Source organism: Capsicum annuum, chromosome 10, assembly GCF_002878395.1.
Source record: "Capsicum annuum cultivar UCD-10X-F1 chromosome 10, UCD10Xv1.1, whole genome shotgun sequence".
In the NCBI taxonomy this organism is placed as follows: domain Eukaryota; kingdom Viridiplantae; phylum Streptophyta; class Magnoliopsida; order Solanales; family Solanaceae; genus Capsicum; species Capsicum annuum.
The window spans coordinates 5,846,199-5,918,287 of record NC_061120.1 but is presented as its reverse complement, the minus strand read 5'-3'; the positions used below and the strand labels follow the sequence as shown (position 1 = coordinate 5,918,287).

Here is a 72,089-nt window from a genome sequence, read left to right as displayed (position 1 = left end):
CAGGATAGACTTAGAGGTTCAGAGTAGGAAGAAGTGTTATGCTGATCGTAGACCTCATGCCTTGAGATTTGGTGTAGGTGATCATGTTTTCCTTCGAGTTTCACTCATAAAGGGAGTGATGAGGTTTGGGGAGAGGGGCAAGCTTAGCCCCAGCTATATTGGTCCATTTGAGATTCTTTGGACTGTTGGGGATGTGGATTATTAGTTTGCTTTTCCCCTTAATCTATCAGTTGTTCATCTAGTTTTCCTATTTCTATTCTTCATTGCTATATTCTTGATGAGCCTCATGTCATTCGTTGGGAGTCAGTTCAGTTAGATGAGTGGTTGTCCTTTTTTGAGGAGCCAGTTTCCATTTTGGCTAGGAATGTTAGGCAGTTGCGCTCTAGAGTGATCCTTGTGGTTCAAGTCCAGTGGCAACATTGACTTGTAGATGAGGTTACTTGGGAGGATAAGTATGATATGCGTAGTTCCTATCCCCGGTTTTTCATTGATTCAGGTATGTCCTTGCCTTAGTTCGAGGACGAACTAGATTTTTAGTGGTGGATGATGTAATGACCTAAAAAAATTTGATGAAATATGTAAAACTTGTGATTTAGTATGATTTGACTATTTTACCTCTCCCCATAGTTGTATTATGATATTTCTGGGGTGTGAGAGTGATTGGCATGATTTTTTGATGCATTTTAAAATCATTTATGCAATATTGTGGTTTTTTATGGCTTTTAGAGCCTTATTTTGGACTTATGTGGATATCTTTTGATCCATGCAATGGATTGCCAAACGGACTGCGCCAGCAGCTCTGGAATATTGATTTTAGGCTAGGTAGACCTTTGGCTTGGGTCCCGGTGCACCCGAGCTCATTTTGACCTATTGATCAGAAAGTTGGAAAATTAGAAATATGGGTGTGGGACCCACATTTGATCTAAACGACCTCGAATGGAAACTATGACTTCGTCAGCAGATTCGAAATGTCGATTTTTGGGTGTTAGCATGTTTGGTATGATTTTATGGCTTTTAAATCTCATTTTGACTCTCGGTTTGGAAAATTATAATTTCGGGTTTCGGGGGTCAACTTTGTGAAAACGATATTTTTTAAAAATATGATATCGCCATGGCATCCGGAATGTTAAATTGTGGTGTCATAGTTCGTTTGCATAAATTGGACTCCGAACGAATCCCGAGCACCCCGTCGAAGTCCGGAGTGGACTCTAACAAAAAAAACTGTAACTTTTTGGTTATTTTAGTGCAGATTTTCTGCACTTATAAATAGTTTTGGGTTCATTTTGCTCATTTTTCATCTTATCTCTTGAGATTAAACCCTAAATAGTTTGAAAGCTTAAAAGTGAAGCTTGTGGAGCTTGGAAAGCTAGATTAACACCTTTTTCTTGGTTTTATTACGGATTAAAGGTAACAATTCACCCTTATCTTAGTAATTTCTTGATAAATTTTTCAAAAACGCCAAAAATATTAGGGCATGATTTTAAACCCAAATTTCACTCTTTTTCTCTTGAATAATATTTTTATCTTATAATTACTAGTTTTTCATCAATTTAACTTTCAAAACAACTCCTATTCTTGATTTTAACCCAGATTTCAAAGATTTTTCCCGGTAAAGCTCAAAATGATTTTTCTACGATTTGAACCCCTTTTTTGACTCGATTTAACTTGGGTTTTCAGCTGTAGGTTCCTAAAAATATGGGGAACATATTTTTGAAGTGAAGTTCCAATTTTGCCCATTTTTTTGGAAATCTATTTAGGGGGTCCGTTTTGATCCTGAACCAAAAGTATTCAATATGGGTGTTGTTGGTTTTGTCTTGATGCGTAGATTTTATATTTGATGTTTTTAGTGGAGTTTGAGATTTTTTCTGAAAAGTAAGGTCGCGGGTTCAAGTGTAGCGGACGGTTTTGGTTCGAGGTAGGTTATGGCTTAACTCTTTCAGACTGGTTTGGGTAGTAAATGATGATACAAAATGCACGTTAAGGGTGTGAACTAATAATGAAAAATGGCTATGTATGTGTTGTACCCCTGTGGGGGCGTATATGTGATGTAATTGTCGAAATTGAGATATTATGTGATACGTTTGACCGTGTGGGATCCTATGTGATATTGATAGCCTTGAATACATGTGAATAATTGTACTATGTTGTTTACTATGGTACTATTGATGTATTGTGATTATATTCATACTTTATTGACATATGAGACATGTGAAAATTCATGGATGAAACGAAAATAATAAGTGGATATTGGCTCATGTGGTTGTGGGAATGTATCATTGTGGTTGGTTGCAGAAATATATCATGTGATTAGTTGTGGAAATATTCATTGTGATTGATTATGAGCATTACATCTTCATATCATACTCATTCATTAAACATTGGTACCACCTTGGCAACATCTAAGAAACATTGGCAACACCTCTTTAGAAAAAATATTGTAACACCTTATAAAACCCTTTCCGAGGGATATGTCGGAAAGGAGATATGACATATGTGGATTGTATATGTATTGATGAACCTCCATGGGTCATGCGTCGGGAAGCTTTAGCTCCGTAGGTGTATATGGGGATTGTGCGATGATCCCAGAGGTTGTCCGACGACCTCATGCATCATCATCATCATCATCATATACGTTGCACTTACTTTATTGTGTTTGTGTTGTGTTGAATTATCTTATTTACTTGTCATCTATGTATTTGTCTTACCTTCCTATACTTGTATTTGATGATTTTTTATCTACAAGTTCTCTCTTGCTCTATTAGATATGACATAATGTATACTTTTATTCTATATCTTGGTGTGTTGTTGTAATATATGTGAGATATATTAGCACTATTAGTTCAAGAGCCCGTTGTGGGATATTTTCTGATTGCAGGTGACATACCCTTAATGTATATTTTGTATGCTTTATTTACTACTTTTCTTGGTCGGCCTATGATACCTACAGAGCACAAGTGGATCGTACTCATGCCTACTGCGCCCTTTTGGTGTAGATCCTAGCTCGAGTGTGCCTCAGCTTGATTGACTCGGGCGATTATTGGAGCTTCCAAGATAGCGGATGGACATTCTTGCATCCAAAGTTCACCTCCATCTTTCTATAGTAGTTATGTCTTTATTAGTATTCAGAGACAGTTATTATTCCTTTATGCTTTTTTTCTGATGTATTTGACTTTTGGATTGTATTAGTAGTTCTTACACTATTGACACCTATTTTGGGGAATGATTGGTATTTTGGAAAGTTCTTTCAGCATTTATATGATTATTTATATGGTTTGGCTTCATTCTAGAAACCTTACCTTGGGATATTTCTATCTTTTTCTCTTTTGGTATTAGTTTGGGTGATAGGCTGATTTGTCAAGGTACGCCGCGAGAAGTGCCATCATGACCCTCATTTTTGGGTCGTAACAATATCCTTTTCAGCCGAGCATGGTGCATGGAATCATAGAGGTTTAGCATTGCCACTCTGTTTGGCATTGGAGCACTTGATAGCAGCTAAGTCTTTCTTTTCTCAGGTTGTCAATTATGAGAGGACTATAGAGAGCATAGGTATTGAGGCTTATAGAAGTAGCGGAAAGATTTCATTCCATTAGTCTAATGCTACTGGTATTGTATTCGGGAGTGAGGGTCCTTCTGGTAGAGTTCATCTTTATTTACAGTCCATCGGTTCTATGCAGTTAGTATTTTAGACTATGAGATTGATCAGACAGAGTTAGCATGTATTCCCTGCTAACCTAGAGCCCCTAAGACAGGCTATGATTGCAGAAGGATGCACATAATTCTAGAGATTTTTTCTCAGTGTCAGTTGTCCTGTCATTTGAGCTCAGTTTGTGTCCCCGCCATGTTGGTGCTTCAGGAATTGCTACGACCATAGAGAGATTGACTATTGAACTAGAAAGTGTCCCCAAGATGGAATTTATAGTCGTTCAGCTCATTCAGATCTGCCCTGTGATGCTATGGCATCTTTAGTTAGTGTGTGTGGTGCCTCAATTATTAATTTAGTTTGTCGGTCTGAGTTGGACCCATTTAGATTTATTTTTTCCTATGCCCGTCAAGCATGTGATTGTGGATGTCGCCACGACTGATGTGCTTTTATTTCCCGCCTTTATCTTTATTATGTGTATTGGGGTTTTGATACCCATTGGTGATTATATGCCTTGATGAATTGATATTGGTTATTATGTTCCTTGTTATTGGATTCATGATTATGTTACTGCTTCATGGTTTATTTCTTTTAGTAGTGGATGGAGTAGATCTATATTGATTTTGTTCCCCTATGGGTAGGGTTTGGGTTCGAGTCCCATTTATCTTGGCATATTAGTTGATGTTGGGTGTATTGATGCATTCTAGTTTAATTATTCTAGTCTTTTTAGCCTTGTTTTGAGGATGATTCATATCCTATATGGGTTTATAATGAGATGAATGTGTGTATAAGTGTTCAAACACGTGTTTACAAGGGTTGAAAGTGTTTTCAAACAAGTTTGTGCTTAATTGAGTCATTTAGAGTTCATGCGAGAATACTAGTCTTACTAGCTTGAGTTAGGTGCTTTTCCAGTTGATACCGTTGGATTCTATTGCGTTTAAGGAGTTCCTTATGGTTTAAATGTGTGATTATGAGTGTAATAACTTGTTGATAATGTGCAAAGTTCAAATTGATTAAGTATAAAGTCGGAACAATAAGTCGAAGATCAACATGAACTAGCCTTGTCTTAGCCCTTGTTTTGATTTGTCTTATGGACTTTATGTTATTTAAATCTATAATTCGTGTGGTGTGATTATGTGGGACTCTTTGGGAGCTGAATATGATGATATTTAGATGAGATAAAGGCTGAAAACCCATGGAAAATACACCACAATACAAGGGACAAAAGATAGGATGAAAAAGACTTAACCAAAGTTCGGGACATAACTTCCAGTGCTTGGCCGTGATTTGGGCGCGTCGCCCCCTCCATTTCAGTGCTCCCTTGCCTTAGAAATTATTCTGAATGACAATTCCAGTGTGTGCCCGCGACGCGGGCTCTATTATGGTGCAATGGAGCCCGCGTCACCCTCTCTATTCCAAGCCTGACTTACATGCTGAATCTTTGTCCAACACGGAATTGGCTTACCCTTTTGCTATAAATACATCATCATACACGTTTTTAATTATCTTTGGATATATTTTGGAGAATGAGGGGCTGCTACAACTTCATCTTTAGATTTTGACTATTTTATTTAGTTCATTCATGTTTTTATTCATTAATGACAATCTTGTGATTACTATTATGACTATGCGCCGCTAAACGCCCTCTTTCCAGGGTTAAAGCCAAGAACATGAGCACTATTATTTTGAATTAAGTTTGTTTTATTTGCTTATCATTATTGGTTGATTGTTTATCCTTGTTTTAATTATTGTAAGGCTTAGGTACCCTTAGAATACATCAATTGTCAACCTTGTTAACTCGGGAGAGGGAATAGCGCGATACAACATGGGAATAAACAAAGTATGGTTTATATTCTTTTATGAAATAAGGAATTCAAATTAGTATCTAGGACAGGGATGTACTTAGATTTGTTACTTGATTCACATGTAGGATGATATCTTAATGAACTTAATTGGATTATTACATCCCCGCTCAACGATGTAGTTGCGAGGTCCAACTTAGGAAAAGTTTAGAGGCCAGGAGACCATGAACGTGGAATTAACCCTACGAATTAACAACCAAGATAAGCAAATTAACGACTGAAGTTCAATGACATAGTATGATTGTTTAAAGTGCTTTAACCCTGGGTTTTGCTCCATTGATTGTTTCAAGACTCTTATTTAGGCATTGTCTACTTTTCTTCGGTTTACAAATTTCCAAACTCTCTTTTTGGTTACTCTTTCAAAAAATTAATCAAAACTGTGAATTGAAATTGAACTGTTGTTAGATCAAGTCTTTGTGGGATCGCTACTTGGCTTCTCGAAGGCCACTTTACTACTTGATTAGACCACGTACAGTTGCGTGTGCTCTTAGGTGCTGTCAAGTTTTTGACGCTGTTGCCGAGGACTTGTATTTTGGAAATGTTTATTTTAGTTTTATTTTTATATTTATTTGGTATTTTTATTCTTGGTCTTGGTTTTGTTTTTGCAGGAAACAGGTTTTCAAAGTCGAAAGCTGGCAAAGGCTCGGGAATTGGTTAAACCAAGCCCTGAACCTAAACAATTTTTTCATTAATATAGGAGAGAAATAATTTTTCTCCCCAAAGTTCCACAAATCCAAGAAGACCAAGAGAATCCTGTTCCTATGGCTGAACAACAAGCAGCCCAAAGGACAGTTAGGGAAGTGGAAGTCCCACTTCCAACGAACTTTACTTCCCCAATTCAAAGACTGGCAGCTGGGGGGAATTTTGAGTTAAAGCACAATATGGTGCAACTTCTAATCAGCAGTGGACAGTTTGTAGGGCTTTCTTACGAGGATCCACAAGTCTACTTGTAGAATTTCATTGAGCTTACTGATACATTCATTTCGAATGGTGTGAATACATATTATGTGAGCCTGACACTTTTTGCTCATTCACTGTTGGGAGAGGCAAAAAGGTGGTTGAATACAGAGCCAGCAAATTCAATCACATCATGGGATGGCTTAGCCAGAACCTCATCAAATTCTTTCCATCTAGCAAGACTGAGAGACTTCATAGTGAGATAGTAAGCTTCAAGCAAAAGATAGATAAAAACCTTTATCATGCTTGGGAACGTTTCAAGGATCTTCTTTGGGATTTTCCACATTACCAATAATCCAATAAGGTACTTGCTCATGCTTTTATAGAAGCACTTGATCACAATATAAAGATTTTTCAAGATTCAGTCACAAGTGGTCAAGCACTAGAATGACTTATGATAAGTTGTACACAGTGTTGAACGACATAGCATAAGGAACTCCTGAGTGGCATTTAGCTGCTTGAAGTGCCACAAAAAGAATTATTAGTGTATTGGAGATGGACCAGTTCACTGCCTTATCAGCTCAAGTTACAGCAACACAAAATTTGATAAATACTCAGTTCAGCAACCTTAAATTGGGAGCTCCACAGCCTACCGCAACAGTCAATGTAGTTCAACAAACTAGCATTTGGTGTGAGGCCTGCAGAAATGGTAGCTATTTTACAGCCATATGTACTTCAAATCTGGAATCAATAATGTATGTAGGCAATGTTCAAATTCCAAATTATCGTAATACCTATAATATGAAGTGGAAGACTCAGCCATGGAACGCTTCACAGCCACAGGCTCCAACAAATCAGTCAACTAGCAATATGGAAGAGATGTTGAAGCAGGTTCTAGCTAATCAGACACAATTGGCTCCAGACATAAAAAATTAACAAGCTTCCCAAAGAAGCTTAGAGTTACAGTTGGGGCAATTACAGCAAACATTAAATACTAGTCCATAAGGTGGGTTGCCCAAAGATACAAAAAATCCAAAATAAGTTATGGAAATCACCTTGAGAAATGGTAGAGAACTTCAAGGAGAACCTCCAAAGGTAACTAAGGAGGTAGCTACATAACTGACTCCCCTACAGGTTTTCAGAAAATCTGTTAAAAATCAAGAAAGTCCGGCTACTTGAAAGAAAACGTTGTTGAACTAGAGAAGAAGCAGATACTGCCACTATCTGTCCCCCAAAAGTCTATAAAAGAAAAGGAGGATGCAATGTTCAAAAAGTTCTTTGACACATTCAGAGAACTTCACATTAATTTACCTCTCTTAGATGTTTTGCAGGGTATACCCAAGTATGCAAGTTACTTAAGGGATATGGTTCTAATAAGGTAAAATTACAGGATGTGGAGGTAGTAACACTCACGAAAGAGTGTAGAGTTGTAATGACACAGAAAATTTCCAAGCTTAAAGACCCAGGGAAGTTCACCCTACCCATTCAGATTGGTAATAGTGAAGTGGTTCACTCTTTGAGTGACTTTGGGGGAAGTATCAATTTGATGCCCCTATCTATGCTCAACAAATTGGGGTTGGGTGAGCCCAGACCGTGCACTGTGTATCTACAGCTGGTAGACGAGTCCATTGCCTACCCGAAAGTAATCATTGAGGATGTCCTAATAAAGGTTGGTAAATTTACTATTCCTACTGACTTTATTATTCTAGACTTTCAGGAAGATGAATAGATACCAATCATCTTGGGGCGTCTATTCTTAGCAACTGGAGGAGCTTTGATTGATGTTAGATAAGGCACGCTCAAAATGAGGTTGGAGGATGAAGAGGAAAAATTTAAAATTTAAAAATCACTCAACACATTATCCCACTATAAAGAACTGTGCATGATTACTGTTATTAAAGAGGGCGAGTGTAGGGTGGTTAGTCTGCCAAAGAACTCTTTGGATTACCTCATGGAGCTTCCTAAGCCACTGCCACCACCATTTGAGGAGATACAATTTGATGATCTTGGAAAGGCTATTATTGTTGTTGAGACACTGGTTACCCCTGATAATACACACCCAAGAGGTGTGAAATGAATAAGAAGATAGCCTCCAAGGGTGAGGAAAAAATAAAGGAATTTGGTTGAGTTGAGTTAGGTCGTGCCACAACACTAAATCAGGTGCCGCTTGAGATGCAACCTAAGTTAAGTAGGTATGTTTTATTTTCAATTTTTTAATTTTTTTACTTCACGTAGTTTTTGTGTTGTTGAGTCACAAGTTTATCGAAAGTCTGAGTACCGAAAACCTGAGCTAAGAAGCATGGCAAAGACTGAGTGTAGGGTCCTCGAACACTCTTGATATTTAAAAGATGCTAATAGCTAGGCCTAGAGGCCTCGGAGAGTATTTTTATCTCTTACTTTTAAATTCACTTTGGGGATAAAGTAGATTTTTAAGTGTGGAAAAATTTCCAAATTTTGGCTCAATTTAAAAATTTTTAAGGTAGGAATAAGTGAGATACTCTTGTTGGTGCTATTTTTTATTACATGGTGCAAGTGCGTTGTTTGGTAAAAGTATGTTGATTGAGTGAGTTACTACGTTTGAGACACCTAGGCTCATGTTTGTGACTCTTTTACTTGTTATCTTAAATTTGAATTCATGCTATCATTTGGTTGGGAGTCTATGATGATCCTATTGAGTTGAGCATATGCCATGTGGGTGTGAGGTATTTATATATTCCTTGTTGCATGTGATGTCTAGAAATTTCTCGGTGCGTGTGTAAAGCAAAATAAAGAATGTGAGTTTAGGAGATGATATAGGCATTTCCTTGGTAGCCTTATTTTATAACTTTTTTTTACCTACCCTTTGTGCTTAATCTTATTCAACCCCATTGAGCCTTTAGCCTTTTCTTTTGCAGCCGCACATGTAGCGTAATCCCTTCTTTGATAGAACTTAATTTGATCCAAAAACCCCTAGACACTTTAATGAAAAATTAATTGAGTCAAGGAGTTTGAGAAATAAGAGGGAAAAGGTAAATTTGATGGCCCAAGATAATAGTTATTGGTGTTGATAATTGATGTGTGGTGGATGTATATGTTAGACATTATGCTAGAAAGATTACCATAATTGTGAAAAAGAAAAAAAAAATCATGTGGTAATAGACAATACTTTCACCATGTGTTTGAGAAAATGCTTAAAAGAGATGGGGCGAAAACAAAAGATATGGGTAGACAAAATGGTGCAATTTGGTTGTTGGAGATTGGTTTTAAATGTATAATGTAGTGTATTAAAGCGCTTAGAGAGGTTAGTCACTATTCCTAAATTGTTCCTACACGTCCCTTAGCCTATATTACAATTCGAAAAAGACCTAATTGATCATATACTTGACATTCTGATATTAGTGGAGAACTACACTAAGGGAAAGCCTATGGTTCATTGTGTGTAACTTGTGAATTCCATGTGAGAGTGAGCGTAATTTGATTCTTGTACCCATCATGTTATAAATTGCTTAATTGTAAGTGATTATGGGTAACTCTCTTGTTGTGAGGGACACATATTTCATGAATGTAGGTGATTTGTATGATGTCCTTGATTAAATTATAAGAATGAGTTTTGCAACTAGGTGAGCCAATTCTTGAGGCTAGGATGTTTTAGAGTAGGGTTCATGAGCTTTCAATTGTGTAAGTAGCCTGCTTAGTGTAGAAACTTGCATTTTGTGTAATCATTGTAGTGCTGCCATGAGTGTCATGCAGGTATTAGAAGTGTATAGTCTTCTTAGTTGATGATAATTATAGTTAAGAGTTGTTCGAGGATGAACAAGGCTTTTAAGTGAGGGGTGGTAATGTTGGGTGTATTTATGCATTCTAGTGTCACTATTCTAGTCTTTTTAGCCTTGTTTTGAGGATGATTCGTATTCTATATAGGTTGATAATGAGATGAATGTGCTTATAAGTGTTCAAGCACATTTTTACGGAAGTTCAAAGTGTTTTTAAACAATTTTGTGCTTAATTGAGTCATTTAGAGTTCATGCAAGAATACTAGTCTTACTAGCTTGAGCTAGGTGCTTGTCTAGTTAATCCCGTTGGATTCTATTGTGTTTAAGGAGATCCTTATGGCTTAAATGTGTGATTATGAGTGGAATAACTTGTTGATAATGTGCAAATTTCAAATTGATTAAGTATATAAAGTAGGAACAATAAGTCGAAGATCAACATGAACTAGCCTTGTCTTACTCTTGTTTTGATTTGTCATTATGGACTTTGTCTTATTTAAATCTCTAATTTGTGTGGTGTGATTATGTAGGACACTTTTTGAGCTTAATATGATGATATTTTGATGAGATAAAGGCTTAAAATCCATGAGAAATACACCATAATACAAGGGATAAAAGATGGGACAAGAAAGACTTAACCAAAGTTTGGGACATAACTTCCAGTGCTTGCCCGCGATTTAGGCGCGTCGCCCCCTCCATTTTAGTGCTCCCTTGCCTTAGAAATTATTCTGAATGATTATTACAGTGTGTGACCGCGATTTGCCCGCGATATGGGCTCTATTCCCGTGCAATGGAGCCAGCAGCACCCCCTCCAGAGTGGTACAATGGAGCCTGCGGCACCCCCTTTGTTTCAGGCCTGACTTACACGCTGAATCCTTGTCCAACACGGCTTTGTCTTATCCTTTTTTTATAAATGCATCATCATACATATTTTTGCTTATCTTTGGACATATTTTGGAGATTGAGGGGCTGTTACAACTTCATCTTTAGTTTTTTATTATTTTAATTTAGTTCATTCATGTTTTTAGTTGTTAATTACAATATTGTGATTACGATTTTGATTATGCATGGATAAACACCCTCTTTCCGGTGTTAAAGACAAGAACATGAGTACTATTATTTTGAATTAAGTTCGTTTGATTTGCTTATCATTATTGGTTGTGTGTTTATCCTTGTTTTAATTATTTTAAGGATTATCTACCCTTAGAAATTGTCAACCTTGTGAACTCAGGAGAGGGAATAGGTCAATAGAACATGGAAATAAACAAAGTATGGTTTGTATTCTTTTTTGAAATAAGGAATTCAAATTAGTATCTAGGACGGGGATGTACTTAGATGTCTTACATGATTCACATGTAGGATGATAGCTTAATGAACTTAATTGGATTATTACATACCTACTCAATGATGTAGTTGTAAGGTCCAACTTAGGCAAAGGATTAGAGGTTGGGAGACCATGATCGTGCAATTAACCCTACGAATCAACAACCAAGATAAGCAAATTAACAAATGAAGTTCAATGACATAGTATGATTGTTCAAAATGCTTTAACCCTGGGTTTTACTCCATTGATTGTGAATTTACGCATTGTTTACTTTAATTTAGTTTGAAAATTTCCAAACTTTTTTTTGGTTACTCTCGCACTAAATTAATCTAAACTGTGAACTGAAATTAAATCATTAACGATCAAGTCTCTATGGGATCGATACTTGGCTTCTTGAAGGTCACTTTACTACTTGATAATACCACGTACACTTGCGTGTGCGCTTGGGAGCTATAATTAGTCATGTTGTGGCCCTTGAGTGGTACAAGATATTAATGTTCATCTTTGTTACCGCCTATTTAGTATGTTGATATTGATGTTGTTGTTGCTACTGCTACCACTGCGTGAGGATTATTGATATTACTTGATATTGTTCGTTGATGTAATTGATTCTTGTTGGGTAGCTGTATAGACTAGTGTTATCTAGTTTGACTTGCATTTTCTTATGATATTATTTGGTGGCTTGAGTAGATATAGCCTGACTTGATGATTTCTTTCCCCTAGCGCAGGGAGGTTGACTGTGTTCCCTCTTGGTTAGTTGTATTATATTGATTAGGGTATATATTGTGATATTGAAAGGCAGGTTGACCTTTTGTGGCTCTGTTATGACCCTAGAGTTGGCAATTTAGTTACATTGCCTATTATTGAGTCTAAGAGCCTTAGACTTGCCTTTTGGGTTGTGAAGGTTTTTTCCTTGGCTATTATTTTAGATATAGTCATTTTTAGATTGAACAGTTTGAGGTATCCTTAGACTTCAATGAGGTATGTTGATATTATGATGATGCCCGATTAATCCAGAAGAGGTAATGATGTTATAATAATACTCGGTGAATCCAGAGGATATAATGATGCTGAAATAATACCTGGTGAATCCAGAGGATATGTTGATATTATGATAATGTCCGGTTAATCCAGAAGAGGCAATGTTGTTATGATGATGCCCGTTGAATTCGAAAGATATGTTGATATTACAATGATGACCGTTTAATCCGAAATAAGTAATGATATTATGGTGATACCCGTTGAATACGGAAGATATAATGATGTTATGATGATGCCCGATGAATCTGGAGGATCTGTTGATATTATGATAATACCTGGTTAATACGTAAGAGGTAATGATGTTATGATAATACCCGGTGAATCCGAGGGATATACTGATGTTATAATGATACCCGATAACTCCTGAGGATATGTTGATATTGTGATGAAGCCTGGTTAATGAAGAGGTAATGATTTTATGATGATACCGTGTGTGGTGAGTATATATAAATATATGGACATATGTGGGGTTATGTCGTGTGTGGATAAACCTATTTATGTACTTGATACAAAATTCCTTCCTTGATAGATTATTAATCATTTTTAGTTACTAATCACTAGTTAAGAGATGTGACCCGTATTAATTCTAATTAGTAACTAAAAGTGGATTATGCCGAGTATTGGGTTACGGCTAATTGATATGTGTAATTTTATGTATAACCAAGGGCTCACCTAGTAAATCTACTTGACTTGAATAAATGGTCATGTTATGGAGTTTCGCCTCATAAAGTGGCTTATGTGATAACTAGTTGTCTCTAATAAATGAATATGACTTGTGGGCTAGAAGCCAAGTAAACTAGTTGGTGGACCTTACTTAGTTAAAATATGGAAACTAGTCCTTAAGGTTGTAACATGCCTAATGATATTGGTCTTAGTATTGTATAATGAATAGTTAAGTTGACATCTAGCATGTGATGCCGTGGTGGCATAATTAATGATTTATATAATAAGGATGCTAACTAGAAAATGGTCTTGAGATAGGTGAATAAATAATAGTGATGATAACTTGTAGCTTTTCCTTATTTGATGACTAGTAAACTATAAGACTTGTGAGCTAGTGCTTCATGGATATGGATATTAGCTAATATAGACTAGACTTGGAGTTCATCAATAAAATAGAGAATAAGTTGCTATATAACTATGCTATGGAGATATCAGTTTTGTTGTACTAAATTTCTGTATTGATAATGATTGTAGACCACGGTAAGAGGCCATGGCGGGAATGTGAAACCCGTAGCTTTGGCGAGTTGCTTGTGTAGTCGTGCTTTGATATATTGATGAATTGATCTTTTGGTGTACTCTCCGGTGGTATGGGATGCCGTGACAAGTTCTTTGTTGTGTTCTTTTGTGTATACTTCCCGGCGGTATGGGACGTCGTGGTAAGTTCTTGTGCTTTATATTCTAATTAGGGTTGTTGTTGATTATGGTAAATACATGGTTGTTATTATATATATGTGGTTTTACACTTCCAAAATGATTACTCATTTGTATGACGATTATGGTAGATGTTGATATGATACGCTATGTATTTCCCTAGTAGATTAGTTATTTTATACACTGATATCGAAGAAGATTCAGGTTTGATCCTATACCTTAAGTTATTGTCTTACTTTATATCGTCCATATATTATAATTTAGCTCAGTCGGCCGATAACGCCTACTAAGTACCCGTGTTTTGGTACTCATACTACACTTCTGTACCTTTTTTGTGTAGGCCCGAGTTCTAGTTACCGTTGTTGAGTCGAGTTCGTGCCGTGTTAATCATTAGGAAATAGGGTGAGCTCTTAGATTTCGAATTTCCTTTTTTCCCTTCTATCCTTATTCTGTCTTTTGTATTCGAGACGAATGTATGAGATCATTCATGATTATTTAAGTTTATTATACTTTGAGTTGTAATTTCTGTTATCGGGTTTAGAGTTGCTCTTGCACTTATACTATCAGGTCATGGGATTGGTATTCGAATGCCGGTTGTTTCTTTTGTGGAATATTGTTGTTGTATTGTATTCATATATAGGGTCCGTGTTGGACGTTTCTACCGAGGTAACCCATTGCGTTAGCTCCGGTTATGGTATCGGCTTACCTACTGGTGAATTATGGTAGGTGTCATCATGACTCGAAAATTGGGTCGTGACAAATGGCTTCCCCAGCCTCACCAAATCAACCTAGTCCTTTTAATAGGATATTAAGGGACCACCTAAGAAGTTTTGCCTAAAATTTTGTTGGACCCTGCACCTACCCCTCAATTAGTGGGCTAACACCCATTAAAAGTCGAAAAAAATGGAATTCCTGTTTTTTCACCCATTTAACTTAGAAAATGGCTCCCTCAGCCTCGCCAAAGCAACTCGATCCATTTAATTAATAGATCTCTAGGGGGCCACCCGAGAAGTTTTGCCCAAACTTCTTTTTGGATCCCATACCCACCCCTCGATCCGTGGGTTAGCACCCACAAAAGTCGCAAAAAACTAACAATTCTAACTGTTTCACCTGCTTGACTTGGAAAATGGCTCCTCCTTCCTGGCCAAAGCAATTCGATCCATTTAATAGACTGTCAGCGGACCGCCAGAGTAGTATCGCTATAAATATTTTCTGGAGCCTGCACGCACCCCTCGATCTGTGGGCTAACAACTACCGAAAGTCACAAAAAATCAGTAATTCTTGTTGTTTTGCCTGTTTGAGCTTGAAAGTGGACTCCCCAACCTCGCCAAAGTAATCTGATTCAATTAATAGGTTGTCAGGGACCCTCCAAGAAGTTTCGCGTAAAATATTTTCACCCACGCCCCAATCTGTGGGCTAGCACCCACCTAAAGTCACAAAAAAAAACAATTTCTACCATTTCACCCATTTGACTTGAAAAATGACTCTCCAAGCCACGCCAAAGCAACCCTATCTATCTAATAGGTTGTCAAAGGACCGCTCGAGATTCAGTGGACAATCTAGTGATGAAGAATTTATTTTCATCCATCAGCTTGAGAGGGAGTGTAGAAAAATATGAGACCAGTTGTGAGTAAATTAAGAGATTATCTTTATTTGTAATTAGAAGGTAGTTATGCATTGTAAATGATTAGTGGGGAAAATAAGTAGGTAGGTTAGTTAGTTAGTGCCAACTAAGACTATCAGAGTAGTATAAATACATGTACATTATTACATTCCATTCAAGCTGAGATATATTTTTTTGAAATTTATTCTAGAAGCATCCTTATGTTTCTCTCTCTATTCTTCCTAGCTTCTTCATTACACATTCTTCTATGTTCTTCTCCATGTCTGAATTACCTTAAATATTTTTCATAAACTAACATTGGCGTGGGAATTATTTCTTTGGCAAAATAAAAGTATTTTTTTTTAAAATAAAACAGCCATATGCTTATTATTTTTGGAAAAATTAAAAACTGTTGTAAGCAAAAGAGTCAAGATCGAGGTATCCTAATACAAATTATATATGTCCTAATATAAATTATATAGGAGACCATAATCAAATTCTTTTTGGGTTATCAATACTCTTTCTATAAGGAGTTGCTTTTCGTGGTGATTAAATTGTTGTGAGAATAGTTCTGACACGAGATAGACTAGGCATTCCTCTGGAAGTAGATGATCCTATAAGCTTACTAGGAGATGTAGACCAAATGCCGCCACGAATAGGTAAGGGCATTGCGATATATTGTGAAGTTAAAACTAAATTATTTTAAGGATCATTCACTTGGTCAACGTTAAACATATAGGCATACGTGCAAAGCGCACACGCATACACTGTACGAGTGTGTGTGTATATATATATATATATATATATATATAAAAAAAAAAACTTTTCATTCATGATCGACCAATACTGGCTCGCAATGATTCTTATGATAGTCGTTTCTAATTGGAGGGAGAAAATAAAGCAAAACTAAGGGTAAAACTAATTTTAAGGCAAAAGGGTTGTGATAAAATGTACAAGATTAAGTAACTAAGCAGTAGAGTAGTTACTTCACTGTTACATTAGTTTTGTTAATGTTTCATTGAGTCGGTTATTAGGAGTTGGTATTGTTACATTGTGGTCAGTCACAGCATATTCAGTTAGTTTGTTAGGAAGAATAGAAGCTTGTAGAACATATTGTAATTGTCTATATGTACTCTGCTAAGACACATTGTAATGTAATCAACTCATTCAATACAACTACAGATATAGAAGTTTCAATTCTTCTTCATTATAGATAGATGTCTGAGGGAATACACTTGATCTCAAGCAAACTTAATATGGTATCAGAGCATCCAGCTCAATTCTGGAGTTGAGAAAAAAACTATTGAGTTTAGATCTCCATTGTGATAGAGGCTTTTTCTATCCCTGTTCTTAGCTAATATTTGTGGTAAAAATATCCTTTTTCGATCTATGTTCTGAGTTTGTTCTTCTCTGAAATGTTGGAGTATTTTTGGTTCATAGCTGCATTAGTGATAATTGTAGAGAAGTGAATTTTGTTCCTGCATCAGATCACTTAATTACTGAAGTTTGAGATTAAGAATGGCGCCTAAGATAGATCCTAGTGACCCATTATTCATAGGAGCATCATATGTATCTGGTGCAACCTTGATTCCAATTAAACTTTTAGGATCTGAGAACTATAGAATTTGGAGTAGGTCAATGAGAATTGAACTTTTAGGAAAGAGGAAATATGGATTTGTGACAGGAACATACAACAAGGATACATACAGAAAAGAGGTACATGATCAATTGAAATATGCAATGCTATAGTATTATCATAGATTATAAGTTCTGTAAGTGCAGAGTTGCTCAGTGGGATCATATATTCAACAAGTGCATTTGAAGTACGAGAAGACTTGAAAGAGAAATTAGATAAGGTGAATCATATGAGGTTGTATCAACTGCATAGAGAGATCAATACTTTGTCACAGGACACAGATTCAGTATCAGCTTATTTCACAAAGTTAAAGAGTCTATGGAGTGAATGTGATGCAATAGTTCCCGTTCCATCATGTGTTTGTCCAAAGTCCAAAGACTATGCAGATCATTTGTCTGAATTAAGATTGATACAATTTTTAAGTGGGCTAAATGAGTCATATGATCAGGCAAGAAGACAGATCCTGTTAAAAGGAATCACACTTACTCATAATCAAGCTTATACAAGCTAGGTGAGGATGAAATTCAGCAACTGGCCTATGCAAATGTCACTGGTAAAAAGACTGATCCAATCATAATGCAAGTGGTATAAATTTAGTAAGCAACTATGAAGCACAAAACAACAGAGGAAAAATATGTGATTACTGCCATTTTAGTGGTCACACCAAGGATAATTGTTATAAGTTTATAGGCTATCCTAATGATTAAAAGCAGAAAAGGAGAGGAAATTACAATGGTGGACCAAAAGGATCACATCAAGGTTTTAATTTTGGAGGAGGAAATAATCAATTCCATGGAAAGCATGGTGGATATGGTAGTCATGGACATCGGTATGGAGGACAGATGCATACTTAGTATTCCAACAATAATATAGCTAGTGATAAGATCTATGGAGGTGCAGGACAGGTTGCCTCAACTAGTCATGGGACAACAAGGAGATTCACAATGCTATTTTATACAAGGGTAAAACCTTTACTGATGGAGAATACAAGAAAATTATGGATATGTTGAACAAGGAGACACCTGATATCAGTCACAACAACATGACAGGTAAAGTTGTTTGTTCATTATTTCAGAATATGCCACAAGATAATCAACTCTGGTGCAACACATCATGTTGCAGTAAGTAAGAATGTTTTGTCAAAGTGTTATAAAGTAGAAGGATCAGAAAAGGATAAGGTACATCTTCTTACTAGTGCTAAGGTGGATATATCTCACACTGAAAAGGCACACATACTTAGAGATGGAACTATGAGAAATGTGTTGTTTGTGCATGACTTCAAACTTAATTTATTGTCAGTGTCCAAAATGACTAAGCAGCTTTCATGCTTTGTTTTCTTTTACCCTGACTTCTGTATTTTTTAGGACCTTCACACTGGCAGGGTAAAGGGGATTGGTAAGCAAACAGGTGGATTATATGTTCTCAAAGGACAGTATGCAGAGCACAATGTACAAAGCTCTTAGGCTCAGGTTTACAAGTGTATAGAAAAAGCAGAAGTAGTTGTGCAAGATTGAAGTCTCTGGCATAGAAGACTTGGTCATACATCAGCTCAAATATTGACGTTGATGGATATTTTAAAGCATGAAAAGGATTTAGAAGTTCTGAATAATTGTCATATTTGTCCCTTAGCTAAGCAAACTAGGCTAAGTTTTCCTATAAGTGAGACTAGATTTGCTCAGTGTTTTGATATTGTACATATGGATCTTTGGGGACCCTATAAGATTCCTACGTATGACAAGAAACATTATTTTCTAATAATGGTTGATGATCTCAGTAGATACACATGGGTTCATTTGTTGCAATTAAAGTCTAAAACAGTTGTGGCCTTCAAGACCTTTGTATACATGATATAGACACAATTTGGTGCATATATTAAAATTGTGAGATTTGATAATGGAACAGAGTTTTTCAACTCATCATGCAGTGATACATCAGAGTAGTTATCCATATACACCTCAACAAAATAGTGTGGTTTAGAGGAAACATAGACATATTCTAATTGTAGCAAGAGCCATCAAATTCCAATCACAAATGCCCATTAGATTTTACGTTCTGAATGTTAAGGATGTAGTCTATATAATCAATAGACTACCCTCTCCTATTATTGAAGAAAGAAGTCCTTATGAGTTGCTCTTTTTTAAACCTCCATCCTTAACATATTTGAAAGTTATTGGTTTTCTATGTTATGCATCTGTATTATCAAAGGGTGACAAATTGTCAGAAAAAGCCAAACCAGAAGTCTTGATGGGCTATTCTCCTACTCAAAAGGGCTATTTGCTGATAGATTTAGCCACTAACAAGTTGTTTGTAACTAGAGATGTTGTGTTCCAAGAATATGTGTTCCCTTTTGTAACTAGAAACAGGATAGAATTTTCTTTATATTTCCTACAAGAACATCCAGGTGTTGCTGATCATACAGATGCATACTCTTAAGAAGAAGACCTCTCTTCACACTCTGATGTACCAAATGTAGTTCCTGGGGATGTTCCTCATATCTCACCTACAAATGCTTTGCCTTTAAATTCTGCCAGTTGATACTAAGTTGATGTATGTTGCATCTATTGATAGTGTTGTGCCAAGAAGAACTCCTAGGTTGATCAAAAAAACTAGTTGGATGAATGATTATGCAATGCCAAGGAAGGGAAAAGGGACAAGATATCCTATTTCCAACTATCTTTCCTACCAAAATGTTACTCCTAGTTACCAGAAGTATATAAGTTTTGTCTACATTGGTTGAACCACAACACTACAGCCAAGCTGCTAAAGATGAAAGGTCGGTTGAGGCTATGAAGTTAAAGATCAAGGCACTAGAAGACAATAACACTTGGGAAGTTATTGATTTGCTTTAAGACAAACACGCTATTGGTTCAAAATGGGTATATAAAATCAAGTATAAGGAAAATGGAGATGTAGAGAGATTCAAGGAAAGACTAGTAGCCAAGGGCTATAGTCAACAAGAAGGGTTGGATTACTATAATACTTTTTCTCCAGTTGGAAAGATGGTTACTGTAAGGTATGTAGTTGCATTGACAATCTGAAAAGGTTGATGTATGTATCAAATGGATATGTATAATGCATTCTTACAAGGAGATCTAGATGAAGAAGTATACATGGAATTACCAGAAGGTTTCCAAAATGAAAGACCACACAAAGTATGCAGATTGATCAAATAATTATATGGACTTAAACAGGCTTCAAGGCAGTGGAATATCAAACTCACAGTAGCACTAATCAAGGCAGGTTTTAGCCAAGCACTTATGACTACTCTTTTTTTACCTTGAAGAAAGATGCAGGAATGGTTGTCATACTAGTGTATGTGGATAATTTTCTTATCACTGGGGTCAATGCAGCCATGATAAATAAAGTTAAGGAGACCTTACACAAACAGTTTAAGCTCAAGGATTTAGGAGAGATTAAATACTTCCTAGGTATTGAAGTATTAAGGTTTGCAAAAGGGGTTATACTGAATTAAAGGAAGCATATTTTGGAGCTTGTATCTGAGACAAGACTTACTGGTGCAAAACCTGCTATTACACTATTGGAGTCAAATATAAAACTTACTTCAGTGGAATTTGATAAAGATGTTGGTGCTAATGGAGATGTTGTTCTTAAGGATGCCACATCCTATCAAAGTCTAGTTGGCAAGCTCATGTATGCAACTATCACTAGGCCAGATATCAGTTTTGTTGTACAAACCTTGAGTCAGTTCATGCAACAACCAAAGAGGTCTCATATGGAAGCTGCAAATAGAGTAGTCAGGTATCTAAAGGGTACCATAGGTCAAGGCATATGGATAAAGACAGAGACTACTGCTGAACTAAATTGCTGGTATGACTCAAACTGGGTTGCATGCCCCAACATAAGGAGGTCAGCCACTGGATATGTCATACAATTTGGAGGGTCCTTAGTGTCCTGGAAGTCTAAGAAGTAGCATACTGTGTCAAGAAGTTCAGCTGAGGTAGAGTATAGAAGTATGGCCACAACATTAGCAGAAATCACATGGTTAGAAGGTTTGTTTGCTTAATTGAATGCCCCTATTGTTAAACCTATTAATATTCTGAATGATAACAAGTCTGCTATCCAATTAGCAGTTAATCCCATTTTTCATAAAAGGACAAAGCATATAGAAACTGATTGTCATTTCATTAGGGATAAGATTTAGATAGGATTAGTGAAAACTGTGTATGTTCCTACTCAACATCAGGTGGCTAATACTCTCAATAAAGGTCTCAGCCAAGATCAACATTAATATTTTTTAAGCAAGCTATGTATACTTAACATCTTACGCCCTTCAGCTTAAGGGGGAGTGATAAAATGTACAGGATTAAGTAACTAAGCTGTAGAGTAGTTACTTCACTGTTACATTAGTGTTGTTACTGTTTCATTGAGTCGGTTATTAGGAGTTGATATTGTTACATTTTAGTCACTCACAACATATTGAGTTAGTTTGTTAGAAAGATTAGAAGCTTCTAGAACATATTATAATTGTCTATAAGTACTCAGCTAAGACACATTGTAATGTAATCAACTCATTCAATATAACTACAGATATAACAGTTTCAATTCTTCTTCATTATAGATGGATCCTTGAGGGATTATACTTGATCTCCAGCAAACTTAATAGGATGAAAGAGGCTGGAAGTAATTATAAAGAAAATTAGTAACATTTATTAAAAGAAAAAGTAACTCTCTTACAAAACAAGATACAAAACTCACACATACATAGCTACCACCAATTAATCCTTAAACCCCCTAGCTCTAGTTACATGAACTATAATAAATGTCACACCCCCGATTTTTCACCGCGTCCAACCCCGCTAGGGAGTTGGTTTTAGAGAAAATGGGTTTTTCCAATTAAAGTGACATTTTGAAAAGGGATTACTTTACTTACAGAGTCGCCACTTGGAATTGAGTTTGGGTGTTCCAAGTCACCTTATTGAATCCCTATTCAAAAGGAAATGACTCTTCAATTTTTGTTTTTTTGTCTGCGAACTAGAAATCCGGATAAGGAATTCTGTTGACCGAGGGGAAGGTGTTAGGCACCCCTCGAATCCCGTGGTTTTAGCACGGTCGCTTTAATGACTTACGTCCGGCTTAAATTAAATTTTTTTTTTTTAGGATTTATAATATTTGTTAACCTAAAAGTTGTTTGCCTCCCGCTTTTAATTTATTTTAAAATTATTTATTATATTGACGTGTGGCTTACCGATAGTAGTACTTTTCGGCCTCACCACAAATTTTGGCACGTTTCTCGCGCCTTTATGGCATTTATGAGTCGTCCCTATTTTCCTAATCTAAATAAGCACCTAATGGGTTTAAAACCTACCCAACCCAATTCAATCGGCTTTAAACGGTAGGTTAATTTATTATAACGAATGGTCGGTAGCAGGGCTTTCCAACTTCATCGTTAACTTTCACTTGTATCTTAAATATTAATTATTTAGAGGCTAACAACCTAACTCATTGTTTTATGAATTCACTCCCTTACAATATGTTTTTCATCTCTTTTATTTTATCAGATATTATAAGTCTTGAATAGGTAAAAATACAATGCTAAATCCAACTTAATTATTATGAAACCCAAAGTAAAATAGTACACATTTCAGTATTTACGAATCAGTTGTAAATTGCTAAAACAACAAATAACAATAACAATACAAATGTGCTGGAATCTAAGTACAAACTATCTATTAGCAACATGAATAAGGAATAATCAATTAGACAAGGCCAACCTGGACAAGTAGCAGCGAGATAAATGAAGGCAAATAAAAAATAAATAAATAAATAAACTAACTCAAGATAATTAAAACACAAACTGGTAGTTTATTAGTTTAATACAGTTGATTAGCGAATTTATCAGATCCATTTTAAGCCAAAAAAAAAAAAGGAAAAAGACAAAGAAAAAGACAATGTGCATGGCTTGATATATATATACATTTACGTTTGGCAGAATAAGGGAAAAACATAGACTAAACTAGTGCCTAAACTATTGAGGTAAATCATTGCTTTACACTGCCAAACAAGTGAAACCAGAAGAGGTGACGTATTTCAAAGTAATAAATTTTTTTTATAGGAAAAGAAAGATAACTCCCATTACTCATCTTTTGATTTTAAACCCGAATTGTCTAATCTTGTCTCAAATTTTGAAAGAAAAGAAAAATAAAGCAGACAATCTATGGCTAGGGAGTAACGTGAAACATAGTGTATTCAAATCTCACATTCTTAGAACCTAATAAGATCGAAGAAACAAAACTAGCAATAACGAATTCTCCTTATTCCAACACACAATTATATGGTACACATAAAAAACATACCCATTGAACGCTATCTTTTAGTAAGTTTAACATGCATATAATTCCGCATCATGTAACAATCCTAAACTTTATAAAATTAGTTGGCAACTCCAAATCTACATACAACTGTATAACTACTCCATAACTTACTCGTACAACTCATGGCAATCATAAAACCTACAGAATTAATCAACCACACATACTAAATAATGCATAATGTCATTTAAACAATTTTATTTATGCTTTGATTCACAATAAAACTTACAAAAATAATGATACTGAGTTGGATAAAAACCCGTGTGATGAAATAAATTCAGTATAGAAGCAAGAATGCTATTACCGAAAACTCAAACGGAGATCCCGAACTCAAACCCGAATTTCTTTTCCTCTTCTCCTTTGATTTTTCTTTTTTTTCCTTTCCTTTTCTCTTCTGTTTTTTTCTCTTTCTGTTCTTCCGTGTGTGTGTGTTTTATATATGTTTTTTCTTTTTCCTTTCTCTGTTTCTTTTTCCTTTTTTGTTTTCAATCTTTTTTTTTTTTGTTTCTTTTGCCGTGTCCTTGTGTGTGTGTATTTGTGTATTATATATAGTTAAGTGCATGTGTGTGTGTGTTTAATATAGTTAAGTGCATGTGTGTGTCATGGGTTGTGTGGAGGAAGAGTGGGAGAGGTTAAGTAGAAGTGGGGATTGTGGGTGGTTTGGATAGTTTAGGTTTCTTTATTATTATTATTATTTTTATTATTATTATTATTATTATTAATAAAATAATTAAAAACTAATAAAATATAATATAAGCTAATAACTAGTCTTAGGAATATGATTAAGAAAAATTAATATCACAACATTCTTTATTAAAAGTTGAAAGAAAACAAATATAATTTAGAAAAAATTCTTTTTTTTTTTTTTCTTTTCTAAAAAAAAAGAAATAAATAAACAATAAAATGAAAACTTATTTAAAATGTGATTCTATTTTTTGTAATTTTCAGAATTTTTAACAAACTTCAAAGAATAAGACAAATTTAAAATGCCTAAAAAAAAATTAATTGAACATTGAAATGATATAAAAACGTTAGGTTTGGGTCAAAATTAGGTGTTTACAATAAACAACAACAATATATATACTGTTACTTCACAAGTTGAATCTGAAGAGGATGGGGTATACGCAAATCTTACCTACATACCTTAAGCAAGATAGATAGATTGTTTCTGTTAAAAGAACTATAATTATAAAGAACTATATAACATTACTCAAAAGATCAACTCATGACGATTTTTACAACTTGTACAAAATTAATGGAGCACCATATTGAGGTTGAAGCAGTAGTGGATAAGGAGCATGAGCATAAGATGGAGAGAGTTCAAATGCATAGTGTTTGAGAATCATGGCCATTGCCATTTTGGCCTCTAACATAGCAAAGTTTTGGCCAATGCATATTCTTGGACCCCAACTAAATGGAAAAAACACAACTTGTCCTTTTGTTGCTTTTGATATTCCTTCACTAAATCTCTCTGGCTTGAATTCTATTGCATCATCTCCCCATATTTCAGTATCATGATGCAACAAAATTGTTGGTAACAGGAGTTGTACCCCTGATGGTAAACACAAATTTCCTAACTTTGTTTCTGTGTGTACCATCCGATTAATCATAAATCCAGCTGGATACAACCTTAAAACCTCATTTAAGATCATAGTCACCTATAAAAATAAATTGATCACAAGTTAATATCTTGAAAATCACAAGATATCATTTTAGAAGGTAGAAAACGAATTCAGAATTTAATTAAGTGAACCGCTGATGAAGTGAAATTCACGAATGATCAAAATTTTAAATTTATTGCATCGAAGATACTAAATAGATGTTGTAACGAAAAAAATCACTCACTTTCCCCAAGTATCTATGGAGAGTCGCCAATATGTTTTTTGTAACAAAAAAGTCGCTCAATTTTAACGAAGTATCATAGGAAAAATACTATATCCACAGTCATCGTGTCTTTTTTGTTTCCTAATGGCTTTCTATGATACTTAGGCAAAGTTCAGTAATATTTTGTTACAAAAGTTGCTTAGTGACTTTTGTCATATTTAAGTAACGCGGAGAGATTCTTTCAGTACAAAGAGTAGTTTACCGACTTTTATAGTGAAATAAAGTGAAAGTTGAGTGGCAAGTCATAAGATTGACCCAATGATGTGGCTTGCAGTAATGAAGTGAATGAAAATCATGGAAGATCAGAGTTTAAATTCTAGGAGAATAAGAAAAAATTCTAAGTTATTTCTTTTTATATGTCTAATCTTTAGTTGATAGAGTTACCCGATATATATATATATATATGTGTGTGTGTGTGTGTGTGATGATGATAGTAAGTACCCCAACTAAGGTACATGCAAACTGAACCGAACAAGGAGTATTACCATAACAACAAAAAAGTTTAAAATGATTGAGCATGTAGGCAATACTTACTACTTTTAGTTGATTCAACTTGTCATGGTCAACTTCATTACTTCCAAACACTTGTAAAACCTCTTCTCTAGCTTGATCTTGCCAATTAGGATGTTTGCACAATAAAATCATTGTCCATACAAGTAAAGTTGAAGTAGTTTCTTGGCCAGCAAAATAAAACAATTTACACTCTTCAATCACCTCATCAATACTCATACCAAATTTCTTATGTCCATGTAGTTGAATTTCTTGTAAATTGGATGCCAATAGTATACTCAATAAGTCATCATGTGTTTCTCCATCTTCAGTCATCCTCATTCTTTTATTGATAATTCCCAATACAAGTGTTCTTACTTCGTTGTAGATTTGCTTCATCCTTTTGTTCGTTTTTGTTGGCAAGAACCTACAATTTCGTGAAATTTAGTTAGTACAAAGTTAATTGCAAACATTAAAAGTATTCTACTAGTGATTTTATTAGAAAAGTAATAATTTGATCGATAGAAATTCAATATAAAAGACTTAAGAAAGGTAAACACGTTTCTTGAACATAGTTAAAGTTTTTCCCATGTGTACAATGAAAGAATGATAACAAAATTATCTTCAAAATTCAACTAAGCCAAGGTAATATTCTAAAACAATACTATTATATTTCTATTTTGAATTCCATTATTTTACGTGTGTAATTCTAATCAATGTCATTCTCTAAAATACTTTTCACTTAAAGTTTAGCTAAAATTTCAAAAGGAAACCAGTGTTATTTATAGGCTAAAAATTAAAACTTCTTTGTTTGTTTCTCCATCAAGTGTTTGGTACCTACATGCATTAGGTCATATTAATTCAAATTTGCATTATGTAACATCCATTTTAAAAAAAGGGGAAGGGGTGGGTGGGAGTGGGGAGGGCTCCCTACTATCATGATTTTTTTCCTACCAAGCTTCTAATCCAACTTTTAACTAGTGCTTCAAAATTATTGAAACATTATCGAACAGTTTTTTTTATAACTAGCCTAAATTTAAAAAGAAAAATTTCTATACCTCCATCCTGGAATGTATATTGTACGTGACACTTCTAAAATTAGTTGAAGCTGTTCTTTTTGAAGTTCAAAAATCTTTCTTCCTTCTTCATAGCTACTGCCAAATGCAGTTCTTGAAATTGCATCACTTGTCAAAGTTTGAAGATATGGCCACACATCTATCTCTGATCCTTCTTTCGATACAACTTTTTCCCATTTGCTCAACGCATCACTAATTGTCAATTTGAATGCGGGCAACATATGCTGCATATTGATAAGAATATGATAACAAGTAATGAGAGTTTTTCTATAAACAGATCATCTAAAGAACTTTTAAAAAATTGGGTCACACAAAAGATAGATAACTTCATTACTAATAATCCAAAAGATAAGGAAGACATAATATACTATAATATATTAAATTATAGTGATAGAGTAAATATTGTTTTTCATAAGATTAGTGTATATAGGTTTAAATTCTATAAAGAATTAGTAACAAAATATATCAATAAGTTGTGGGAAGATGGGTAAGATTTCTTTGCACTTAAATAAAAGATTCCAAGTTCCAGACTTCTAAAATGAAAAAAAAAATTAATAGGAAGAACTTCTCCTTTTAATGAGCCTTAAGCAGCGAATCTAAATTAGTCATCAAGATCCCTAAGCGGGTGCTAGGCACCAAGTAGAAATTCAATTGTCTGTTTTTGGAATAGCTATTTAGTAAGATCTTTTCTTGCAACCCTTAATAACTTTTTGTTTTTCATCAGAGAATCTGCAAGATAATTTATCTACCTTATAAAAATAGAAATAAAGATTTGTATGCATCCCATTCTTCCTAAAATTACTCTATATATGTCGTTATTGTTTAATACGATCTCATTTTATTCCTTTTACTGCTTAAGGACCATTTAGTACCAAACAGAAAATCTTTCGAGAAAAGTTCGGTCTGAAATTTTGTAAATATGAGATGAGGGTCTAATAATTTTTAGTTCAAAAGACTATATTTACACAATTTTAAAAAAAAAAAAAAAAACCTTAAAAAAGACATTTGCATAGAAAAATCATACAAAAATAATTAAATATTTGAGAATGGAGCGTCAAATTCTTTTTTGAGAATTCAAGAGAAGGTAACGACTAGAGGACACATTTATCATTATAATAGGTGTCAAATGGAATTACAATGATGTATGTAGTTGAGACATCCTAATAGATTGATAGACTTGAACTTTATTCCTACATGACCTAACCAATTCGATCAGGCACTCATCATTTATTTTTATTATTCAAATCTTTGACAATATGAAAAAAAAAAAAAAACAATTAAATCAACCGCACAGAGTATAGTAAACAAAACCTTCAACTTGTCAAGGTGAAAAGCAGGATTCAGAAGTCTTCTATGTGTGGCCCATTTATCTGTTTCATAGGAAGCAATGCCAGTTGCTGCCATCTTAACTAATGGATTGCCACGAATCTTTTGATAAACATAATTCTTCGTCAGCACCTCCTTTATGAGTTCGGGCTCCGTGATCAGCACGGCTGGTCTTGGCCCAAACCAGACGAAACAATTCTTACCTATATTAGAGTTTAAAATCCGTTTTATAATAGATGAATTGTTGGAGTATTTTTTATATTTCAAAATAAGTGAATGATTCACAATTCAAGATAGATATTGAAAAAAAAATTTTAAATTTATCCTCTATTAAATATGTATTGAAAGTGATGTATCATGTGTCTTTACTTTTTGAAGAAGATAAAAATGAAAAAATATGATAAATTTATATCTTTATTCTTTTTTCTTAATATGTGTGTTAAAATTCAATAATTAACTTATTATGAACTGAAGGAGTATTAAGAATAAAATTTTTGTCACGAATAAAAATGAAATCACTTGAATTACGCATAATATGTTAGAGCCATGTCATGGATTTTAAATTTTGTTGTGAATAAGAACTTAATAAGTAAAAGGACAAGTATTAAAGGTAGACAAATAAGACTTTACTTAAGTGGTTTGAGTAGTTGTCGAAAGATTGAGAGTTCAAGTCACATTATTAAAACTTTGACTATTAGCTTCAAGATTAGCGAGAAGCAATATATATGTCGATATTGTAAGGAACTTTGCTACATTATTTCTCGTGCAAATTAAATATTTTAAATTTTAATCTTCTTAAAAGCCTAAAATTAGCAAAAATCCTGATAGTAATGACTGTCCTCACTAAATCTTAATTAGTGAGAGACGTCACACACTAAATTACATAACTAAAGCAAAAAAATTTAGTAACGTCACACTAAAAGACAAACAAATAGCCCCTCTTACAGGCGTTGGGTTATGGGGAGGAATAAAAGAAAATAAAAGGAAAAGGACAAACGGGTAATAGTACAAATTAAAAGATTTTTCATACTAATAACACAGTATAATTCGGAGTTGTTAAATTCTATGCACTATCCATGTAAAATTTTTTTACGTACAATATCAGCTGAAATAAAATTATACCTATAATTAAACTTTCTTAAAATACAAAAAATTATATACATTGATCTTAACAATGATTGCTCTTAAATTTTTGATCTTTGCTTGTTACATGAGCAAGCTTTTAAAGTTAAAAATTCTATCTATGAACTAAAACTTTTTAAGCTTGAGTTTTATTCATAGGGTAAATGGGGTCAAAAATTTAAGGCCATTCTTATAAAATACCTTTTAAAATATTAAATTTAAAATCTTAAAAACAAGAGAAATTATCTACTGTAACAGGTAAAAAAGAGTGTCCGAATTTCTATATATTGAATGATATAAAAAATTTTACAATCAAATCTGTTAAAAGATGCAATGAATTACTATCCATCATGATTACAACAAAAGAAAAAAGAGACATATTGAAATTGAGAAGTCATACCATAATTAGTGATGGATTTGTGAATGAAGGGATTAACTCTAGGCAAAATCAAGTCATGTGAGAAATTGATAGGTTTGGAGATAGCTTCTTCACTCATCTTCTTCATCTCTTTCATATCTCCATAGAACAACTTATAAGAATTTCCATTGAAACCTTGTTGTCTTAATTGTTTCTCCAACTTTGTTGGTTTGAACCAAACCCAATTCAAGATTCTCCATGCCCATCTCAACAATAAGATAATTGCAAATGAAAATATTGCAATTTTTATGTTGTAATATGATATCTCCATATTGAAATGAAGGTCTTATCTTACACTCACTAGCATACACTTAGCTCTATTTGGTCTTTATTGTCATATTAGTATTATTATTTATTATACATGTATATATATAATAATAAAATAAAGTTGATGATAAGAAAGTGACTTCTAAAATAAATTAAAAGACTTAGTGACCAAGGAAATTATAGGCCTTGATGACCAAGAAATTAAATTCAAAACAGAAACAAAATCAACACACGTCTTTGAAAGTTTTAAGAGATGTCTATATTAAAATATTGCGCGTCTCTCTTTCTCTGGATCTAGACCATTTGATTTGTATACTCTTACTTTCTAACTCAAATTTGTATATTTTATTTAAAAAAAATATATATATATGCTCCCTTCATTTTAAAAAGAATTATTTATTTTAATTTAACATAAAATTAAAAAAAAAAATTAAAATTTTATAATCTTAAATTAAAGTTGTTTCAAATATATCAAAATACTCTTTAATTTTATGGTCCTAAATATGTCATGTGAAAAATTAAAATTAAAGTATTATTAAAGGCATCATTTTTTTAAAACAGATTAAAAAAATAAATCATTCTTTTTTAAACGAAGGAAGTATTACTTATGACTCTAACTAATTCTGTCTACCATTTTTCTCATTAAATGCATACCTGAGATGAAAATGCATGCGCATCAGATTGCTTATAAAATGTTGAAAAATTATATAAAAGATTAAGTAGTTACTATTATTATTATTAGTTTTTTTTTTTTTGCACTGATGAATCTTCCACTGCTAAAAACAATCGCAAAATCGAGGGACCGAGTCTCCAATTTTTAATTTTTTAAAATTATGTTTGATCAATTCAACTTCCAACCTTGTCAGTCGTTTTAATTTAATTAATTAATATATCTTTTAAAAAACAAAGATTATAATCTAGAATTCATTTTATATTTGACTTAATTAGAGGAATCGACCGACAAAGTCGAGTTGTCCATTGGTTTTTGGTCAAGATCCGATCAATTCATTTAACTGAAAAATTGATGGGCAACCTGACCTTATTCACCGGTTTTTCGAATTTTCTAAAAGGAAAAATAAAAAATTTGAGAAATCGAGGGACATGATTTACTAGATGTTTTGTATAGGTGTTTGTTCCTCCAGTTGTAAAGACTTTCAAGATTAGAGGAGAATCTGAAAAGGAATAGTTGCAATTAGGAAGATTAAATTTACTCGAGTTTAGTGGAGATTTGATGCAAATCCTAGAAGGATAGGTCATGATTTTTTTACTTCCTTGAGCATATAATTTTTATGGTAAAACTTCTTTGTGTGGATTATATTCTGCATTTTACTTCTTGATTAGTTGAAAGAACAACATGGTTCTTTAGTTCATTAGGTGGAAGTGTAAAATAATGAGATTCTAATAGACAAAAAATGATCCCATTTCCTCTTATTTAACTAAATTTTGGTAAGCAGAGCTATCTAGTATTTGTATCGATCGAAAAATAGCATATATATAATGAAATAGTCTAGGTATATACAAGTTGAGTAGATACTTCAAATAAAGAAAGAAAACAAATAGAGATTATTCTTATTCAAAATGAAATGTTTCCATCAAGTTGCATTCAAAACCAAACAACATAATTATGTTTATTACTAAATGTATGATCTATTACAAGAAAGACATGTTCTCTCATAGTTGATTATTCAAATGCATAGTGTTTGAGAATCATAGCCATTGCCATTTTGGTCTCTAGCATAGCAAAGTTTTGTCCAATACATATTCTTGGACCCCAACTAAATGAAAAAAACATAACTTGTCCTTTGGTTGCTTTGGCTACTCCATCACTAAATCTCTCAGGATTGAACTCCATTGCATTATCTCCCTATATTTCAGTATCATGATGCAACAAAATTGTTGCTAACATGAGTTGCACACCAGAGGGTAAAATTAAATTTCCTAACTCTGTATTCTCGATTACCATTCGATTAATAAAATATCCTGATGGATATAACCTTAAGACCTCGTTTATGATCATTGTTACCTGTAAAAAATTATCACAAGTGATAATTAGTTTCATCAAAACAATATAGTTCATTGTTGTTGAGTGTGCAAATAAAGAAAATGAGTTATGTATAAGGTATATGAATACTCTTAATTGTTTGTCTGAACCTTTTGGGAAAACTATGCAAGAGCGAACCCTAAAGCTAATAATGTCACACTATGCTAGTACTTTCTTCGTCCTAATCTATATGACACCATATGACTGAGTGTAGAGTTTAAAAAGGAAAGAAAACCTATTGAAGCTTATGATTTAAACAAGTCTTAGACATTTTTGTGGTTATAAATCATCACATTATTAAGAGTAAATTGAAAAATTGAATTGTAGAGAACACTTACTACTTTTAGCTGATTCAACTTCTCATAGTCAAATTCATCACTTCCAAACACTTGTAGAGTCTCTTCTCTAGCCCTTTCTTGTCAAGTAGGATACTTGCACAGTAAAATTATTGTCCATACAAGTAAAGTTGAAGTAGTCTCTTGACCAGCAAAATAAAATAATTTACACTCTTCAATCACCTCATCAATGCTCATACCAAATTTTTTATGTCCATGTTGGATTTCTTGTAAATTAGATGCCAATAGTATACTTAATAAGTCATCATGTGTCTCTCCATCTTCAATCATCCTCATTATTTTCTTGATGATTCCCAATACCAATGCTCCCACTTCATTAAAGATTTGCTTCATCCTTCTATTTGTTTTTGTTGGTACAAACCTATGGTTAATTCAAGAAATTAAGTGGTATGAAGTTGCAATCAAGAAACGAGTCGAGGAAATGATCTTTTATGTTCACTTATAATTGAATAAAAGAAATCGTCCTGATGAAGATTATCTCATGTGTTATTTTTTGTTGATTTACTTTAGAAAAGGTCATATAACTAAAACAACATTCATAATGGACTACAAATTCTGTGGAAAGATTCATAATGTATGAGCATGTGTCGTAAATGACACTCTTTTTATTTTCTCTTGCGATTTATGAACTTTTTAGACGATGATCCAAACATCTCTTTTGAGCAACCAGAAAATTTTATGAGAAAATGTTAAAACACATCTAAAATTTTGTAAGTAGCAAATTAATGTTGTCAATAGACAACATTCTAATGTATTATACGTAATGTAAGTAGTAAACGTTAGACAACATTCTAGTGGCTTGTCCATAAGATAGAGCAATATATGAGCAAACATTAGCATTGAGTATACCGTTGTCCAAAAGGATACTTTTCTAAGGACTATATTTGCACAACTTTTAAAAACAAAGACGATTTAAATAGTAGTTATACCTCCATCCTGGGATGTATAATGAGCGTGACACTTGTAAAAGTAGTTCCATTTGTTCCTTTTGAAGTTAAAAAATCTTTTTTCATTCTTCATAGCTACTGCCAAATGCAGTTCTTGAAATTGCATCACTTATCAAAGTTTGAAGATATGGCCACACATCTATCTCTGATCCTTCTTTCGAGATAATTTTCTTCCATTTGCTCAACATCTCCAAAGAAGTCAGTTGGAATGCAGGAAGCATGTTAGAGTACGTGCCTACTAATCAGTGACTTTAACGTAAGAGTTGTCTATGGATGGAATAGGTTGCCTGACGTATTCCAAGGAAGCAGTAAAACAGGAAGTAAAGAACACAATGATTTTTACATGAAAAACACCCGGCTCAAAAAGGTATAAAAAATCACGACCTGTACCTCTATAGGATTTAACCCCAACTTCACTAAATAACTCTGAGCCCCAACAACAACTGATTACAAAACTCTTGTAACCAACAACTAGGAATTATAAACTCTAATTCCAATACCTCAATAACTAGGAATCATAAACTCTAATTCCTATAACTCAACAACTAGGAATTATAAACTCTAATTCCTATAACTCAATAATCACCCTTGACTGTTGAACCCACTTCGAGTTATCCTAAACTTGAAGTTAACTCAGCTCAGTATTGTTTCTAAACAATCAATCTAGGAAGCAATAAATTACAACTCAATAAAAACAATACATTTAAACTGACTTATGAACTGTAAAGTTCTATCCTGTGAAACAGGTTTGTCAATCTGTTTTTTTGTACTAGTAGCACTTGAATCTTCAGTCAGAATTCTCTTAATTATGAAATTTCTCAATTCGCTTGTGTTTAGCTTTTTCTCTCTCTATAAGTGCGCAAGTTATTCGGAATAATACATCTTCTATTTAAGCACAGCTCTCCAAAGAGTCATTCTTTATTTCAAACTTTTCCTTTAATCAGAACTCTCATTGCATAGAATTCTACTTCAAGTGAGACTCCTTCTTCAATTCCAACTTTTGTCTCCTTAGTGTTGCAGTCAAACTCCAACTCGTTAAATCAACATATGTTTATTTCCTTAAGTTTATCTGAATTAGCCACCCATCTGGTCCTTCCTTGATTTTTGCACACTTGTCTTTAATCATCGATGATTTTGCTACAAGTTTCAGCTACATGAGACAGTGTGTCTGTGAACCAGCTTGACTGACATGTTCCATATTACTTTGTCAGTTTGTCAATCATCAAAACTACATTGTACCTAACAAATTCCCTTTTTTTATGATAACAAACCTCTTCTCTTTGTGCATTCAAACATCTTCACCTGTAGGCACAAAATTATAAAACACTAAAATGAAACAAGTTAGTCAATGGGTTATAAGCATTTGACCACTCTTATCTTCCCCCTTTTGGCATTTTCGAAAAACCATTTTTAATGCAATAATATACTAGCTAAAGTGATTCATTATGCTATTCATGGCCACTAGGGCTATCACCAAAATAGTCAGACAAAGACTTTAGCCAACATAGTAATATATTAAAGAGAGAAAAAATATGATTCAATTTAGCAAAGATAACCATTCCATTTAACTGACAGAGCATGCTCCACATTAAACCTAAGCTAGTACTGAACAAAGCAAAGCAACTGAGCATTAATCAAAAAAGAATATGGTATAAAAGTGGGACATGTCTAAGGATACAAATAGTGAGGAGCTGATGAGAAAGGTGGAACAGGTGATATTAACTGTGTCAATTGACGAATGACTTCAATAATTTCATTTCTCTATCAATCAAGGTCAAGCTTCAAAGTCATGATCCTAGCTTTAAGGACCTCTTATCCCAATTCATGACTGTCTTGTGCAACTTCTAGTTCAGATTTTTTTCAGCTAAATCATTTCTTTATTATCAACTTTTTTTTCAAATGAGTGTTAGCCCTCCTTATTGAAATAATTATAGCAGCATGATTCATTTGCTCAAGAACATCCATTTTTGTTTTATAAGTCAAACCTGAACTAGGACTAAGACGTCCTCAAAAAAGTAGCCAATTAGGAACTAAAAGGGAAAGCATGTCCCTTTTCATTCTTCAGAAACATATGTTGCATGTGATTGATGATCAAGTTTAGAAAATTCATATTACAAAAATTGATATTTTGGTTGAGAGAGAAGAAGGAATTCCTGGTGAAGAATTAACACATTTATGCACAACTATTTGGAGAGAGTCAAAGAAAATTTAGTCAACCAATTCGTCAGCATCATAGGACAAGGGAAGGATGAAGTGTGAGGAATGGAATAGGTGTGCTTAATTGTTTCAACTTAGACAGCCTATGTTTATGTCAGTGTAGAGCATACCTGATAAGAAGAACTTTGTGGTCATAATTGCTTGCTTGTACCTATTTTCTGCACAATCTAATACAAAACTAGGTTAGAAGAGTCAAAAATCTAGAATTGGGACACATAATAAATATGCAAGACTGAATCGAATAACATTTTAGCTAATAAGATTTAAAAAAAAAATGGCTATTCTAATCAATCAGGGGAGTTCATGCAATTTTAATCATCCTCAAATCTAACATATTCCTTTCAAAATGCTCCCCACTTAGTGTCTTTGGTCCTTCTCCAGTCATTTAAGTAACCCACATAGTCAAAATTTTTATAGCCCTCAAGAGTGAAATTACTTTCATTTGAATACCATAGTCTCAAGCCATTGATTCTCATGAGATATCTCAAGATTCTTGTGACAACACCAATTCGTATGAATTACCAACAAAATTATCATCAGCTTGTGTTAGTGTTATTGATGCATCAATTTCTTTATTTGTTGTTCCCCCTGTCAATATGCCCTCAGTCTGTACAATAGTTGAACCAGGTGGTACAACATATTCCTGTGCATGCTCATCAGTTTCATTGTCATCCTTTTTTTTTGCTATCTTAAAAAAATCCATTCCCCCTTTAAATGTGGTGAGTGAAAGAAACTTTATTTGCTTCCAATCTTATACCTTGAGCAAGCTTTATCCATGCATAAATTTTGCTTGCCTTCTTTCACTAACACCTGCAAAATAAATTAGAGGTTAACTTTAGCCACCTAGACAAACTTGGGTCCTTTCTTATGAGAAAAGGGATGTATGATGTTCCTTCTAGACCATCGAGGCAACGGGTTATGTGACTTGTTTCTCTGACAACAATTGACCTTCTTGTTAGCTTGAGCTAACATGGAATCAGATTTTTTTGCTAGGCTTATGCTTTTTAATTTATTTTTTGCTGCAACTGGACATTCAGTGGTTGGATTCCCCTAGTTACCACAAATTTAACACAGATCTTAAATAGCATTAGAACTTTCATAAAAGCCCAACCCAACCTTTTCATTGTAAGTTCTTTGACCTAACTTATGAACAATTCTTGAAGAATGTGTTCATCTATTAGCTCTTTCAAGATCAAGTTTCAATTTAGAAACTTCTTGACTCAATTGATTAAACTTTTCTTTTTCACAAAAGTATTCATGTTTAATCTTAGTCAATTTTGACTCAATTTTTTCTTGTTCCTCACTTTTGACCTTTTTTCCTTTTTCAGAAAGAGTCTGTTTTAATATTTTAGATGAGGGTCAGGTTTGATGAATCAAGTCTGCTAACCTGTTCCTTAAGAGTGCAGTTTTTCTTTTCAACAGCGTTCTTACAAGTTTCTAGATCAATAAAATCAAACTTGAGACTTGCATGATTGTTGAATAACTCATCCCTATCAGAAGTTAATTCTTGAAAATTATCAATTAGAGCACTCATTAAGGAAACAAGTTTTTTTCAGAAAATAAATGCAACTTCTCTTTAAGTTCAAGAATAATTGCCTCAGAGTTTCCATCATCTTCTTCCATGTCTGAATCTCAAATAACCATGAGAGTAGTTTTATCATCTTCTTCATCACTTTTAGATGCCCTATTTAGATCTTCTATGTCCATTTCATAGGTCTTCAAATTACCAACTAACTCATCAAGGGACATTCTAGTGAGATCCTTAGCTTCTGTTATGATTGTAACTTTGACATTCCACTTAGGCTTTGGTAGGACTCTCAAGACCTTCTCTACCTGTTCCCCAGTGGATAAAACCTTTCTTAGAGATGATAACTCATTTACCAACAAAGTTAACCTAGTTATCATTTCTTGTAGTGACTCGTTTTTATCCATTTTGAAAGCCTTATATTCAGTGAAAAGTAATGCTATTTTGAATTTTCTCACTTGGCTAGTGCCTTCATATGCATTAACCAATGCATCCCAGATTTGTTTAGCAGTATTGCAATTAGACACTCTATTGTACTCGACTGGACCAAGACGACAAACAAGAATATTTTTGGCTTTTGCATTCTTTTGTAGTGCAACAAGATCTTTCGGGGTGAATTCACTCCTTACCTTTTTCACTTGTTCTCCATCCACTGTCTTTATGGGAATTGTTGGTCCATCAATAATTCTGTCCCATAATTCATAATCTACACTTTGAACAAAAGTTTCCATCCTAACTTTCCACCAAATGAAGTGAGACTCATTAAAGAGTGGAGGTCTAATAGTGGATTGACCTTCACTATGACCAGTAGGTGGTGCGGAATTCATCATATTAATCTTTGTCTTAGGTGTTAACCCTTTTTAAGACAACCCGCTCTAATACCACTTGTTAGAGTATGTGTCCTACTGACAAGTGACTTTAATATAAGAGTTTCCTATGAATGGAATGGGTTGCCTAGCGTGTTCCAAGAAAGCAGTAAAACAGGAAATAAAGAACACAATAATTTTTACGTGAAAAACACCCAGCTCAAAAAGGTATAAAAAATCACGACCTGTACCTCTACAAGATTTAACCCCAACTTCACTAAATAACTTTGAGCCTCAACAACGACTGATTACAAAACTCTTGTAACCAATAACTAGGAATTATAAACTCTAATTCCTATACCTCAATAACTAGGAATCATAAACTCTAATTCCTATAACTCAAAAACTAGGAATCATAAACTCTAATTCCTATAACTCAACAATCACCCTTGACTGTTGAACCCACTTCGAGTTATCCCAAGCTTGAAGTTACTCAGCTCAGTATTGTTCCTAAACAATCAATCTAGGAAAGCAATAAATTACAACTCAATAAGAACAATACATTTAAACTGACTCATGAACTGCAAAGTTCTATCCTGTGAAACAGGTTCGTCAATCTGTTCCTTTGTACTGGCAACACTTGAATCTTCAATCAAAATTCTTTCAATTATGAACTTTCTCAATTTGCTCGTGTTTAGCATTTTCTCTTTCTGTAAGTGCACAAGTTATTCTGGATAATACATTTTCTATTTAAGCACAGCTCTCTAAAGAGTCGTTTTTATTTCAAACTCCTTCTTTAATCAGAACTCTCATTGCATAGAATTCTACTTCAAGTGAGACTCCTTCTTCAATTCCAACTCTTGTCTCCTTAGTGTTGTAGTCAAACTCCAACTCTTTAAATCAGCACATGTTTATTTCCTTGAGTTTATCTGAAGTCACCCATCTGGTCCTTCCTTGATTTTTGCACGCTTGTCTTTAATCATCGATGATTTTGCTACAAGTTTCAGCTACATGAGACAATGTGTCTGTGAACCAGCTTGACTGACATGTTTCATAGTACTTTATCAGTTTGTCGATCATCAAAACTACATCATACCCAACAAAGCATATGCTGCACATCACGCATCAGAGTACAAAATCAAAATTAGCAGCGTAAGCAAATCCAAAATTTAAAGTCAACAAGTTCAAAATAAGTGTGATATTATATTGTTGTTATATGACATACATTTGGATTCTTTTTATGTAAGTGTAGTGGTGATATATCAAATAATCTTTAGTTTTAAATCCACTTAATATGTGTAGATAATTCATCCACAACTCAATAAACAGATTTTCTTAAAACCCAAACCTATAAACTCGAAATTCGAGCTTAAGTAACTCAGTACTAATAAACCATAAGCACATAATTTCATGAGTTAATATAGTCCAGAACACACCAAAATAAACTATTACATTTTCATCAATTTTATATGTATCATTCCCTATGTATTAAAATAAGTATCGATATTGAGTTGTCCTATATACGCCTATTTTAGAGTGTGAATAATGTTTGGCCAACTCAGCATCCATGTATTTTTTAATACAAATAAAGTACGGTTATAGATAGATAAATGAAACAGTAGATAGTTAAGGTATGAAACTCACCAAAAATGATAATTTAGGTGTGCTTTGGTTCATCATCAAAAACAACAAACTCAGTATATTTCCATAAGTGGGATTTAGGGAGGGTAGAGTGTATGCAGACTATATCACTATCTTAGAGATGAGGTAGAGGGGTTGTTTCCAGAGTTTGGAGCCTAAAGAGCAATATTTTTCAATCAAAATTCCAAAGGGACATATGAAAATGAAAAAATTCCAAAACGGACAATGCAAACACAAATGTTTACCTTGTCCATTAAAAGTTAACATCGTTAGTTACCTGGTAAAGTGCAAAGTAAAATCATTGTTTTATCTTACATTGTAAACCGAGTCATTTACCCTGTGGGGGAATTTATTTTCCCCTTTATCAGTCAAAGGATAAGGTAAGCAACTCAATTTACCTTGTAAGGTAAATTCGTGATTTTACCTTGCACTTTAGTAACTGGTGACGTTAATTTTTAGTGGATAATGTAAACACGGGTGTTTATCTTGTCTGTTTTGAAATTTTTTTATTTTAACATGCCCCTTTGAAATTTTGATTAGGCTTTGAACTTGCTATTTCTAATAGACCGTTGGGTCAAAACAAAAACATATTAGAAAAAGACATAATATAGGAATAAGAAATACTAAGTAGTAACAAAATAACCAATAGTGATAGAAATAAAACTAGCACAAAATAATACTGCACTCAATTCATCCAAAACAATAAATATCACTGAAACTCCGAGAAAAAGAAACTGGAATTATACCTTCAATTTGTCAAGGTGAAAAGCAGGATTTATAAGTCTTCTATGTTTGGCCCATTCATCAGTTTCATAGCCAGCAAGCCCATTTGCTGCCAACCTAGTTAGTGGATTGCCAGGAGGCTTTTTATAAATGTAATTCTTAGTTAGCACTTCCCTTATAAGTTCAGGATCCACTATGACCACTGTGGGTCTTGGCCCATACCAAGCAAAACAATTCTTACCCTACATAAGTTCAAATTCTATCACTGACGGTGTAAACAATATTCTAAAAATTACACAAATATACAATTTATGTTTTCAATATTACAAAAAATCTCAACTCTTTAAACATATTACAAAAATCCCAACATATACACAGAATGTTATGTATATGTCGGTTATGTTATGTATATTAATAGGGAGAAAGAGTAAAGTTATTAAAAAAGTGAGAGAGAGTATAATTACTTCCAAAAAGGTTGATATTTATGTTATTTATACAAAAATATTTACACAATTGAGTTATATAAGATAATTATAGATAAATTTCTATAGTTTTAAAAAGGGACGAAACGTTGAATAGTTTTGAACTTGTGGCTGAGTGTTAGTTAGCAATCTAAAAAGTCGATGTTTGTCAATTTCTTCTATTAAACTACAAATATAGCATAAAGAAACTTTACATCATTAATGTATAAAAATTACATTTTTATTACTTTTAGATCTTAGGTACCTAGTAAAACGATTTCAACTGAACTCATCGCTTTCATTTGTACCATATATTTATAGTAGAAGAAAATTAAACAAAAAAGTACTTTAGTAGAAGAAAATTAAACAAAAAAGTACACAAATCATGATTGCTCCACTCTAAATCGACTAACTCTAAACCCCATATTCACTACTAAAAAATAGAAATTAGAAACGAATAAATTTTAGAGTTAAACAAAGAATTCATTGTTAATCTTATTTAGCAACGGATTAGCTAAAGATTATGTCGCCACTATTTAGCAATAAATTAGTGACAAACTTACTAGCTAATTCGAATACTTACCATAATTATTGATGGTTTTGTGGAAGAAAGGCATAACTCTAGGCCAAATCATGTCATGTGAGAATTCAATAGGCTTAGACAAAGATTCTTTTCCCATTTTCATCATCTCTTTTGTGTCACCAAACAAGAACTTGTAACAGTTTCCATTAAAACCTTGTTGTCTTAGGCATTTCTCCAATTCTTTGGTTTGAACCAAACCCAATTCAAGATTCTCCATGCCCAACTCAATACTATGATAATTGCACATGAAAATAATATAAGTTTTATGTTGTAATAATTTGGTATCTCCATTTATAGGCTTTCTTGATAGCTAATTTAATTTGATCTTAATAGTATTATATACTAGATGGAAACGAGTTATTTATACATGATTTAATTATTTATTTATCTCATTTTTTATTACAATTCAAAGTCAAATGAAAGCAGAGTCATCCTTGTATGAGTTAAAAAAATTAGGGTCTGGAAATTCCAATGCTTGGTTGCTAAGTATTGAAAAATAAAAACATGATAGTCAAAGTGGTTAGCATGGAATGATATATTTTAACTTATTATACATTGGAAGAACGAGTATAAATATTAAATGTATAATTCCCCTTTCCTTGTGGAACCAGTACTAAAGTATTTTAGAAAAAGAGTTGGTCACTAGTCACATATTCAATTCCACTATTGGGATCCTCAAAAGGCACAAATAGTTTACAAATGGGTAAGAGTAGAAACTAATTATATGTAGAAGATCTTTTCCCTACTTATGTAGGTTCGTCTAGGTTTCTTTATATAATCTTAGATAGTTTTTGTTGCATGAGCTAATTTTTGAGATTGTATTTGACATAATATCTATTTCATATCATTAATCAAATCTTGGCAACATTTAAGTCATGTATTTCATCATATGATAATTAGACTTTCATTTGTTTCTCTATATGAAAGATTTTTTTCTATTTGAACACAGTCCATTTAATTCTTACGAAATTTTATTTTCCTTGTTTGTTTTCCTAAATTTCTCTATCTACCTTTGAAAGAGAACCTTCATTATGGATATATGAAGCATATCCAAAAAAGCCTTTTAAAATATATTTTAAAAAAATTTCTCATGGGTCAATCTGAATTATATATTATTAAAATTTATGATGGGCTAAATTGGACAAATCAAAATAGCCAGGTGAACTAACAAATGGGTGGAACAAGTAGCACCCACGATCACATTTTCATGGGTAGCTATCTGCCCCTATTTATAGGGTATATGAGAAAAGGATGGTCGTGCCCCAAGAATGCTACACACTCAAGCCAGAACATGCACTTTTAAAATTTGGCATAAAGCCGATGAACTCTCAAGCTGTGGAGCACAATCCTCAAATGCTACTCGTGCTCCTCCTTATTCTTGGAATACACAATGATGTCGTCAATAAATACAATCATGAAAGGGTCCAAATAAGGCTTGAATAGCTAGTTCATCAAGTCTATGAACGTTTCTGGGACATTGGTCAACCCAAAAGACATCACCAAGAACTCGTAATGGTTGTAGAGAGTCCTGAAGGTTGTCTTAGGGATGTCCTCCACCCGAATCCTCAACTGATGGTAGCTATATCTCAAGTCAATCTTAGAAAATATGGTGTCATCCTGAAGCTGGTCAAACAGACCATATATACGAAACATAGGATACTTATTTTTCACTATCACCATATGTAGCTGCCAATAATCAATATACATACATATAAAGCCATCTTTTCTCTTTACAAATAGGATTGAAGTACCCTACAGTGATACACTCGATCTAATAAATATCTTACTCAGAAGATTCCGAAGCTGAATATTTATTACCTCCTTTAGCTCGACAAGATTCATAGAGTAAGGTGCAATAGAAATTGGTTGGGTGTCCGGCATAAGGTTAATAGCAAAGTCTATATCACGCTCATGAGGAAGGCCATGCCGGTCGATAGGAAAACATTAGGGAACTAACAGACTATAGGAACTAAGTCAAGCGAAGGGCTCTTAATGCTAACATCACAAACATAAGCTAGATAAGTCGTACCAACCCTTAATACCAGTATCCTAGCTTGAATACAAGAAATAATCTTTGTTAGTGCATGACTATAAGAACCCACCACACAACTGAGGAGATGTCAAGCGTAGCTAAGGCAACGATCTTGACAAATCAATCAAAGATCACATGATAGGGGAATAGTCAATCCATTCTCAAAATCACATCAAAATCAATCATGTCTAGCATAATAAGATCAGTCTGAGTGTGACACTCTTGAAAAGTCACCATAAGAGATCGATATACCCAATTCACTACTAAAAAACCACCCACGGAAGTAGCCATACACATGGGCACGTATAATATCTCATAAGACAGCACCGATAGAGATGCATAATAGGTAGAAGAATATGAATATGCGGAGCCTTGATCAAATAAAGAAGAAGTTGGTTGATTGCATACAAAAATCGTAGATAAAATGACAACATCTGAAGCCTCAACCTCCAACTTACTAGGAACAACATATAGATGACCCTTCCCATATCCAGACTATGTGCCTACCCGACAACCTACCCTATCTGCCCGAGGACTTCACTAGAACCTTGAGAACCACCCGAGTAGCCCCATGCACCATCTCTAGCTGGAGGTATGATAAAAGAATAATTATGGATTTAGACTTATGAGAGTGTATGTTGGGTCTGAGACTTGGTGTGTACAATTGAAGAGAAAAAGAGGACCTAATTATACACCAAAAATTGTCCAAACACTATACCTAGCTACACTTGATAGGCGCCCGTCACTTAAGGGCCATTTCATCATTTAGTTTTTATTATGTAATAGACTATATAAAGAACAATGTAGGGTTTCATTACTTAGTTTTTAAATATATTTGTGAGTGTAGAACTCTTGTAAAAAGATCTTTCTCTAGTAGATAAGAGTGCCCACCTGAATCTAGGATAAAAAACTAGTGCAGATTCACTAGTGATTGTGTTTTACTTGAAAACATCGATGGCTTGAGAGGTGGAATCCGATCTAGTGTCACGTAAGAGATAGGTATTTGTTGTGTGTCGTGTTAAGGGTCCAAGAGTAGAATAAGCACTTGGTTTTTTAATATTATACCAACCATTGGTCTATCTTTCTATCCCTTTACTTTTATTGTAATCTTGTTAGTGTTTGTAACTTATAATCATTTGTTCTTGTTTCTAGTGAAATCATGACTTGTTGTTGTTGTTATCTCCTTGTTCTTAACATTTTGTGGTTGTTTGGTGTCAAATACACCATTATATCTTGTATTTTTGTTGTTGGTAGTGAATTTTGAGAGTGGTCTCCAAAAAGATCCTCGAATTTTTAAGATTCGTAGACTGTTTTGGAGTGTGTTTCGTGCCTTCCTAGCTTTTATTATATCATTTGGTATCAAAGCATGGCTTGATCAGCAAGATCAATCTTGGGCTTGCTTATTAGAAAATCAAAAAAAATTATTGAAAAGCTGAAAATTCCAGAAATTGTTGTTCTTCTTGTTGTTGTCTTGGCTAAGTTGTGGTGTCTAGATCTTGGTGTCTTTTGTTTTTTTTAGTTGTTCCAAAGGGTTGGTTTTCTTGTTCACTAGAACTTTGAGTCTAGATCTAGATTTGAGCTTGAACTTGTTAAAATTATGTTGTGAACAAGTGTGGCCGATTGGATGTTCTTGTTGTTCGAGTGTAATACCCCGTAAAATCCTAGGTCTAAAATTCATCTCATTAGGCTTTACAAGCTCCTAGACTTAGAAAATTTTGCTAAGTGTTCAACACTTAGTCTTATTTTAGACCTCTGAACTTTGGAGATTTAGTTGATGATCTTTCCGACCTTCGATTTTAGATTTTCAAATTGTATTACGATGGGGCAAGGCCTTAGTACATCCTAGGTAAATTTCAGAATTTTTCGAATATCGTAAGGGCATGTTTGGATTTCCAAACCAGTAGCAAAAGGTATTTAGCCCGCGTCGCCCATCTTTTAGCACCGTTGTAGCCAAGGCGCCGCCCTGGAAACTCCACCGTTATAGCAAGGTGTCGCCCTGGATAGAGCGGGGGAATATCAAGGCCCCACCCTGGCTATAGGCTTTTGTCCAGTTTTTTAGCATTCTATTTTCGTGCCTTGAGGGGTAATTTGGTCAATTTCCCACCCTATATAAGTCAAAAACACGGAATTTTTCTCCATTTACACTAAAATATTAGAGGACGCCAAAAGTCCTCCCCTTTCTGCCCCATTACCAACCAAGAGCACTCCATGCTCTAAACCTCTTTCCAACCCTATCTTTAAACTCCCAGAGTTTCATAAAGATAAGTTTCCAAATCTGAATGACGATTTTAAATTGTCAGAACAAATCTTGGAAAAAATTAATTCCAAACTCACCAAGTTCAAAATCTCTCAAGAGCCCTCTAGCTCTAAAGATGCTTCCAGTTCTAAAGAAAAGAACTCTCTCTCTAAACTTTCTAGTGATTGATTTTCCACTAGAAAAAACTATTACCGAAAACCTTCTCCTCCGGATGTCCAATTCGAAGAAAATCCTTTCCTCTCCACATCCAGTCATGATGGACGAGGCATAACCGAATGGAATATTGATGGTTTGGCCGAACACCAAATCTACAATAAACTCCATGAGATTGCCGTGGCTATCACAGCCTACAAAATTAAAGGTTTCTCTGACAAAGGAGCCGCCACCATGGTTGTCTCGGGATTCACCGGTATGCTCAAACATTGGTGGGACAATTATGTTTCTGAGGACGAAAAGAACCTCATTTACAATGCTACAGCTATTGAACAGGTTGCTCGCACCGTAGATGGTCGAGAAACCGTAGTTCAAGAAGCACAAGAAGATGCTTGTGCAACTCTCCTCTACCACATAGCTAGACACTTTGTAGGAGAACCAAAACTCTTTCAAGATAGAAGTCTAGAAATCCTTAATAACCTTCGCTGCAAAAATCTTGCAGACTTCAGATGGTATAAGGATACCTTCCTGATCAAAGTTATGATCCGTCCTGACTGCAATAATGACTCGCCATCGTTACCAAATGGTATACTCAGCGAAACACCGTAGTCGAATCCACCACTCCTCCTTTAGAAGGACTCAATATTTCCTACTCTAACGAAGTCATTAAAGCTTCCCCTTTCAAGACCGGAGTAGTCAACTCCCCTAATCTTTCCCTTATCATCGGGGCCGTCGTGATCATTAGGTTCACGTTGGTTTTTAGAGGAAGAGGCACCTGAGGAGACGGACCTTCGAGATGAAGAGAGTCGAGAAGGGTCGACTCCTAAGAATTTTAGATCTATAGATCCATCTGGGTGTTGAATAACCCGTTCGATCTGAGATCTTTCGGAGTAACTCCGAATGGGTTGGGCGATGGCCTCAAAGTGCCAATCATTACTATGTAGGATATCGTTCCAAACAAGAGCCTTAGGAACAAAGACTGTGCTACGGTCTTTGTTTGCTTCCATTAGGGTGGTGACCCCTTTAGGGCTCGTGAATCTAGCTTTCGGAGCTAGGGTAGTACCCATGAGTCGATAATATACTCTGTATATGATCGCTATTTCTCGGGTATTATCCTTACTGTTCATGTTTTTAGTTTTAACATTTAGTGTCAAAACGTCCATGATGTTAGGATCATTGATATCGACCGAGAAATTTGGGTAGCAGTTAAAGTATACCGGGCCGTCGGCGAGGTTACTTTGGATTACTCCTAAGAGCGAATCGTCAAAATTTAATAGACGAGCATCTCGTAGAAGAGCACAGACAGGGATGTCTAATCCTTGTCGGAACAGTGGCTTAATAGCTACTTGAACAAGTCCAACATGCAGATAGTTAAACTGATTTTTAAATCTGTTTATATCTAATTCGTTGAGCAATTGAATAATTTCCAAAGAATTATTAATGGCAACAGTAGACTCAGAGGTCTTGATGTTATGTTTTTTCAAAAAACTAAATTTCCCTATTTGATAAATAGTATTGAAAGATTCTTCTGGAATGCTCCAGTTTTGAAGATCATTTTCGATAGTGGCAATCGGAGTTGCCGAAGAAGAAAGGTTAACAGTGTTTTTAACATGACTGTTCATAGTTTAAACAAGGTTGCCTAGAGACTAACAGAGCAAATAAGTATTTATAAAACAGACATGTTATTGAAACCAAGTATGCAGTAACCAAATATAATTATGCAAATACATCTATGGCTTATGGGATCTTAACAAGTTTTAATGGCATTACTCTAAGGACTGCTAAGTGTTTTCTCAGTGACGGGACCACCAAACAAGGTCTAACGCGCTTCTCCTAAGCTTAACGACCTATACTTTCAGGCTGACCAACGTCCTCACCGGAGATTAATCGGTTCTGTCAAACACTTAACCAGTAAATAGAAACCCCGAACTTGCATTAAAACCCCATTATAAGACAAGACATAATAACATAATTAAATATTTAGGTAAAGCATACTTAGATTAAAATAACATGCTCTTTTATAAATATAATTTAGCTCATGCTCTAGACAGATTATTTGTTTAGCTGCTCATGTTAAACAAATAACCTGCCAACATGGCTTTGATACCAAGAAAACGGATCGTAGATACTATTTATTTAATAGTTAGATTATTGTGAGTAAAACAATAAGATTAAGAGAAGTAGAAACAAACTTACAAATTTTATTAGAAACTTTCAAGAAAACATTACAAGAGAGCTTTAAGAGAATGGGCAGAGAGAATTTCGTATTGGGGAAATTTCTGAATGCCTTCTCTAAAGGGGAGTGTGGCCTTTTATAGGCAAACGAAATACATCAAGTGTACTAGATTTAATACAGGTGGACGGCTAAGATGTTGCCGACAAAAGTAAGTGGCTGCTTTTGAAAAGCAATGTCTGAAATGATGCTTGCTTTTTGAAAAGCAGAACCAGTAGTGGCTGCTTTTGAAAAGCAGTGTCTGAAATGATGCTTGCTTTTTGAAAAGCAGAGCTTGTTCTTCTTGTCTATTAGTGAGACAGCTGGATTCCTTTTAGGAATAGTGAATTGTCTTTTCAAGAGGTAATTCCGGCCCTTTGGACCTCTATCTCTTGGAAAGATTATTTCCCTATTCTTAATAGGGATCCAGATAGGCTAGAGCTATCCCTTTGGGGTCTAGCATATCGCCATTGTCACTACTGCTTCCGATTGAGGATGCTTCAGCGATAAGTTGTAACAACTCTTCGGTGTTGTCTGTAGAGTCTGGTCCATCTAGTTTGGCCAGTGCTTGTTTTAATTTTTCTTTTAAAACTTTCTTTGAAGTAGAGGAATGGGGGGAAGCCGTTGTGGCAGCTTTTTCTTTGTCTGGAGTTTTGGGAGCGGTTGGCTTTGGAGTCCAACCTTTGATTTTGATCTCCTTGGATAAGTATTTGATCCTGTGTTGCTCTTCTTTAGAGAAGTTCCAGGAAATAATATATGATACTCTTTTCTTTATAAAGAATTTGCACATTTGAATGTGCTCAGGCAAAGTGGAGCAACCTTCCTTTACTAGGAAGTCTGGAAATCTGTTAAGAAATTGTTGGGGGAGAACATCTTTAGTTCCCCCGAAGCAGGTCCACCATTCATAGAACCATCTAGGTATAGTGGCTTCCATCATGGCAGGGCAATATTTAACAAACCAAGTATGTCCTGGGCGAACATAAATGAAATTAAACCAGGCTGCTCTGTAATCATGCCAATTGTAGGTCTGGGGCCTATGCGGCATTGATAGAGCAACGGGGGTATGTAAGTGATCAACAAACCAATTAAAAGGAGTTAATATCCTTTTTATGGTGAATTTTGAATAACTAATATAATCTGGATTATTATTATCCAGTGAATGTTCAACTTCGATCGAATCTGTATCGACCAGAATAGCTTCATAATATCTCCGGGTTTTTAGTGGATCTTCTGTATCCACAAAGTTGTTGTTAGTATATACCGGTTTGACCAGCTGATTGATTGGATATCCTTCGTAAGCCTTATCTAAAGCAATGATAGGCAGTACCGTGGAAGTAACGAATTTGAATTCCTCTTTAGCAGGAGAGGGAGGAATAACTTTTGCTGCAGCAGGATTTACTGCTTGGGCGAAGGTCTCTGGGGCCTTCATGGCATAACTTTGCTTAGTCTGGATGGAGGAAGAGCTTGCTGCCGATGATCCTTTGTCCAGGGGCAAATTTGTCTTTAAATCTACCAATTTTGTGGGCATTGGTGGAGATAGCTTAGGGAATTGTACTTCTGTCAAAGCAGAGTATCTGTTGAGAGTTTCTGTTTTGATGACAGGCCTCTGTGGGACTGTAGGTCGTAATGGATTTGAGGCTGGTGATGGTGAGTCGAATGGTCTTGCCATTCGTTGTTGTTCAGTTTTGGGTCTATCGCCCGGAAGTGTTGGTCTCATGGCCCTGTAAAAATTCTCTTGTTAGAAAATCGGGGAGAGAATTATTTTCTCCTTTAATAAATTCAATTTGGAAATCAAAGCTAGACAGGAGAGCTTGCCATCTAGCAAATATTTGTTTTGAAACGAGATTTTTAACATCCTTTTGCAAAATCTCTTTAGCTGATTTGCAATCAACTCGAAGAAGAAATTCCTTATTAATAAGGTCATCTTGGAATTTAGTGATACATAGCACTATAGATAAAACTTCTTTCTTGACAGTACTGTAATTCCTCTGGGCTGAATTCCATATTCCTGAGGTAAAACGCACTAATTGTTCTGAAGAAGTAGTAGTGACTCTTTGCTTCAGTATACCTCCATATCCTAGGTCTGAGGCATCTGTTTCAACAATCATGAAGGCATCTGGATTGGGGATACCTAGACAAGGAAGGTTTTTTACTAGAGACTTAATTTTGACGATTGCTCTAGTTTGCTCAGGACCCCATGGAACTGGGTTCTTCTTAAGACGTTGGTAAAGAGGTTCACAGACCTGTCTAATGTTAGGAATAAAATCAGCAACATAATTTAGACTTCCTAAGAATCTTTGAAGTTGCGTTTTATCCGTAATTTCGTCAGGAAATTTGGTAGAGAATTCAATAGCTCTACAGATGGGCTTTTGACTTCCTTGGTGTAGATTATGTCCTAGAAATCGGATGGAGGTTTGAAAGAGTTGCATCTTCTTAGCGCTTACTACCAAACCATTTAATTTTACAATCTTAAAGAAAGTGTTAAGATGTTTGAAATGAGAATCAATATTCTCAGAGAAGATCAACACATCATCAATGTAAACAATGGACATATAAGAATAATCATTAAAGATGTTATTCATAATGTTTTGAAATTCTGAGGGAGCATTTTTAAGCCCAAAGGGTAAGACGTTCCATTCATAGTGTCCAAAAGGAACATTGAATGCTGTCTTATATTTATCCTTTTCGGCAATTTGGATTTGCCAGAAACCGGATTTCATATCGAACTTGCTATAAAGATTAGCTTTATAAGTTCGTTTCAGAAGATCCCTTTTGTTAGGGATTGGATGCCTAATCCATTTGAGGACAGCATTTAAGGGTTTGTAATTAATTACGAGTCTGGGTGTTCCCCTTTCCTTTTCAGCACTGTTGTTTACATAGAATGCTGAACAACTCCATGGGGAGTTTGAAGGTCGAATGATTCCTTTCTTGAGAAGGTGATTGATTTCTGTTTTACAGATCTCCATCATCTCGTGATTCATTTGGATGGGTCTGGCTTTAGTAGGGATGTTTTGTTCATCGAAGCCAGGAGCATAAGGAAGTTCAACGAGATGCCTTTTCCTTCCATGCATACGATGTTGAGAACCATGTGTAGTATGAAATCCCCTATTTATGGTATTATGAATTGTGGATTCTATTCCTATAATCAAGAAGTGTCATGTGTGTCAGGTTCCTTCCATCGAGTCCTGGGGGTACTTGTACCCGAAAAATATAGTTGTGTGCCTAGAGCCATGTTATGTTATCATAATACTCTCTACCAAGCCATGATCTATAGAATTCAGTCAGTCATGTGACTTAGGAAAACTCAAAAATCTCAGTAATCTCAGTAGTTCAGAAATCTCAGTGATCACAGTACTTATAAATCTCCGTAACCTCAGTATTCCTAGAAATATTTATAATCTCAATACTCTCAGTCAGTCATCAGATCTCAGTAATATTTTCGTCAGTCAGTGAAATCCAGCAAATTCAGTAAACTCAGTCAGCTAGTAGAGTTCAGTAGTAATCAATCAGTATTTTGTAGATAACGGAACTTAGTCCAGTTCAGTTTAGTAAATCAGTTCAGTGTTTTTCAGTTGGGAGTAGGATTCAGCACCGAGCGAGCCTAGGGATGGGGGATCACCCAATAGATAGGACTGAGATCTCTAGAAGCAATCCCTAAGTTCCAGAACAATGTAGCTAGCGTAGGTACGAGATGTCACCCATTAGGTAGGACTGACATACTCAGGGATCAACCATTAGCATATTTAAATGTATATGATTGATCCTAGGGGTCACCCACTAGATTAGGACAGACTCTACAACAGTTTTCTTTACCAATGACGCGGTACTGACACCCTTACAACTGGGGTTACAGGTTGGACCTCAGACTAGCTAGAAAGGGGCATGTCGGTTAGATGAATACATCCCACAGTTTTAGTTATAGAATCAGGACTGTCAGATACAGTCAATTCAGGTTAGTAGTACAGATTCAAAACTGTTAGATACAGTCAATCCTTATCATTATTAATAGAGTCCAAGATCACCCACTAGTAAGACTGATCTCCACTATGGTCAATCAGTATTAGTATCATCAGATTTAGAGATCACCTGCTAGGTAGGACTGATCTCAGACTAAGTCAAATCATCTTTATTATTATTATACTCAGAGATTACCCGCTAGATAGGACCGATCTCAGTTTAGTTACTTTATACAGAATGGAACTCAGTTAGTTCCTTCATAATCTAGACTGTTAGATATAGTCACTCATGTTATTATTTATATCAGTTCACAGAACTCATGTTAGCAGTATTCAATTTTAGGACTGTTAGACACAGTCAATCAGACCAGTTCTTCATAATTCGAACTATCAGAAATAGTCATTCATCTATTCAGTATCTAGTATCAGTACACTCATCTTGTCAACATTCAGATTCAGTAGTTAGTATTACCACAAGTTTAGTTATAGTTATTTATGCATGTATTTATTCTCACGTTCATATCAGTCAGCATTGTTCATGCATATAAACCCTTTATATTTAGCCTACCTCACTCGTATACTCAGTACATTCAGTCGTACTAATGCATTTGCGCTATGATGTTTTATTTTACGCCATAGGTTCAAAGACACGAGTTCTAAAGCAGCAGTAGCATTGCAGATTTCATCAATCAGACTTAGCAGTAAGTCCTCATTCTCCAAGGACATGATTACTACTTTATTACTTCAGCATTTCAGTTAGCTTTCAGTAGTTATGAGTTATTTAGAGACATGTTCCTTCCACTCTCTAATTTAGACCGTTAGAGTCTTTCAGACTAGATTACAGACTAGATTCAGACTTCAGTATTTCAGTTTTATTTTGGTATTATGATACTGCTTTATTCAGACATTGTTTTTATTCAAATTATGTTCATTATTGAACCTTATGGCCTTTCAGTTTATGTTTCTGCATTTATATTCATATATTATACAGTGTAAAGGTGTAGATATCAGTCATGGGTTTAGCTTGTGGTCCTTCGGGGTCATGAGCACCGTGTAGTGTTCAGGTTCAAAAAATTGAGGTGTTGCATCTAGCCTTGACCGAGTTGAAGGCCTTGTATTTTGGTGTTGTTTTAGATCTTGAAAGGTTGTTGTTGTGTTCTTGTTATTCATTACAACCTACATATCTTGCAAAACCAATCACACAACACAAAGGGGAGTTGGTCGATTGTTGCTGCTTTCCTTGTGGTCTTGGCCGTGAGATTGTTGACCTTGTTATTGTGTACTTGTTGTTGTTATTGGAATATTGTTGTTGGTTGTTCTTGTTGTGGTTGTTGTGTTCTTAAAGTTCTTCACCATATTCATCAACTTGTTAACCTTAAAGTGAACTTTAGATCTTAGAAAGGTAAAAGACAAGGTTTAGTACTTGTTAAGTCTTGAAAGACCCCCAAAAACCAAAGAGACTTTACATCCCATCTCAACTACTTTCTATAAAACAAGAGCCCATTTTTTAAGGAGAAGTATTATGTTACGGCTTTTGACGTGACATTTTAGGCCTTTTTCTTTGGAGAATTATGTGTTTTCAAGCAACGATTGTTGTATTTAACATGGTGTTTTAGTGATTTCAAGATAAGAACTAAGTATGAAGAATAACTTGGATAAACTGGACAAAACAAAGGAAAAATGACCAGCAACAAATCGTCGCTCGACTCGTCGAGCATGAAGCGGCAACACCGAGTTTGAATTTTAAAATCCCAGTTCTGAAAACATATAAATACCAAGTATTAGGTTTTATTCTGCATCTTTTGTCAGTAGTATCATACTTTCTTCTCTATTTGAGAGCTGTGTAACACTTTTTTTGGAGATTGGAAGCTAGAAATTAAGATCTGATTATTATTCTCTATTTGTTTTCATTAAAGATTGAGAAGAACAGTATTGTAACTTATGTAAGTACTCTCTTAAAGTTATTTATGCACATCAATATATCTTTGATATCTTATATGGAGATGAGTAGCTAAACTCCCATAAATAGGATTATGGTAGCCTTGATGTAGAGAACTATTTGGGATTATGAATCCATTTAATTTCTATCATCTATCAAAATTGGACGAATCTCTTTTCATTTTAATGAAATCTCTTGGTTGAAAACTCTAGAAGTGAGCCCAGGAATACCACTTTTGCTAACAAGAAAGTGGATGTTGGGAAAAGAGGTGATTCATATGAAATCCATAGGTTTACCCTTTGGGTCACGGGTTGATGCCCTAATGGGATCAACCCTCATGAGAGTTCTATTGAGTTATACATGGATCCTTTAAGTTCAAAAGGAGAAAATGGTAAAGCACCTATTAGGTTGAGAAACAAGTGGGTAATTCTTAGAATTCAATACTTCTTGCAATTGAAAGTATAAGTTAGAATTCAAGCACAAGTTCACAACCCGAACTGTTTGAACATCTTGGTGAGCATAACTCTAGTTAACTCTTTTTCATTAAAATTACACGTGCATTAACTCTCGTTAGCTGGACCACTGTGTGATACAAGAACGAAAGAGCATTATTAACACATCAAAACCCCTTTTTACTCAGGAACCTTAGATCAATAGTTTAATAACAATCACAATACTTAGTGAACACAGTATTCCCTGTGGGATTCGATACCCAACCTAATTGGGTTCTATATTTGACAGCGACCGCTTACTCTCTCGCAAGAGAGGTGTAATTTAGGCGTATCAAATTTTGGTGCCATTGTCTGGGAGTACGGTTGTCAATTAAGTTTGTGCTTGTTAATTGACCTTTGGTCAAGTTGCCTAAATTTTACTTTGTTTGTTGTTTTTGTTCTATGTAGGGAAGTTATTGTGTATGCCAAGTACAAGGAGATCAGGAGCACCATTATTACCAATACATCTGGAACCACAGTTAATTAGCAGAATGGCAGATCCCCAAGATACTGAAAGACTAACCGCTCTGGCTAGAGCTTAACTAAATTAGTAGAATAACAGCCAGCAGGCACGTCATCCTAATCCTGATAATGATTTAGGGGATGACGACTTGTTAGATCCTGTTAATCAAAGGCATACAGAAAATACGGTTGCACCAGTGAATCGAAATGTAAACAGAAATTGCCCTTTTAAGGCAAGGCAAGAGCATCAACCGGTGTAGTTTGATCTAAACGGCGATGAATATGGAATGGATGGAGTAGGTGCAACTGGATCTATGATTCCTCTACCTCTAGCACCAGGAGCTAAATTTAATATTACCAGTACGATGATTCAACTCCTTCATCTTAAGGGGTTGTACAGTGGTCTTCCTGGAGATGATCCAAACATGCATTTGGTGAATTTTGTCACCATTTGTAAGTCTTTTGATAATCTAAAAATGGGTCAGAAAGCTATCCGCCTATGTTTTTTTTCGTCTGTCTGGAGAGGTGACACTATGGCTAAATAAATTGACTCCCGACTCTATAACCAACTGGAGGCAGTTGAAAGAGGATTTCCTAGAAAGGTTCTTTCCACTATCCAGAAGGGTACAGTTGATGGATGAAATCAGTAACTTTCAACAGCTTCCCACTGAAGCTCTTCATGAGACCTGGGGAGGTTTAAAAAGAAGTTGATGCAATGCTTAAACCATAACATGATGGATATTTATTTGACGAAGACTCTTTATCGGGCGTTGAACTCTATTACGAAGCCAGTCATGGATAATGATGCAGGAGGATCATTTTTTGACCTTACTTTTCCAGAGGCCTCAGAGATGCTCAATCAAATAACCAAATAGAGTAGAGCTTAGCATACCAGGGATTCTATGATAGTATGCCCTACTGTGTCTGGTAGTATGACTATAGAGCAATGCAAGAAGGAAGAAAAACATGACCAGGATATGGCATATTTAAAGACACAGACAGATACAGATTTGCTGACTAAGCATCTATTGTCTCGAAAAATAGAGAAGGTAAAAGTTGTTGCATCCTAGGGAAAAGTTGATTCTGATTCGGAAGAACAGGTAAACTATCAAAATAATCAGGGATGTTTCTAAGGCAATAGCCAAGGAAATTAAGTTCAGAACTATTATGACAAAGTTGGTTACAAAGATAGAGATCAAGGGAACTAGAAGATCAAAAATGATAGAAGTGGACTATATATACCTCCTGGATGCAAAGATAATGCTACAACTAGCTCTGGCAAGATATCTATAGAGGACGTGATAGAGAAATTATTAAAGTGAGTTGAGACTACCAACTCTTAGGTAACTACTATAAAGAGTGATTTGTCTTCTATGAGTCAGTTGGTAAACTCACTCTACTTCTATCAAATAGTTAGAGCAGCAAGTGAGCCAATTCTCAGTAGCATTAAATCAAAGAAAGAGCAAAACTTTTCCAAGTGATACAGTTCAGAATCATCGAAATAATAGCTCCTGCAAGAAAATTACCATACGGAGTGATAAGGTTTTAACATGCCCGTCTGTGGGCAAAGCTGTGATTGCAAAAGATATTAAGCATAAAGAAACTTATCCAGTGGAGTTTGAGAAACTGGATAAAGTTATTTATAATACACCATCCAACCATCAGCAGGTTGATGAGTTGGAGAAGAGCAGGGGAAAGAAGACTGAATTGGTGGTTATTACGCTCCCAAAACCACCTCCTCTATTTCCCCATCGGTTGAAAAAAAAAGGCCGACTACATAAAGTTTGGCAAGTTTATGTCCATGCTTAAGCAGTTGACAATCAACTTGCTATTGGTAGAGGCATTGAAGCAAATGTTCGGGTATGCTAAGTTCATGAAATACCTTGTTATAAAGAAGTGGACAGTTAGATATGAGACAATGGACAATCTCCATCATTATGGCGTTATTTCCACAAGGCCGTTGGTACAGAAGAAGGCAGATCCAGGAGCATTTACTATCCCGTGCACTTTGGGCCTCTTGATTTTGCAAAAGCTCTATGTGATTTTGGAGCTAGTATAAAATTAATTCCACTTGTTATGTATAAGAAACTGGGTTTGGGGGATCCTACTCCCACGAACATGAGATTTGTTATAGCAGACAGGTCTGTGAAGCGGCCTGTGGGGATTCTATATGATGTATTAGTTAAGGTGGCCAGTTTCATATTTTCAGCTGATTTTGTCATTCTCAATTGCGAGGTAGACTTCGAGGTGCCCATAATCTTGGGTAGACCTTTCCTCACAACTGGGTGTGTGCTTATTGATTTAAAGGAAAATGGGCTACTGTTCAGGCTGAATAATGAAATAGTTCAATTCAATGTATACCAATCCATGAAATAGCATAAAGATATGAGCGTATTTTCTATTGTGAATTTTTATTATGAGGAGGAGCAGGAAGTACCTATAGAAGAAAAATTTGTTGTGGAGACTTTAGCTGTCGTATTAGTGAATTTTGATCAAGACAATATTGAAGATTATGAGGAAACTGTGTGTGCCTGGACAGGCATGGGGTCTTATTCTTATGCACCCAAGAAGCTAGATTTGGACTTGAAAAATCATCCCAGTCGACCATCCAAGCCGTCTATTGAAGAGCCATCCACTTTGGAGCTGAAGGAGTTGCCTGGTCATTTGAGGTATGTGTTCTTGGGCTGTGGGAATACACTCCATGTTATTATTATAGCTGACTTAGGTAAACAACAGATGGAAGCCCTTCTCTCTATTCTTAAGAGATATAAGAGGGCTATTGGTTGGACGATTACAGACATTATCGGTATTTCTCCTGGTATATGCATACCTAAAATCTAACTAAAAGAGGATTATGTCCCAACTATTGAGCATCAGCGGTGTTTAAACCCACCTATGCAAGAGGTGGTTAAGAAATAAATCATCAAGTGGCTATATGCAGGAGTGGTATACCCCATCTCTGATAGTAAGTGGGTAAGTCCTATTTAGTGTGTGCCCAAGAAAGGGGGCATGATAGTGGTGGCTAACAGAAAAAATAGTTGCTCCCACTCAAACATATTACTGGGTGGAGGGTTTGTATGGATTACAAAAAAACTCAACTCATGGACATTGAAAGACCACTTCCCAATGCCTTTCATGGATCGGATGCTTGATCAGCTAGTGGGAAAAGGGTTGGTACTATTTCTTAGATGGGTATTCTGGTTACAACCAGATTATGATTGCTTCTAAAGATCAGGAGAAGATGACATTCACGTGCCTATATGGCATATTTACTTTTAAGAGGATGCCTTTCGGGTTTTGCAATGCACCTGCCACTTTTCTGTAGTGTATAATATAGATATTCTCAAATATGGTTGAAGACACCTTGGAGGTGTTTATGGATGATTTTTCTGTGGTAAGAGATTAGTTTGACATATGTTTGGTAAATTTGAGTAGGGCCTTGCAGAGGTGTGAGGAGTTCAATCTTGTGCTTAATTGGGAGAAATGTCACTTCATGGTGAATAAAGACATCGTTCTCGAACACAAAATTTTAGCAAAAGGGATTGAAGTTAATCGAGCCAAAGTTGAGTTTATAGAAAATCTTCCACCTCCTATTTCAATGAAGGGGGTGCGTAGATTTCTTGGTCATACTGGCTTCTATAGGAGGTTTATAAGAGACTTCTCAAAGATTGCAAACTCTTGGAGAAGGAATTCAAATTCTCCTTTGATGATGATTGTTTGAAGACATTTGAATGACTTAAAGAGAAGTTGGTTGATGCCCTTACTATTGTTTTAGTAGATTGGTCAAAACTATTTGAGATCATGTGTGATGTAAGAGGTGTTTCCCTTAGAGCTGTGCTGGGATAAAATAAAGACAAATTGTTTTATCCAATCTATTATGCTAGCAAAGCGCTGAATGGAACTCAAAAGAACTACACCGTCATAGAACAGGAACTTCTTGAAGTAGCCTATGCTTCTGAGAAGTTCTGGGCTTATTTTATAGGAACCAAGGTGGTGGTCCACACTGACTATGCAGCCTTGAGATATTTGATGCAAAAACGGATGCAAAACCAAGGTTGATCAGATGGGTGCTGCTACTTCAAGAATTTGACTTTGAAGTCAAAGATAGAAAGGGTTGCCAAAACCAAGTTGTAGATCATGTCTACTATACTTGAGAGGTTGGATCAAGTGGAAATTCAAAGGAACTCTTATGTTTCTACTCCCAAAACTTTACCTCAAACGATCATTCCTCCAAGACCACTACCAAATGACATAGACATAAGCCAAGCCAACAAATGTCCTCAAACTTAAGACCTAAATAAGTCACTTCCCCCTTAATTCGATCAAGTCCAACAAGGACTTGGAAGTCAATATCCTCCTATCCAAGCTCCACATTCGAAGCTCCACCTTACCAAATCATTCTTCTCAATCGAAAGTCCACTTCACCAAAATAAATATATCCATGTAGAGGAGGAGTAAGGTAGAAAGAAAGATGAAAAAAATAGAGTCTACAATGATGCTTATATGATAGAAGAGAAGTTGAGGGGAAGACATAGAAATCCACAAGGAACCCACCACCAATAAAAGAGCTGGAATGTGTTTCGAATGAGATTGAAGACAAGGCTCAAGATAGAGAGGAAGCCGAAGGTCAAAATAAAGATGTTGGCCAAGACTTTTGTTATGAAAATCTCGGGCTCCTCATGCTTTTGTGGACAATTTTGAGCCATTACATGTTTTGCGGGCTGTTTTGAGTGGGTTTCTTTGCAGTGGACAATTGAACGAGGTGAAGCCATGAATTTATAGGAAAATACCTCTCAAGATGGAGAGGGTTATACAAGAATAATCACAGATTTAGACTTATGGGAGTGCATGTTGGGTCTGAGACTTGGTGTGTGCAATTGAAGAGCCAAAGAGGACCTAATTATGCTCCATAAAACTGTCCAAACACTACACTTGGCTACACTTGATGGGCGCCCATCACTTAAGGTCCTTTTGGTCATTTTAGTTTCTATTATGTAATACAATATATAAAGAACAATGTAGGGTTTTATTACTTAATTTTTGAAGATATTTGTGAGTGTAGAACTCTTGTAACAATCTCTCTCTCTAGTAGAGAAGAGTTCCCACCCGAAACTAGGATAAGAAACTAGTGTGGAATCACTATTGATTGTGTTTTGATTGGAAACGCCGATGCTTGAGAGGTGGAATCCGATCTTGTGTCACGTAAGATATAGGTCTTTATTATGTGTGGTGTTACGGGTCCAAGAGTGGAATAAGTTCTTGGGTTCTTAAGATTATACCAACCATTGGTCTATCTATCTATCTCTTTACTTTTATTGTAATCTTGTTAGTGTTTGTAACTTGTAACCATTTGTTCTTGGTTCTAGTGAAATCGTGACTTGTTGTTAACTTCTTGTTGTTGTTGTTGGTATCTCCTTGTTCTTAACTTTTTGTGGTTGTTTGGTGTCAATTACACCATTATATCTTGTATTCTTGTTTTTGGTAGTGAATTTTGAGCGTGGTCTCCAAAAAGGTCCTCGGATCCTTAAGATTCGTGGACTTTTTTGGAGTGTGTTTTGTGCCTTCCTAGCTTTTATTGTATCAAGATGGCACTGATCTGATCGGTGCAACACACTGTACAGAAGGCTTAAGTATCCCAAAATGGGGTCACTCATTGGCAAAATAACCAATAAACCTACACTCATAGCATGCCTAGGGCACTCTAACCTCACTAGAAGCTCCCGCTTACCCGAAATAGTCTTCTCAACCCAAAGACCCTACCTGAATACCTATCGATAGTTGACCACTGCCTTTCTGTAGAAATCACTATAACCAGGCTGGCCTCCATCTAAAATTTGAAGCGATGCTAGAACAGGCCTACTAGATTAACCTTGATGAATTTTAATGATGCTATTGAGGATAATGACTATGAAAACCTCTATCTCTGGACCTAAAACCACTATAAATACTACTATAATTGCCCTCATAAGAGGTATCTTATTATTGACCCCACTGGCCTCGCGATGCAGACCTTTCCAGTGTAAACATAATTAGCAACATCAATGAAAGATCTAGCCACAGCTACCAGACTTTGCGCGGCCATACGAAGTAAAAGTCTTGATCCTCTAATGAAGTATTGTATCCTGTCACACTTGGTGGGTAGAATAATGGTGGCATGTCTAGATAACTTGTGATATATCACCTCATTCTCCCCAACTATCATAGAAGTATACTATAACCCAGTGAACTTTTCCCAGCATATTTTGCAAGGTATCTAATTCATCAAGAAAGCCTTAGAGAACTAAGTACAAGTCATAGGAGGAGATCCAATTGGCCTGAATTTAAGAAATCCCGTCCAACATTGTCTTACTACTCTATCAAGCTAAAAGTTTTTGTAATACACGCTATCCGACTCAACTAGATCCAAATTATAAAACCTCCTCTCACATCTAGAAAAGAACTCAAATTCATATTCTTCTGGTGGCTCTATAAACCTCGGTGGAGAAAATATAAGAAATCGATCCAGTATTCTATGCTCCTCAAAAGTCATTACTGGTTGGGCTAATGTTATCAGTGTACCTACCTGTGCTTGTAAAGTCTATACTCCAAAAGCTGCAGTTGTAGGTTGTGATCCTATACCAAATCCACCCTCAGCTGACCTCTGAACGGATGTTTGGGCCCCATCCATTTATTGACCCCAATCATGCCCAATAGTTTTACCAAGGTATCCTGGAGATACGATGAATAGATAAATTGGGGTGGAGCCTGGGCTGCCCTCGGCTCACTGGTTGTTCTAGTGACAGATCCTCTGGTTCTATCTTAGTTGCAAGACCAATAACGGATCTAGTAAAGGCTCCCTAGCTTGGCCTTGAGCTAGGGCTGTAGCCCTAGCATGACCTAGGCCTCAAGGTTGGCCTTTACCTCTACCCTTATCTTGAGCTCTAGATGTAGGCTTAGGGAAGAGGAAAAAAAATACCAAAATATGTCCCCAAGACTTTTCAAGGTCAGTAGAAGAGTCACAACATAAAAGAAGTCCTGGACAGTGACAAAATCTACAACATAGTCTCAAAATATATAAAATAAGACTATTATGAAAGCAAAAGGAGAAGTATTGCTTTAGACTCAAAAAACTGACCTAATCTTTGATTCATAGCATAGATCGAGGTTAGTATTAATGGCGGTATTTGGTCTGCATCAGGAAAAAAGATACAGAAGTGTAGTATGATTACCAAAACACGAGTATTTAATAAGCATCATAGTCCGACTGAGCTTAGTTATAATAGAAGTATAAATGAAGTGTGAGTATATTTCTAAATTCAAAATTTAGAGATATAAATGGAAACGATAGGCTATTCTAAGTAAAGACGATAAACAAATATAAATAACTTAACAATAGAAATAAAAGACCAAGTTATAACTAACTGTACCTCCATAAGCCCAAAAGATGCACACAAGGACCCAACTGAGCCCCCATAAGCACAGTGGGAATAAACAAGAGTAAAACTAAAGTAAAAACCAGAAGTAGCACAACAAAAGTAAAATGAATTGTGATATGCGATATGTGTACCGTATACTCCTCATCCTCAGACCATAACCATAGATCTTATCGTCCTTCATATTTCCAACCTGAGATCAACAACAACAATAATAATAAATTACAGAATCAAACCAAAACTAAGGAATAATAACAACATTACTGACACTAAACTTGAACCTGAACTAATGGATAAATAGCAATAAACCAGATGTCAGACTCGCAAATAGAACTCATAAATAAAAGTAGTATACATATGTTGAACTCAAAGAGGAACTCATAATTTAAAATCATTAAGTAATAATATCCCAATGAATAATTCATCTCAAGTCCATCTAACTCTTTCTTCCATTTTAGAAGCCAAATCATTAAGGGATAACTAGATTTTATTTATTAAGTCTAAAGACGCGATTTCAGTTTAAAATACTAACAAGGCAAAAACATCGAAGCTAACTCGACCAAGGAAGTCTATTCCCAATTTTAGTCTCCTAAAGATACTTTACAACCAAATTAAGTTAAAAAGGACATTATTTTACAACAACCTATATTAGAAAGGGCTATAAGGACCATTATAAGTCCTGATCATCCAATAAAATACAAGCACCTACCTGAACCTAGGCTAAGGCTTCACAATCCCTCCCAAGGCACTTACTATGCTAAGTCTAATCCTAAGGGGATAAGAGATATTAATTTAAGGAAAACAAGGTCGAAATTTATCCTAAAAAAACTCTAATCGACAAAGAATATTCAGAAATTGCTAAAATAATATATGGATCATAAGAACCCAAACATAGATTGCACAACACCATTTTTAATAGTAGAAGAGAAAAGTCTAAAAGAGAGGTAAGCCTAGCAGATAAAAACCTCTATAATGGAGTTTTTTCTTTTGCTAAGCCTCTGACTGCTATCATGTTATCAAGATAATATCCTACACATCAAGACGAAAATATAGATACTCATATTGTAAATTTATACTCGGAATCAGAAAGCGTTCTAAACTCTAATAGTAGGGCCCACCAACAGATTCGACAATTGAATTTGTCATTAATTGTTTCACAGTTCAAGGATCACTTTCCCCAAATTGTGTGTAATTCAAGCTCCAAAATAGCCCCTAGATAATCCCAACCAATCGAAGAAATAATAATAAAAAATAGAATATTAAATCAAATTTAAATCGAGAACTTACAAGAAAACTATGAGAAAATGATCACTACAATATTTATAACTCAAACCTTGCTCCAATATACAATCCCTCACTAATTAACGAGCTCCCAATGTGAGCAGTACTTTTTTTATATTTAGTATGTAAGATGAAAATAAAGGGAGGAATATATTTTTAAGGGGTATATTTTTGTGAATGTGGGACCCTCATTGCGATCTTAGGGGCTCACCAAGACTGGCCTTTGAGAATGTAGGCGGTCCATCGTGATTGCGTAGAAGGAGCCTGGAACGGCCAGGATGAATTCCACTTGGCAAACACGAAGGTTAGCTGGAGAACATAGAGGTTGTGATTCCTTAACACAATGGCCAATTGCCAATTTGTCTTGCATCAGGTGTTGATGCACCGACTACTTTGTCAATTTGCGAAGTCTTGAGAAAGACTCTCAAAATTCATTTGTAATCCCATGAATGCAAACAATCTATGATACCCTACCAAATATGACATTTGAACCATCGAAATTTTCAACAGAGGTCGTTTTGATTGAAAAATGGCTCCTACACCTAAGGATTTGGTTTTATTAAAATCCATCCTATAATCCAAAATAAGTCTGAAAGCCTCGGGAATCAGATCAAGGATTCCACTACCCTAAAAGCAATATTTTGGAGCTGATGAAATCATCAAAATTTTCATACAAGAACGTTTACCTAAAATTTTGGCCCAAAACTATTTACTCACTTCAATAGATCCAAAATAGAGAAATGACTATAAAAATCAAACGACCGGTCGTGAAACAACGCTCTCGGTCATTTTTTAAATTTTCTAATCTTTCTTATTTTAGCTCTTCCCGTAGTCTGTATACATGAATTATAACTTACGAGAAGGGGTAATATAGATTCTAAAGTGTCCGAAAGTGATTTAAGTCATTGATTTATTTACATAGGACCCTGAAAAAACTTTAAGGATATATTAAAGTTTTGGATAATTTAAATAATTAATTTAATTAATAAGTTAATAGGTCAATATGATAATTTATTTACTTATGGGGTTAATATAAAGATGAAATTAGGTGATTAGGGTTTACCATTTATAATAACAATCACGATATAGATCAAAAGGTGGAGAGAAAAGGAAAGAAAGAAAAAAGGGCACGATAGTTCAGTTTTCACCATTGAGGTTTTGAAGGGAAAGTTGAGAAGTCTTCAGATTTTGATCATTCAGAAACATAAGGAAGGGCAAGACCCTGGGCAAGTTAGCTTGTGTTTGAATTCTTCGATTGAGGTAGGTTATTGTTTAATTGGAGTTTAGACTCGACTTAATTGTGTGTATGATACTAAATTGGATACTTGTTGATTGGTATTCGAACAAGCTTGAAATTGTTGATGTTTGAATTATTGATGCGTGTAAAATGATTATTCAAAATTTACTTGATGGAATTGTCTTAGGATTTTAAGTGTACTTTTAAACTTGGTACATTATGTTGTATGTTGTGAGATTGTGTGAATTTGATATTGATAATACTTATTAATGTTGGATCGGGAACCACGTCGGTACGGATATGTATATGTTGGATCAGGTAATACGCCGGTACGGATATCTATATGTTGGATCAGGTACCACGCCGGCATGATACATGAAAATAGATTGTTTCCTACAAGTCATGACTATTTGGATAAAAATAAGTCCCATAGCATGTGTGTAAATATTGTGTTGATTCTGTGGAGGTTTACAGTATGGTTGATACTCTTGATGGTTATGTGGCTTGTTTGTGAGCACTGTTTAACCTGTGGTTGTTGTATTATTGATTCATTGAATATTTGTTATGTGATGATGCCTGTTTACTTGTTATTTGATTTATTTTATGTACATACTATTAAATTGAGTTGGCCTATAATACCTTCCAGTACATAGTGATTTGTACTGATAGTACCTTGTACTCTTCTTTTGTTGAGTGCAGAAAGTGTTCTAGAGGCCCAGGCATGACCTCATCTCTAGATTTTGATTGAAGATCTTGATTCAAGGGTGAGCACTCCATCTCCAGGCTACCATGGGTAATCTTATTTGTTCGTGTCAATTTTTTGGACAATGAAACATTCTTTATTTACTTTATTTTTGGATATGTCTTTAGACATGATCTTTGCTAGTAGTTCTTGTACGATGGCTTTCAGGTCTTGGAGATTTTAGAAAGTAGTTTTTTTGACTCCCGCATCAATAATGATTAGTCCTGGATTATTGTTATTATGTTGATTTTATAATAATATCATCTTAATATTGACTAAGTGATTGGGTAATGGTTTGGTTTAGATGGTTCTCCCATAGGAAGATTAGTGTGGTTCCACTCATGGCCATTTGATCGTGACAAAGTTGGTATCAAAGCTTTAGGTTCGTCAATCTCGTCGTACAAGAACATGTAGACACCTAATTTTGTTCCTCTCGAAAACTCAATTTATCCATTTTTACCCTCGTCTCACCATGTATCCTACCTCGTCTGATAATCCCTTCACAAAAAAACAAAAAAATAACTTCTAACAAATTAACAACTCACCCAACCAAAATTTAACACATCACACCCCTACCCCTACCCGACCTCACTACCCTAACCTACATACCCCTTCACATTTTTCTTCTTTTTGGTAACAAACCATAACAGAATACACTCCACATAATAAATAGGACCCCACAACATATTCCCCTAAAGAGAATTGAGCACACAACTCACATAAAAAAGATCCCCATTTATCTAATCAAATAGGCACACACAAAAATAGAATTTAGGAGAGGGCCATATATACACATCCACAAAAGTTCTCACACGGAGGAGGAGAAGAAGGCACCATCATCTTCCTCTGTTCTTTTTTTCTTTTCGAATCCACGATTCGATGAGCAACAAACATACCACTAAAGACTCCATACTCTTTATTTAACTACTAATGCACGCACAAATTCCAGGATACACACATAAATCAGAGAATACATAGAAAAAAAAAGAGGATACACAAAGAGAAAAGCAGAGACTCCATTTTTTCTTCTTCGTCTTCGGATACCCAGATGAGGGAAGAAAAAATGGCGTACATATACACAGTAATGAAATCACCCACACACACGATTTTTAGAGCTCAATAAATAGTGGGATTGAAGGTGATATATTGGGGAGGGAAAATCCATCTATTTTCAAGAATTTTTGGCAAAATATTCGCCGAAATTGGTGACCTATTTGTCTATTCAACGTACCCAGCTCTGAAATCCTCCAATTTCTCCACCTAAAAGTCGCCGGATTCCGACCCTTTCTCATCGTGTCTTGGCTGCTATCACCTTGCTCGAGCTCGATTTTAATCAATCTCAGTTCTCTATTGGAATTTTAGGGTGCTTTGGGTATTTCTGTTGTGAGAATTCATTCGATATCATGTTTTGGGGATTTTCGTGACTAAATCGTTCCAATATTTGTGATATGGTTTCCATATTTAGGTTTTATTCTAGGTTTGAAATTTGTTTAGGTGATGATTTTGGGTCACTAATTTGGTTTGCTCGTCGTTGGGGTTCCCACTCGAGAATTGCGGTTCTGAATTTCTCTATTAACGACAAAAACAAGTTTCATTGAGGTCCATTTCTTCTCCCAATCTTTATTTTTATCTTGATTCTTAATTGATGTTGTGAGTGTGGATGATTTATTGTTAGTTTAGCCACCAGCAGGCTCCTCGAGCTCTAGTTCTAGTAGGTAGGAGAAGTGGTGGTAATGGTAGAGGTAGTTCACAGAGTGGTCTTGGTGGTCATCAGGTAGGTAGGGGTGGTAATCAAATTCATCGAAGTGGCTCTTAGCTTGATAAAAATGATACTTAAATTGGTAGTAAGGCCCATATCTATGCTTTTCTAGGAAGGCTCGAGGCAGAGGTATCAGACATTGTCTTTATATGTAATATTCTTTTCTGTGATTGGATGGCCACTGTATTTTTTATCTTGTTTCTTCTTTCTCATATGTGTCTGTTAATTTTTTTGTAGGTTTGGACATGGTGTGTGATTTACTTGACTTTTTAATTCACGTGTTTACTCCTAATAGTGATTCTATTATTGTTGATTGGATTTATCATTCTTGTTCGATTATGTTTATGGGGTATCAAACTTGGGCAGATTTTTTGATTCTAGACACTGTAGATTTTGATATGATTTTGGGTATAAGTTTGTTGTCTCTGTACCATGCTATACTGGACAGTCGTTCTAAGATAGTGACTTTGGCTATACCTAGAATGGATAGACTTGAGTGGGAGGATGATTATAGTCTTACTCTACTGAAACTTATTTCCTTTTTGTGAGCAAAGAGGTTAATTGAAAGGGGCTGTTTGGCCTTCCTAGCATATCTTCGGGACACTTCTGTAGAGGTCCCATCTATTGAGTTAGTTTCTGTAGTGTGTGAATTCCATGAGATTTTTCTTGAAGATTTGTCTTGTATGCCATCAGGCTGTGACATTGATTTTTGTGTTGATCTAGAGTCAGGTACTCATCTTATTTCTATTCCGCCCTATAGGATGGCTCGGGCTAAGTTGAGGGAGCTAAAGGCTTAGTTGCATGATTTATTGAGTAAGAGTTTTATCCGTCCAAATGCTTCTACATAGGGTGCCCCAGTCTTATTTATGAAGAAGTATGATGGTAGCCTTCGTAAGTGTATAGACTATAGGCAGTAGAACAAGTTACATTTTGTAATAAGTATCCTTGCCCCGTATCGATGATTAATTTGACCAGTTGCAGAGTGCATCCGTATTTTCTAAGATTGATTTTAGCTCCAGGTATCATCATCTTAACATTCGGCCTGGCGATATTCCTAAGACTGCTTTTTGAACCCGGTATAGGCACTATGAGTTTCTTATGATTTTTTTGGGTTAATTAATGCCCCAACTGCTTTTATGAGTTTGATGAATGGGATATTTAAACCCTACTTGAACTCTTTCATTATTAACTTTACTGATGATATTCTAATTTATTCTATGAGTAAAAAGGAACATGAGAATCACTTAAGGATTATTTTGGGTCTGTTAGAAGAGAAAAATCTTGATGCAAAGTTTTCTAAGTGTGGGTTCTAGTAGGATTTTGTATACTTTTCTTCATAGATGATGTGTGATATATATTGTGTATGGATATAGAAGTTAGGCTTGATTATGAATAGGATGACTTGGCCTCGATTGTTGATGTTTGGAGTTTAGATGTAGGCTTGGGACCCATAAAATGGCATGTTTATACCTCTTTTGAATGCTATTGCTTCCCCTTTCTAGTTTAGATTAGTTGTAGCATGGTTATGATATAAACCAATGTTTGGAATGTGGTTTTAGTAGTTAAAGCATGATTTGTATATTTAGCCTTATTGGGCTAGTGTGGTAGTCTTGAAACCGTAAGTTGGGTATAGTTGACTTGAGTACCCTTATTTCTAGTCGAAGTTGCTATCTTAGGCTTGAATTTGGCTTACTTTACATCTAGAAGATGAACTAGATACCTTAGCCTAGTTTGGAGCATAGTATTCCTAATTATGGAAATTGAGGATTAGAAGTGGGATCGTCTGGCCCACTTAGGCCTAAATGTGTTAAGTCTTGTGGGCTTAGTTGCAGATATTAGACATAGATGAGGCTAGTGTACCTTAGACTGAGGTTACTTCGTAACTTGGTAACTTATACTGATGTTTTTGGATTGTGGCTTTTGAGTTATAGTTACGATACTTCCTGTGAATGTGATATTGGGCATTTAGCGGTGATATTCCTCGTAGTCATGATCTATGATCTATCGATATAAGATATCCTATATACGATTACATGTTTATCTATATTATTCCTCCAATATGTGAGATACATCCTATATGTGAGATGATTAGAGATATGCCATGGCTTATAAATATGATTATCGATATGAGTTTCGGATATGTATATAGGCCTAAGGCCATAATTATGATGTTGTGACTATTTTAGATAAATTAATGGGCCAATGGTTGTGTTATGATAATGATTGAATATTCGAGGAGTGTTTATCAGTGTAAAGGATACGATTACAGTTTATGAATACATATATGTTTGTATACACATCTCTCCAATAGGGACGAGGGAAGAGGCAGTATATTGCTTACGATTTTATTGATTGGATATTAGTGATGGCATGCATAGATTTGGTATACTCATGAGTATTATACCGGTAAGTGATATGATTGTAGCTGAAATATGATCTTACGATTGTTCTAACTAATTAACGGATAAGCTATGTGATAACTAGTTGTTTATTAGGAGACTATAGCACTTGATAGCTAGGAATCCAATGTATTAGTTAATGAATCTTGCTTAGTTGAAACATGGTAGCTAGCGATGGTTAATGTGTGACTTATGGTGAGGTCGGGTCTAGCATAGGTGAGGATTAGTTGGCATTGATGACTAAGTTCGTGATGTCGATTAGTCCATAAATGAGGAGTTGTGTATTAATGAGGCTAGATAATAAGAGATGTTGGTAATAAGAGGTGACTAGTTAATAACTTTGAATAGTTGCAAATTGTTAACTAATGAATAGTTAAGCAAGGATTAGTTAGTAAATTATGGTTAGATAATAAATATTGTGTCAGTTAATAAAAGATGGTTAGGTGACAAGTAGTAATGTGTTGTCTAGTAATGATTAACGGATATAGGATGATTAGTGGATAATAATAATTGGTGGATAAATAACGGTTTTGATCTAGTGATGAACTTTGACTAGATGTTAGATGTTGGCTATTGGTTATTAAATAAATAGTGGTTAGTTGCTATCCCGTGAATAAAGATTATGTGAAGGATAATGTTTAGGCTAATAATTAAGGGTTATATAATGACTAGCGAACTAGTGATTCAATTATAATAAGTGTTGGTTAGCTAATAACGAGTATTTGTAAAGTATTGACTAGATAGATATTCTATGGTGATATGACTATTTTTATAAGTATTTTAGAGTATGTTATTCAATAATGACTGTTGTGATGATGTTGATACCTGGCAAGGCCGGAGGATATATTTATAATATATTGATATCCGGCAAGACCGGATGATACTATTGATGATGTGTTGATATACGGCAAGGTTGGAGATTGATTACGATGATGATGGTCCTGATGAGGACAGTTATGATGAGTTGTGATATTGATTATATACTTTACATTCATTCCTGCATGTGCATCCTTATCACCAGTATGTACCTATATTTATCAGACGATATGGGACGGTTGCATATATATTGGTGAAAAATATGCCTTTTGTTATTGTATGCTGATTGAACCATCCGAGTCTGGGGCGGTGGGGTAAGCATAGGCTCGGATAGGTATTTGGTTGTCCGTAAGTTGAGGACTAAGTATATTGCGTCTGTAAAGGTCCAGTGAAAGAATCGTTCCATTGAGGAGGCCACTTGGAGACCAAAGCAGACATGCGTAGCAAGTATCAACATCTTTTTGTTGATTTAGATAATTCCTTGTCTCCCATTCTTGTCTCTTGTTTGTCCGTTCGAGGACGAATGGTTGTTTAATTGGTATCTAATGTAATGACCCTCCCAGTCATTTGTGAAATTTTCTTTTTTTTTTATTTTGACTCTTTCTGTAATCTGTATACTTGAATTATGAATTGCGAGGAGGGGTAATACAGATTCTAAAGTGTCCGAAAGCATTTTAGGTCATTGATTTATTTCTATAGGACCCTGAATAAATTTTAAGGATATATTAGAAGTTTTGGATAATTTAAATAATTAATTTAATCAATAAGATAATGGGTCAAAATAATAATTTATTTACTTATGTGGTTAATATAAGGATGAAATTAGGTGATTAGGGTTTACCATTTATAATAACAATAACAATAGAGATCAGAAGGTGGAGAGAAAAAGAAATTAAAAAATGGCACGACAGTTAAGTTTTCACCATTGAGGTTTTAAAGGGAAAGTTGCGAAGTCTTCAGATTTTGATAATTCAGAGACTTTACAGAAGGGCAAGATCCTGGGCAAGTTAGCTTGTGTTTGGATTCTTCGATTGAGGTAGGTTACAGTTTAATTGGAGTTTAGACTCAACTTAATTGTGTGTATGCTCGTAAATTGGATACTTGTTGATTGGTATTCAGACATACTTGAAATTGTTGATGTTTGAATTGTTGATGCGTGTATAAATGATTATTGAAAATTTACTTGATGAAATTGTCTTATAACTTTAAGTGTACTTGTAAACTTGGTACATTGTGTTGTATGTTGTGAGGTTGTGTAAATTTGAAATTAATAACACTTATTAATGTTTGATCGGGTACCACACCGGTATGGATATGTATATGATGGATTAGGTACCACGCCAATACAAATATGTATATGTTGGATCAGGTACCATGCCAGTACGGATATGTATATTTGGATCGAGTACCACGCCGGCACAAATATGTATATGTTTGATCGGGTACCACGTCGGTACGGATATATTCACGTTGGATCGGGTACCACGTCGGTATGCATATGTTCATGTTGGATCAGGTACCACGCCGGTAAGGATATGTATATGTTGAATCGGGTACCACGCCGGTATGGATATGTTCATTTTGGATCGGGTAACACATCGGTA

The 72,089-nt window shown here is 35.1% G+C and overlaps 2 protein-coding genes across 3 annotated transcripts; both read right to left on the bottom strand.

The window, feature by feature from the left end:
• Positions 1–24,460: 24,460 nt before the first annotated feature.
• Positions 24,461–30,181, bottom strand: LOC107845549 (cytochrome P450 CYP72A219). 2 transcript variants are annotated; one of them, XM_016689934.2, is made up of 5 exons: positions 29,753–30,181; positions 28,216–28,433; positions 26,887–27,128; positions 25,874–26,255; positions 24,461–25,113 (listed from the first exon to the last, which is right to left on the bottom strand). In XM_016689934.2, exons 1-5 carry the CDS (start codon positions 30,039–30,041, stop codon positions 24,691–24,693), a joined length of 1,554 nt encoding a protein of 517 aa, XP_016545420.1. In that variant the 5' UTR covers positions 30,042–30,181; the 3' UTR covers positions 24,461–24,690. The 2 variants fall into 2 exon arrangements, with proteins under 2 accessions (XP_016545420.1, XP_047254396.1); XM_047398440.1 differs by lacking the exon at positions 28,216–28,433 and having other exon boundaries at positions 29,753–30,053.
• Positions 30,182–31,696: 1,515 nt separating this feature from the next.
• LOC107845313 (cytochrome P450 CYP72A219) lies at positions 31,697–47,230 on the bottom strand. Its single transcript, XM_047398439.1, is given in 7 exon segments — positions 31,697–32,060; positions 32,417–32,795; positions 33,364–33,602; positions 39,038–39,040; positions 40,317–40,529; positions 41,318–41,517; positions 41,520–47,230. Coding segments are annotated over 7 exon segments (1,485 nt in total). The 5' UTR covers positions 41,629–47,230; the 3' UTR covers positions 31,697–31,718.
• Between the last annotated feature and the right edge of the window lie 24,859 nt (positions 47,231–72,089).

What these genes read in the sequence shown, in the direction of transcription:
- LOC107845549 (XM_016689934.2), bottom strand. Translation starts at nt 30,041, where the DNA reads ATGGAGATATCATATTACAACATAAAAATTGCAATATTTTCATTTGCA. An exon ending in TTCACCTTGACAAGTTGAAG is followed by an intron (nt 27,129 to 28,215) that starts GTTTTGTTTACT and finishes ATCAATATGCAG; the next exon opens with CATATGTTGCCCGCATTCAA. An exon ending in ATATACATTCCAGGATGGAG is followed by an intron (nt 26,256 to 26,886) that starts GTATAGAAATTT and finishes ACGAAATTGTAG; the next exon opens with GTTCTTGCCAACAAAAACGA.